This window comes from Acipenser ruthenus, chromosome 6, assembly GCF_902713425.1.
Source record: "Acipenser ruthenus chromosome 6, fAciRut3.2 maternal haplotype, whole genome shotgun sequence".
Lineage (NCBI taxonomy): Eukaryota > Metazoa > Chordata > Actinopteri > Acipenseriformes > Acipenseridae > Acipenser > Acipenser ruthenus.
In genome coordinates, this window is record NC_081194.1 from 44,250,420 (window position 1) to 44,322,508 (window position 72,089).

Consider the following 72,089-nt stretch of genomic DNA (forward strand, 5'->3'; position numbering starts at 1 on the left):
TCATCCTCCACACCGATGCGTCAGACGTCGGTTTGTGTGCAGTCTTGTCCCAAAAGGTAAACGGAGTAGAACACCCCATCCTGTACCTCAGTAAAAAGATGCTACCTCGGGAGCGCAACTACTCCATGGTCGAAAAAGAGTGTTTGGCCATTAAATGGGCTACTCACTCTTTACGATACTACCTACTGGGACACTTATTTGATTTCATCACAGACCATGCCCCACTCAAGTGGTTAAGCACAATGAAGGACAGCAATGCCCGGATAACTCGTGGTATCTGGCGTTGCAGCCATTCATGTACCATATGGTACACTGTGCAGGGAAAGACCACCAAAAAGCGGATTATTTTTCCCGGGAGGGGGGAGTAATGGGAAAAGTAGATTTAGCCAAGTGTTCCTTCGGCTCCACTCTGAGCGGTGGGATATGTGACAGAGAAAGAATGATTCTTAGTGTTCGATCTCCCTCCGGACGTGTGAGGCCGCTGTGTAAAAGGAACAGAGTACCCTGGACTGGATGGCCCGACAAGTCATTCCCAGGGTTAGGCGGAAGTCGGCCATATAGAAAGTGGAGTTATGGTACACTAAATCATCGACCCAGCAGGTAAACGATGTGGCAGCCGCGGATTGGAGGAGTGGTTGCACTCATTAACCGAGGGGTCATGGTTAACGATACATAAGGGGATGTAACAAGGTGATCTGACCCTTTTTTGTGGTTACGCTAAACCGGAAGGACCTATGATTTTGTAAACAACCGTGAGTGTTTTGTTTGTTTTCTCTATATGTCTAAAACCCTGTTATTAGTTCACTAAGACTAAATGGGACTAGAAATCATTTGTTTTGGCTGACTGTAATAATGGCTACTCTTGTCAGTTAAACATTTATACAGTAAAGAGCACAAGTGTTACAGGGAATGGACTGAGTTATGACTCAGTTATGTCCCTGATGCAAGGATCATTTTTGGTTACAGATTATACTGTGATAACTTTTATACAAGCCCACAGCTCTTACAGGACATTTATCAACATCACTTTGTTGTTTGCGGAAATCAGGAAAACAGACAAGGCTTTCCCCGGACAAAAGAGAATGCTCTGACAAGGAAATCAGACAGAGGAAGTATTAGGTGGATCCGGGAAGTCATTCTCTTATTTGTGAAGTGGATGGATGCCGCAGAGGTTTCTTTGTGCTCCACAATTAATAAAGCCTTTTCTGGGGAGACACTACAAAGAAGGGTACAATCCAGAGATGGCACTTGGCAATCCAAACATATCAGTACACCCACTGCCTTCAAGGAGCATAACAAATTCATGAGGGGTGTGTACTTGTCTGACCAGCTAATACACTACTGCCATGTGCTGCACAAACACAAAAATGGTATAAATCTTTCTTTTACTATTTCAAAGACATTGCAGTTGTACACAGCTTTTTGCTGCACAAGGAAATCTGTGAGCTAACAGGAACGCAACTGGATACCCAAAAGGTGTTCTGCCAGAAGTGGTGTTTTGAACTTTGTGGGGAGCAGTTGGCAATGCAAGGCATGTGATGTGTCACTGTACAGGAACTGTTTTATGGACTGGCATAAATAATTTGAATGTGTTTTTATTTTTTCTTATTTATTTTAAATGTTGTTGGTATTTTACAGCTGTTTTGGTACATTTTGTATATATGGTCAGAATTCCTTTTTTTATCCAATGTTCAATTCATGTTGACCTTTCACTGTACAGTGTTGAGTTGGCAATGCTAAAATATTTTTTATTGACAATTACAATCATTTAATTTGTTTTGTGGTTTTTGTTAGCTGTACTAAACAGAGTGAGTCTCAGGCAATTTAAATTTATGAAACCCCAGTGTGTGCACATTCATTTCATGTACGACATGTACCTATAACCTTTATAGTTAGAGTTATAACCACAGATCTAATAACCGTAAAAAAAACATGAGAAAATAGCTTGGACCTAAAGGGTTAAAGGCATTAGAGGTTAGCGCATTATCCTGCTGAGCCACATAGCCCTCCTAAATTATGTGAACATTTCTCAACCCACCCTTTTGGTTAGATCTTGCAACAAGATATGTTGTTCTCGTAATGACTTGCAACATAGTTTTTCTATTGTATTTGCATTGTTCCTAATTACTGGAAGTCAGAACCGGTTCTCTTTAAATTTAACCCATATTGTTGAAATGTGCCTTGAATGTGCACTTTTTATGTTTGGATCCAGTATGCAATGTTGCCCATCTATGGGTTTGGGCTGGTTAGCAACAATTTGCATTTTGATCCTTCCAAACCTTAAATCTGGACTATCCTGTTATTGTTAAGATAAAAAAAAATCCCGTCAAGGGCATGTTCTTGTCACACCCACGCTGAAAGGTTTATCATAGGCGTCATAATGTCCAATAATACTTACTGTACAAGAAGCATATACTGCATCCTAAACAGATTTTTAAATTATCCCCCATAGGGGATGAAATCTCTGATAACAAGGATATACTAGTGGAGACAATGTGGTTATTTACAGCTCCACCTGGCGAGAGCATCTGGCTATGGTTATGGCCGTCCTTCAGTCTCTAAGGGTAGTCCAGCTGACGGCTAACTTGTGAAAATATGTGTTTGCCAAAACACAGACACAATATTTGGGATTTTTAATGGGGAATGGAAGGGTGAAACCCATTGCCACCAAAATCCAGGCTCTGGTAGATGTGGCAATCCCCAAAACCAAGACTCAGGTGAGGTCTTTACTGGGGTTAGCCGGTTATTACCGAAGATTTATCCCAGAGTATGTCACAGTGGTTAATCCCTTAGTTGACCTCACCAAAAAGAGTGCACCAAATTTGATTAAGTGGTCAGTGGTCCACAACCCGGTTTCTCAGAGACGTCGGATTCAGTGGCCAAGAGTTGCGTCGCACAGTGAAGAACTTATCTGAAGCAGCAGAAAGGAGCAGCAACTGGCTGTGGTTGAGACGGAAAGATTCTGGCTGGGAATCTCAAGCACAATAGAAAGAAAGAAACGCTGATGTACAGGTAAGTAAGCTGGGCTGAATTGAGTGGGGGACGGAGCTGGGTGATGCTGGGACGCCAGAATCACCGTCGAGCCCTCTTGAGGTGTCGTGGGCTAGTCGACGAAACACCGAGGATGGAAGGTGCCCACTTGAGACCCCAGAGATGTACCCTACTTAGCTCAATCCAGACGGTTGTCATGTTGATGCACTGGGGAGACCGCACTGTGGTTGATCTCCAGAGCCAGCATCACAGCTGTTGTGTGTGCTGATGCGCTAGGGAGGCAATAAGCTGATCCCTGGAGCCAGCATTACACTTCAGCCATCAACACCAGACAGAAGGATATCTACATCATCATATGGAAGGAAGCGCAAATGGATGGAGACACAGATGGATCACATTAGATTACTGTATAGCTATGTCTTAGTAGGTGCTTATCTTGGTGAGAGCCGAATTCAAATCAGCATGAAGTTTTAACATCTACGCTCGTGTAATGGAAATCATCAGTAGAATGTCCGAGGCATTTGATATTATCAAGCAGAGACTTTGCCAGGCCCCCACTCTCATCACTCCAGACTTCACTAGGTGCTTCATCCTCCACACCGATGCGTCAGACGTCGGTTTGTGTGCAGTCTTGTCCCAAAAGGTAAACGGAGTAGAACACCCCATCCTGTACCTCAGTAAAAAGATGCTACCTCGGGAGCGCAACTACTCCATGGTCGAAAAAGAGTGTTTGGCCATTAAATGGGCTACTCACTCTTTACGATACTACCTACTGGGACACTTATTTGATTTCATCACAGACCATGCCCCACTCAAGTGGTTAAGCACAATGAAGGACAGCAATGCCCGGATAACTCGTGGTATCTGGCGTTGCAGCCATTCATGTACCATATGGTACACTGTGCAGGGAAAGACCACCAAAAAGCGGATTATTTTTCCCGGGAGGGGGGAGTAATGGGAAAAGTAGATTTAGCCAAGTGTTCCTTCGGCTCCACTCTGAGCGGTGGGATATGTGACAGAGAAAGAATGATTCTTAGTGTTCGATCTCCCTCCGGACGTGTGAGGCCGCTGTGTAAAAGGAACAGAGTACCCTGGACTGGATGGCCCGACAAGTCATTCCCAGGGTTAGGCGGAAGTCGGCCATATAGAAAGTGGAGTTATGGTACACTAAATCATCGACCCAGCAGGTAAACGATGTGGCAGCCGCGGATTGGAGGAGTGGTTGCACTCATTAACCGAGGGGTCATGGTTAACGATACATAAGGGGATGTAACAAGGTGATCTGACCCTTTTTTGTGGTTACGCTAAACCGGAAGGACCTATGATTTTGTAAACAACCGTGAGTGTTTTGTTTGTTTTCTCTATATGTCTAAAACCCTGTTATTAGTTCACTAAGACTAAATGGGACTAGAAATCATTTGTTTTGGCTGACTGTAATAATGGCTACTCTTGTCAGTTAAACATTTATACAGTAAAGAGCACAAGTGTTACAGGGAATGGACTGAGTTATGACTCAGTTATGTCCCTGATGCAAGGATCATTTTTGGTTACAGATTATACTGTGATAACTTTTATACAAGCCCACAGCTCTTACAGGACATTTATCAACATCACTTTGTTGTTTGCGGAAATCAGGAAAACAGACAAGGCTTTCCCCGGACAAAAGAGAATGCTCTGACAAGGAAATCAGACAGAGGAAGTATTAGGTGGATCCGGGAAGTCATTCTCTTATTTGTGAAGTGGATGGATGCCGCAGAGGTTTCTTTGTGCTCCACAATTAATAAAGCCTTTTCTGGGGAGACACTACAAAGAAGGGTACAATCCAGAGATGGCACTTGGCAATCCAAACATATCAGTACACCCACTGCCTTCAAGGAGCATAACAAATTCATGAGGGGTGTGTACTTGTCTGACCAGCTAATACACTACTGCCATGTGCTGCACAAACACAAAAATGGTATAAATCTTTCTTTTACTATTTCAAAGACATTGCAGTTGTACACAGCTTTTTGCTGCACAAGGAAATCTGTGAGCTAACAGGAACGCAACTGGATACCCAAAAGGTGTTCTGCCAGAAGTGGTGTTTTGAACTTTGTGGGGAGCAGTTGGCAATGCAAGGCATGTGATGTGTCACTGTACAGGAACTGTTTTATGGACTGGCATAAATAATTTGAATGTGTTTTTATTTTTTCTTATTTATTTTAAATGTTGTTGGTATTTTACAGCTGTTTTGGTACATTTTGTATATATGGTCAGAATTCCTTTTTTTATCCAATGTTCAATTCATGTTGACCTTTCACTGTACAGTGTTGAGTTGGCAATGCTAAAATATTTTTTATTGACAATTACAATCATTTAATTTGTTTTGTGGTTTTTGTTAGCTGTACTAAACAGAGTGAGTCTCAGGCAATTTAAATTTATGAAACCCCAGTGTGTGCACATTCATTTCATGTACGACATGTACCTATAACCTTTATAGTTAGAGTTATAACCACAGATCTAATAACCGTAAAAAAAACATGAGAAAATAGCTTGGACCTAAAGGGTTAAAGGCATTAGAGGTTAGCGCATTATCCTGCTGAGCCACATAGCCCTCCTAAATTATGTGAACATTTCTCAACCCACCCTTTTGGTTAGATCTTGCAACAAGATATGTTGTTCTCGTAATGACTTGCAACATAGTTTTTCTATTGTATTTGCATTGTTCCTAATTACTGGAAGTCAGAACCGGTTCTCTTTAAATTTAACCCATATTGTTGAAATGTGCCTTGAATGTGCACTTTTTATGTTTGGATCCAGTATGCAATGTTGCCCATCTATGGGTTTGGGCTGGTTAGCAACAATTTGCATTTTGATCCTTCCAAACCTTAAATCTGGACTATCCTGTTATTGTTAAGATAAAAAAAAATCCCGTCAAGGGCATGTTCTTGTCACACCCACGCTGAAAGGTTTATCATAGGCGTCATAATGTCCAATAATACTTACTGTACAAGAAGCATATACTGCATCCTAAACAGATTTTTAAATTATCCCCCATAGGGGATGAAATCTCTGATAACAAGGATATACTAGTGGAGACAGTCGCGTCACTACATTTTTCATATATCTGAAAAAACCTTTATCTAGTTGTGATGAAACTTGGTGTTAACATTATTTAGTTACTGGGAGTATCAGATTGTGTTGAATAAAGTTCTTACTGCACCTTAAAAACAAAGTCCAAACAAACAAAACCAGGTGCTTAGATCCCCAAATACATGTAGTAGCAGAAGTCGAAAAGGATCGTCACACTATGATCAGGAGAGTGGCGACAAAGAAACCACTACATAATCAAAGTAAGCAAAAAAACATTATTTTATTTGACCAAAGAACAAGCAAATAAAGAAATAAAGTGATCAGTGCAAGTGCAAACGTTTCGGTCGTTTGACCATCTTCAGTTTAAAACAGGTTAGGAACACACCTGGAGTCAGGTGTTCAATTAAAAACAAATATACAGGTGTACAGACCAATTAATACATTAGAACATATATCAGAAGAAATGTAATACATACTCTATTAAATATATGGCAATGGCAATATATGGAGGGGTCTCTCTGTACATCTGTCCATCCCTATCAGTTTTACATGCTGTAATTTCCATTTTTTATTCTAAGAAATGTCTTATATGGCTGGGGATCTGTGCTAATACTTACTTTCCTTAAATTGATCAATTGTTTCAAACTTGTTAATGCTAAAACTTTATCATATGCAAAACAATTTATAGCAGATTACTAATTTTATGCCAAGGCATTCATATTCACTGAAACGAAGAAAAAAAAAACACTCTGTAATGCACTGTGATCTCTGGAGTGAACGCTGGTTCATCCATAAAAACAAATTAATAAATAAATTAAAAAATTAAAAAATAAAACACCCAATTGCAGCATGTACAGTATTGTAATACTAAAAGAAAGCTATAAAAGTATTTCTCAGTGTCTTCCACCAGAACAGTTGACCTACCAAGAAAGTTGGTTCAGCAATAAAAACAAATATGCACCATTGGAATACCATTATAAAAATGTATTAACCTCAAAAGATTGGATCACCAGCAGACCCTCAATCAAAGCAGACCAGTATTGATATGCTGTAGTACCACGGTCCCAGCACAGCAATGAATAACCAGTGTGTATTCTTTTTGTATAACCTGTATACCAGTCAGAGCATTGTATGGCAACTACCTGCCTACTTCAATAGTGTATAAAAAGAAGCTCAAGTAAGCTGATACCCTTGGTAATTATTGTGATACCATTTTCCTAATGGCTTTTACAATTTTAGCTTCCCTTGTTTTACATTGTCCCTTAGTGCACCATCATTGCATTGCCATTGCAAGTAATTTAAAGAATGACTAAAATCACTGTGCATAATAACAACTTCTAGTAACCAACAAATAACTATAAAACTGATACTACTGAAAGCTTTATAAACAATTATTGTGGCTCTTTGCTATATTTAGTAACTAAGAACAGCTGTCAAAATACTCACATAATACTGACATATCTTTCTACTGAGAACAGAGCTAGAGTTAAGACTCCCTTTTTATTTTATTAATAGTTGTTGAAGCACTCTAATCAGTTCAGTGTTTTCATATGCAATTGAAATACTAGACCATATTCCTTAAGGGATGTTTTGTTAAGGACTGTTAAACTAATCCTTAAAGGTTTTATGAATAGGGCCCTTGTTTTCAAAATAGACTACTTTCATTTTAAAGTTAAACTGCCAAATAATGTTTTTGTTTTTTGCACATACATATATGTATTGCTCTTGACATTTCTCATAGTTTACAAAGTTTTGCTTAAAGGATTCATTAACAGAGCTTTAAAAAAATCACAATTCCTTACCTTTTTGTTTTTTCATACTTCCCTTCGACTCAGGCAGGTCAGTTTTTATATCACAATACTATAATTCACTTCCTGTGTTACAAGAAATACGGCTGAACCTCATCTTAACCCGTGTGGGGTCAGGTGGATTAGTAAACAATGGGAAACAATATCAGAAATCTGGTCATGTAAAATGTGCTTTTGATTTAGGAATCAGGCTTGCTTGATCTACTGACATGGATTACCCATTTTCCTATACCAAACATATTTCACATTTGCTTGTTGATGTGATTACCTGATACAAAAGCTATACACATTATCTTAGTGGGTGGTTTCCAGACCAGGATTATACAATAAAACTTGTTTGGATCATGAACTTTGTTGTCTGTCTTCTGTTTCGTAATCACATCACCACTACACCTGCGCACTGGAAACCACTTTGGAATTGCTCTGATGCCCATTGCACCAACAGGATCCGTGATGACGGCCCCAAAGACGCGGGCACAGAAAATGATGACGGAGGATGACCTGGAAGCGTACCTGGTCGTATTTGAGTGGTTGGCTACCACCGCATCATGGCCAAAGGAGATCTGGCCTAGCCAGCTAGGGCCCTGCTTGATCGGGGAGGCCCAGGCAGCCTACTAGGCCATGACGGACGTCAAAGCCGCCCAATACGACCTGGTAAAGCAAGCCATTCTTCGCTGCCTGAATATCACGGGGGAAACACACAGGGTACGGTACAGGGAGTACCAGAGATCCCCAGGTACACGCCCCAGGGTCATCGCACAGCGATTGTGTGACCACATGGTGCACTGGCTATGCCCCGCCCAGAAGTCAGGCATACAGATGGGCGAGGCTATCATTCCCGAACAGTTTTGCTATGTGGTCGGCACCAAAACCCAGGCATGGATACGGCACCACAATCTCGACAACCTGGAAGATGCTGTGAAACTGGCCTACTCCCTGGTCTCCGTCAAGGCCAGCCTACTCACCGCTCCAGTCCAACGGAGCAGCCAAGGACCGACTCCTCTCTGAGCTCCACTTGGGCCTGGACCGAGACCTCCTAGTTCGCCGACCCCAATGGGCAACCTTACCCTGTCCCATTGCCATACCAGCAACAGGACAGATACTTCTACGGGGTTTTCACCATTCGAGTTGCTGTATGGGCAGAGACCCTGGGGTGTACTTGATTTGGTCAAAGAGATGTGGGAGGAGCAGCAGGATAATTCGACCAATACTGTCTGGTATGTGTTGGACCTGCGCAAACGTCTTGAGTCTGTGGGGAAGTGGGCGCATGACAATTTGCAGCAGGCTTAATGAAGACAGGAGACCAAATATAACAGAGGAGCCTGGTTACACACATTTCAGCCAGGGGATAAAGCACTTCTATTGTTTCCCAGTTCGGAGTCTAAACTTCTGGCGAAGTGGCAAGGACCTTTTGAGGTTACACGCCGGACTGGGACAGTGGACTATGAGATCTGCCAGCCGGAGTGACGGAGAAGAAAAACACATTTATCATGTAAACCTCTTGAAGCCTTGGTTGCAACATGAGGCATTGGTAGTGGCGCATGCAGATGACGTCACAGACCTGGGACATGATCTTTCTGTGTTGGCGAAAACAGGGTCGGTGCAGATTGCAGACAATCTGACACCAACACAGAGAGGTCAGGCTCGGGCACTGGTGGCGGAGTTTCGTGATGTGTTTTCTCCCGTCCCGGGTCAGACTCGAGTAGCTCACCAACAAATTGAAGTTGAGCCAGGGGCACTAGTTCCGCATACCTGAATGCAAAAGGCAGATACTAAAAGTGGAAATTGATGACATGCTCAAGATGGGTGTAACAGAGGAGTCCCAAAGTGACTGGAACAGTCCAATTGTTTTAGTGGATAAGCCAGATGGGTCAGCTCGATTTTGCATTGACTTCAGGCGAGTCAATGAAAAATCGAAGTTTGATGCTTATCCCATGCCCCGGGTAGATGATGACACTGGATTTAATGAAGGGGTACTGGCAGATACCCCTAACCCCGGAATCCAGAGAGAGACCGCGTTTGACTCCCTTCGGGTTATACCAATTTAGGACCATGCCCTTTGGGTTTCACAGAGCGCCAGCCACTTTCCAGCGGATGATGGATCGCATTTTGCAACCCCATCAGCAGTACGCCGCTGCTTACATAGATGACGTGGTTATCCACAGTGAGGACTGGCCGAGTCATCTGGGTAAGGTAGCGGCAGTACTGCAATCCTTGCGGGAGGCTGGGCTCACTGCTATCGCAAGGAAATGTGCCGTTGGGAAGAGTGAGAGTGCCGAGGCGGGTCTTGGGGGGTTGCTGGGCCTTTGCCAAAACTTTGTTGTTCCCTCAGCCCCGCCCGTCTAGGAAGACAGACAGGGGGAGCCCTGTTCGAAAACAGAGAAAGCCGAAAACAAAACAAAACAAAACAAGAGATCAGCATTTACATACCCGAGGGGCACATGTTAAGAGAGAGCTGGGGAATCCTGGGCAACCCCACGAAGTATAAACAAAAAGAAAAAGAAAAAAGAAACAGGAACAACCAAGTGTAGGCTGGAGATCTGGGCCATACAAATAGTGACGGTTGGGGACGCTGCAGAGCGCAGCAAGTTTATCTTGTAGTTTTGTTCACAGTGTTTTATTTTCTCTTTTCCTTTGTACCTTCTGTTTTGGATTATTATTTCAGGCACCTGCGAGTGCTTGGACTGTAACCCTCTTGTAATTGTGAAATTTGTTTTGCATTTTCATAATAAGTACTTGCGTTTAACGAGTTATTTTGCCTGTGAGCAGTAAGCGCAGGACCATTGTCTGTGTAAGTTGAGCTGAGGGAACTGTCTGCAGAGTGACGTCATCACCTGCCGGCAGATCCGCGCAGCCTGTACTGAGATTGAGACAGAGGAGTTGATGTACTGTGTTAGAATGAGATGTGGAACCTACACTGAACGTTAGGAGAGCAATAGGATTCTACTTGTACTGTAGTTTAATTGCATTATTGAAAAACGACATCTATAGAAACATATACATTCAAGGAATAGGTGTTGACTTATGCTACATTTGATATGTACTGTATGTGAACTGCTACCTCATGATGATTTTCTAAGTTTTTCCTTTCTGTACCCTTATTATTATTATCTAATAAACCGCTACCTTGTTGCGGTTGAGGGTGTTTTGTGTGTTCATTGTAATTCCTCGATCTTATACACATCATTAAATAAAGTATAAATATTGATGAAGTCTTAATTAATGTGAATGAATATTTAGATTATTCAACAGATAACTAATAGATTGTCTGTGTTTAGTCGATGATCTAATATGGTAATGGTCATATAGTATTCATTCAAGTTAATTAACGCACGTTAATTTGAACTGTTTTAACCTCCTTGTGCTCTGTCTTTTGGGTGAGACGTAGTTGTAAGTGACTCGGCAGCTGATGCATAGTTCACACACCCTAGTCTCTGTAAGTCACCGTGGATAAAGGCGTCTGCTAAATAAACAAATAATAATAATAATAGAGGATGGGATTCATGCATTTGCCACGGAAGGGGCAGGCAATGTGACTGTTTGTATAAATTAATAAAGTGTTTTTATTATTGTTACAGATGTGGTCCGATTTAGACTAAATCTGTGCATTTAATCAATGTATTTAAGTGGTCTAGCATATTTCAATAATCGGAATTGTGTCTGCTTTGGGCCCTGTGGGTGTCTGCACTGTCTGTCTCGGCTGCCCTGTAATGATTAGTCATGTCGCCTCTGCCATTGCTGCACTCACTCGTCTGCTTGCAGGGGGTAAAGAAATGTGCCTTTTATCTAGAGTTTCATTTTATTTATATAAGCATATATTGCATTTTAAATACTCATCACCCCATTGGTTAATGATACCTCTGGTTTGACTTTGATTTGTCTGTATTGTCGTTGGGATTAATTCCTAGTTCTGCACGGGGGGTGGATTACCACTTCCCACTGGTTGGCGCCTTCTTGGAGCGGAGAGTGAGCTGAACTTGACTGATGCCGGTCAAGACTTTTGGTGCGCGTCACTTGATTCAGCCTGGTATCTCATAACCTCTCGGGATAGGAGAATGGTGTGGGGAGGTGTGTCTTCCTAACACATGGCACTGGCCAGTGGTGTATTTGTCGTTTTTGGTAGGTGATTGCAGCTTGAAATATAGCCTTTGACTATTTAAATAGTTTTTTTAGTGTTCTGCGAGTTCTTGATGCAGCTTGCCCTCTTGTGCAGCAGCTTTCCAGTTAGCTTTCCAGGGCAAGGCTTGTGGCTGCTTGGACTCACTGCAACAGCTTGGGTATACATTTCCCAACTCGTAATGGTTGACATTTCGAGATTGAAAGGTAACGTTAGGTTACTTACCATAACCCTGGTTCCCTGAAAAAGTAATATCAACCATTAAATTTGCGAGGTCTCTAGCTCGCCTTCATTGCCATACGGAATCAAATGGCAAAGGTTGCTGTGCGACGTAGCGTCTTGTTCCAGAATGCAACAGACACGTGGTCACACCGGGCCTATCGGGCAGCTTTTTAAATATGTGCTCTGGTCATGTGACACGAGGGTCATTTCCAGGCTCGTAATGGTTGACATTTCTTTTTCAGGGAACCAGGAATACGGTAAGTAACCTAACGTTCGAAAGAATAAACACAGTAGAACACACACAAAGACACACACACACAATCACAAGTCCAGAGTGAGTACTATAGCACTCATGATGAAATACAATTTATTCGTGCACAGTTGTGAAGTGTTGTCTGGGTTCAGTGCTGACCTTAAGCGACAGCTCCGGATTGTGTTAGCCATCTAATAAGAACAAGCAAGTAGATTTTAGACACAACAAACAAAACGCTCACGGTAAATTCATAGTACTACTTTCTCGGTTCAGCTTAACTATAACAAAAGGAAAAGATCACCTAGCCACGTCCCCTTTTGTACTGTCAGTCATGCTCCCTTACTTAGTTAGTGAATGCAACCGTTTCTCTTACAATCCGAAATTGCCACATCGCTTCCCTTCTGGGTTGATGACTTGGTGTACTGTAGCTCCGCCCCCTTTCTAGATGGCCGGTTTCCACCTATCCCTGGGAATGATTTGTTAGGCCATCCAGTCCGTGGCACTCTGTTCCCTTTACACAGTGCCCTGTTGGGCTAATTGCGTTTGTTTAATAATCAATTTAAACACTTAATGAACTTGTATAATTAAGATATCTTGAAATATTTAGAGATATCTGTAAATGAATATGAGATGTCTGTAAATAAACCCCTTTGAAGTTATCTTAATTTTATTTTGAGATATCTAAAAATAAAATAAAGATATTTCAAATCGATTTACAGACATCTTTAAATAATGTTTTGCTGGCATTGTACGCCAAACTGTCATTTTGAGATACAGTACGGCTAAATAACGTCCTGTTCATTTAGAGATATTTTGAAATAACTTCCTGTTCATTTAGAGATATCTCTAAATCATTTAGCGATATCTTGAAGTAACTTCCTGTTCATTTAGAGAAATCGCGAAATAACATCCTAATAATTTAGAGATACTGCATCTCTAAATCGATTAAAGATATCTCAAAATAACTTCCTGCTTATTTACAGATATCTCTAAATTATTTTGACATATCTCGAAATGAACAGGAAGTTATTTCAAGATATCTCTAAATGACTTCCTGTGAACATGCTCTATGCTTTGAATGGACTTTGCCCATTTAGAGATATCTCGAAATGAACGGGAAGTTATTTCAAGATATCTTAAAATGATTTAGAGATAGCTCTAAATGAACATGAAGTTATTCAGCAATATCTCTAAATGGTTTAGAGAGATCTGAAAATGATTTAACGTTAGCGCAAAAGCGTTTTAAGATATTTTAAAATGATTAAAGATATCTGAAAATCATTTTGTGATATCTCTAAATGTATCTGATATATCTTTAAATGATTTAGATATATCTTTAAATATTTGAAGATATCTTCAAATATTTAGAGATGTCTGGAAAGGATTTAGAGATATCTATAAGTTAATTTGAGATATCTCTAAATGATCATTTGGCTTGCCATAGACATTGCAATATGAGGTGCTAACAGATGCAAATATATATATATATAGTTTAAAAAATGGCAATTATGAATAGATACTGCTGAAAATTTCAGCAATTGCCAGTGTCCTGTACAGTGAGATTTAGGAATTAACTTTATTTACTGTTTCTTCTACTGTGAATATTTTAGACAGTTATTGTTCTATTATTTCTCTTGAACTTATTTAACTTTCAACCAGCATCTGCAGCCATATTCAGAAACAACACTTGTACCAAGTTATTGGATGCTTATATTGAGAAAGCAGCTTACTGTAAGTGAGCACTACATTCAAGTATTGTTTCTGAATATGGTCATAAATCTCATTCAACCTGCAAGCTACCAGTTCTGACCAGGATGGATGAGTGCTGTTGATGGACATTACACTGTCCTATAAAAAAAAACAACACTTAAGTTTACAATGGTAAAATTGCTTGGTCATTTTATAATTTTCTCATCTTTGCAAATATTATGTACTGTAATGCTAGGAAAATGTATACAGTACAATTATACAGCCATATGCATTTGGCTAGTTTCGACTTTTTAATGTTTTCAAATGAGACAACAGAAACAACCTTTCAGTGTCAGTGCTCACTTCAGTGCATCGAGCTCATGCTTGCTAATATGGAGACTTAAGTGAGCTCTAACACTCAAGGGTTGCTTCTGAATATGTATGTAAAAGTATTTTTTTTTAAATACATTAAGAAATACTTTGAGTCCAAAATGAGCCACATGACAAAAAGTTCCTCTTTTTCTTACGGGAATTCAATCTGACTGTGTTTGGTTTCGTTAATAGTGGTCATAAAGCTGGTTTATTAAAAACATAGCTGAAAATTCCAGCAAATGCTGGTGACTGTAGTGACCATCAAGAGTGGGGAATTTGAACAGATGGTTTCTGGTTTCTTACTGGATACCCAGAAGGAATTTTTAAACCCCAACAAAGGTTTACTACTTTGTTTAGACAGAATATTATAGTAAAGGGACTAAACCACCATAACTAGCTCTTTAACCAGCATTATATCACAAGTGGTATCTATCTGCTTCTCACTTTCATTGGGATTCCAAATGCTGTAAAGCATAGGTGTAATTTATGCAGGGGAGGCAGGGTACATGTTCCTCTCTCTTTTTCAATGATGGGGAAATGTCCCCCTCACATTGCAGTACTAAAACTTTTATTTCATGATAATTTATTGTATAGATAGTCAGTATAGAAGTCAGTGGGAAGAAAAATTAGATTGGATCTGGGATCACTGGAGCTGGACCTTGAGAATCTGGATCAGGCTCCACTGATCCGTAATGTTGATCTGATCCTGGAGCTCCACACACCTTAACTAGGGAAACTGACCAATGAGAAGTGAACATACGTGGCACGTAGTTTAAAGAACCAGGCTGACAAATTTGTATACAGCCTGAGATCACAGTAATGTTGGGAAAAAATGGCAAATGGATGGACAAAGATAGAGGAGGATGCTCTGATGTATCCAAAACACAGGAAAATGGTTTAAGTTTGTAATTCACCATAGCTTGTGTTATTTACTAATGTTATCACACTGAGGTTTCTGTCTATTTACAGTTTTACTTGTCATTTTAAATTGAAACAGTAAACATAAAACAGCAAAATGACCTTTGTGCAAATAAATATAGACATCAATAAAAACAAAATACATTACCAAGAACTTTTTATACAATAATAATACCAAATTAATCATGCTATATTACTGATTATAAATTATTTTGCCAGTTTTATATCGCACAGACCCTTGCATCTCTATTTATCAATGTTCCAAAAACTCACTCTTAATCACATTTTACTAAACATTTTTAAACTCATAAATAAACAATTACCATAACAAACATTATTGTATTCATAGTAGTTGTTTTTTTTTTTTTACTTGTAAACAGAAACACGTTTAAAGTTTGCAACTCATTGTCTGGAGCTTATGCACCAGCAGGCTGTGTTGTCCAGTGGTTAAAGAAAAGAGCTTGTAACCAGGAGGTTGCTGGTTCAAATCCCACCTCAACCACTCACTCATTGTGTGACCCTGAACAAGTCATTTAAAATGCAATTTGAGATATCTCTAAATGATCATTTGGCTTGCCATACATGTCTGTTAACTGTACAGCAGAGCGCAGTGCCACCAAACTACTCTTTTGTGGTTTGCTCTCTAACGCTCTGGGAAAACTCCCACTCGCAGTGCTTGTTCTAACTCAGCCTGAGCACGAGGATGTTTTGTGTATTTTATAGGAAGTGATCAGCCAGTTTCATCAGGCCGGACGTCATTTACTGGTCGTTTACTTACAGCTGTTCTGACTTTTGTTCGTAAAAGATATTTTCGTTGGCGGACAGAAAAATAGTTTCTGAATTCAGAGTGTGATTGAAATGCAAATTAAGGGAGCTGTGTTTTGGGCATTTGCGGTATTGGCCGTAACTCTGGGGCAAGATGTTTCCGGTGGTAAGTTAAACAAAAATACAGCTGATGTTAATCTGTGAAAATACTGTCTAGAACTAAGAGTGTAGCATGTAGGTAGTCTGAATACTGCTGTAATTTATAATTTGTAGTTTTATTAAGTTACATCAGCAAATTACCAGTTATTTTTCGTTTGATCTGTCGTTTTTTACAAGGTCAATATAATCAACTGTAATGTTACGATTATTTTAATGACATTATTTTCACAGATTAACATCAGCTTTATATGTATTTTTTGTTTTTACAATAACGACCTGTGTAATTAAATAACTGTATTACGATTATTTTAATTAAATCAATTTCACAGTTTAACATCATCTTTACTTTCAAAGACCTATACGTAAGACAATAATATTTTCTATCAGTATCATATCGTTATGGTACTGTACCTACGACCATTCTATAATTTATAAATGTATCACATGGTGAACAAATATTAAATTTTTCAAGCTTAGGGATCATGACTTTGTTTGGGCTCATCATATATAATTAGAAACAGTAGCTGAGGTTGTTTACATATTCCTGGGGTGTGCAGTTTCATCATCAAGTGTAGTCTCTAAACTGTTACCTTAATCGATTTTGCAAACCAAGAGAGATGAGGCATTGAGCAGCATATTGTGTTTTAGACATATTTTAGACATGCTCAAACCAGGTCTGGGGCAGCAGTGTGGAGTAGTGGTTAGGACTCTTGACCAGAGGGTTGTGGGTTCAATCCCAGGTGGGGGACACTGCTGCTGTACCCTTGAGCAAGGTACAAGGTACACACAGTATCAACAATGTATTTCTACATGCAGTATCCATTTTGATATCAGGCGTCTTTATTTTAAAGGTTGCAAAAGACTGAACCTGAAATAAGATGCTACACGGCACATTAACAAATAAAATACAAAAATTCTCCTGCCAGAATTGTAAAATGTGTGGTTAGAGCACTATAAGAGCATAGAAACATACAGGCTTGAAGAGACTTGCCATTCATATATTAGTTGGAAGATGGATGTTTGAACTGCCAGTTCTACAGTAGCAAGTGAAATTAATTTTGCCAGATTTGTTTGATGTACAGTATGTTTCATTCTTGTTAGACATGATTTTGGCAGGTCATTGAAAGTTATTCATGCTCAACCCATATTTTTTTGGCATATTTTAGTTTGTGACACACTGTGCCTATTTGTTTTTCAGTTTGTGCAGTCTACTTAAAAATCTGTTTCAGTTTATGCATAAGCCCTACTCACAGAGGACACGTGGCATCCGATGCAAACTAGAGAAAAATAATAGAATCTATGGATAGAAATGGAACAGTCACAGTGAGCTGATTTGTAAATGGAGTGGTTTTTCTTTTTTTCCCACTCAGTCGCTTTGTAACTCACCAATAAGAACCAGGAGTGTGTATCTTACATGTGGAAACGGCCATCACCCCACCTACTCTCTCTGTGGGACAGGTAGAATTAAAAGGTCACGTTGTCATATGATTTACACAGAAGAAGGAAGTGTTTAGTGCAGGCAAGCTCCAGACCAGCTCAAAGCCAAGTCAGAAGTAGAGAAAATATGAGTATACCTCACTATTAGAAACAGAACCAGCTACAGAAATGTTAATTAATTAATAAATAAATAAATAAATAAATAATGTTTGGTGCTACTTGCTCGTTAAAAGTATCGACTTGTTTCCAGGTCAAGATTATTATTTTTGTTATGGCAATACTGTACAAATTATGGCCTCTGTTTATAAAACAGTTTTGACTACTAAATTCACGCATGTTGCACTTTTTTTTGTTTTAAACGCATAGATTAATGAAATAAAATGAAAGTATAGCCTCTGGCACATCAAACACAATTTCTGGGACCCAAATTGGACAGGTTTTGCAATTAGAATATCATAAATTCTAGAACTAGAAAAGGCCATTCGGCCCACCTGTGCTCACTCGTTTAACACTAGAACCACCACAGCAGTCATTTTAATGGTTTTCAGCTCAACCTGGATTCTGTGGTGCACCGAGTAACACACACGCAACAGAAAACATGTTACTTTCATTTTCAATTAAAAACTACTTTTGTTTTTACAGTTTTGTATGTACATACCTGTTTACACACTAGTTTCTTCTGAAATGTTTATTTTATTATAGTTTTTTGAAGTAGTGCTTTATATGTGGCAAGTTAGAAAATAAACCCTTTTATGTTTAATTGTTCATTTAAATACGACGTTTCGGCTGTGCAGATGTTTGATATGATGTGCTTGAATAAAACCTTTGAGTTGAATCCAATAGTTTGTCTTTCATTTTAATATTGTTTAAAATACAACCATCATATGAGTATAATCGCGGTGGTTTTAGTGTTAATGAAAAGTGTGGTCTGTTAACACTCAGTAGAGGAAAAGCAACCCCCCCCCCCCCCAACCATTTAGTTAGTAGGAGAAATGAAACCTCTGGGAATCAGAGAGGGTTATACAGTATTTTTCAGGACAGCATCCAGTCTGGATCCGATAAGTTTGCTTCAACAACTCTGTCCAGCAGCCTGTTTGAATGGTTCACCACCCTTTCTGTGAAAAAGCTCCTTCTCCCCTTGGTTCTGTTCTCTGTGACCTGTGAAAAATAATTCTCTGCAGTTATTTTGTTAAACCCCTTGACAATTTTAAATACTATTAAGTCGCCCCTGGCTCTCCTATCTAGGCTATACAGATGCAGCTCTTTCAGTCTATCTTCATATGACATACCCTTCAATCCTGTAATTAATCGTGTTGCTCTCCTGTGTACTCTCTCCAATGCCTCAATGTCTTTTTTATGATATGGAGACCAGAACTGGACACAATATTCTAGGTGTGGTCGGTACCAGTGCATTGTATAATTTTAATATAACTTCTCTTGATTTGAATTCAACTGTCTTGGCTGTATAACCTAACATTCTGTTTAGCTTCTCCTCACTGACTAGTTGGCTTAAGAGATTCATCCACCACTACTCCCAAGTGCTTTTCATACATAGCCTCCTCCATTTCATTACTACATTTCATGCTGTACTTTCCTCTAATGTTTTTGCGCCCTATCTGCAAGACTTTGCATTTATTCACATTTAATTTCATCTGCCATGAGTCAGCCCAAGATTGGATCTTGTCTAAATCTCTTGGTAGTATTAATGTTGCTGATTGGGAGTTGGCTACCCTTCCCAGTTTTGTGTCGTCTGCAAATTTCCATAGTTTACTGATTATGTCTTGGCCCAAGTCATATAGATTATGAATAACAATGGTCCCAATACTGATCCCTGTGGTACCCCACTTGTTAAGTTACTCCGGGTTGATGCCTGGCCTCTAATCATAACTCTCTGCTTCCTATCTTGTAACCAGTTATAAATCCATGATGCTACTTTACCATTTATTCCTACTGATTTAATCTTTAGATATAGCCTTTCATGCGGTACTTTGTCAAATGCATTTTGAAATTCTAAGTAGATGATGTCATCTGCACTATCCTTGTCCACTCTAGTAGTCACCTCCTGAAAGAAATCTAGTAATCTATCTAGAAATCTACCTTCCTAAAGCCATGTTGCCTGTCAATGTTGGCTGTCACCTATAATTTTGTTACTATATAAATATTCCTCTGTTTTGGTCCTTATTATAAAAAAAAAAATCTGTTAGTTTCCCTGAGGACTCCTGGGCCCTGAGGATGATGTTTGTGTACATTCTGTTAACTTTGGTATGTTGTAAATACTTGTACAAAGTATTGATTTAAGTACATCTGTAATTTGGTTGTCTAGTCACTAAATTACCACTGCTGTCATGTAAACTACTGACTTCCTCTTTCAGTTTCCTTTTAGCATTAACATGTTGAAAAAACCCTTTATTAAATTAATTTTACCATCTTCCACTGCTTGTCTCTCTAATTCCCTTTTTGTTCTCCTAGTCTGCTTTTTAAGGTCTCTACAGGCTTCTCTATTCTATTTGTGAGGCTGCTTTTGTATATCTAGGTAAATTATAGCAAAGTGTAATAAGGCATAGTAATCATATAGTAAAACCACAGAGAAGTATGTAAAAGCATTGTGACTCCATAATTAAACTTTGGGGAAATATGGACATTTGCAAAATGACCCAGTAAATTTGCGTTTGAAAACTTTTATAAGGGTATCTGGTGTTTGTCTAGTCATTAGCTGTGTGCTTATTGGCACAGTGCATTGCAAAAGTACAAGTTTGCTTTAGTGAGGGATGGGTAATCTTAGTCAGTTTTGCAGATACACTTAGTTTACTATCAGTTTAACCGACTTGCTGTTTCCTGTGAACCGCTGATAGCTCTGCTGTAGTTACAGCAATCCTGCAGTACATCACTGTGTCATTGGATATGCCATAGTCATGATGAATGGCATAATGTGTACAGTTATGGCCAAATGTTTTGCATCACCCTATAGGATTAACTAATTTTGCTTCATAAAGTCGAATGAAACCTGCTGAATAATGTTATGTTAACATATTGAATTGCATACTGCTTTGTAGTTTTCCCATATACTTAATGAAAAATGGACACACATTTAAAAGTGACAAAATCTAATACTGTACTACTATTATGGCTTCCTGTAGACTTTAGCGATATCATTTTGTAGTTTCTTTGATTACATGATGTTAATAAAAAATCTAAATGATGTTCATATAGTTATTTTTTATCTCAATTCTAAAATTCTAGGTGATGCAAAATTTTGGCCACAGCTGTACAACCTCCTCCTTACACTAAGACCCTGTTCACATTACTGGGCTGGCCCAGGGCCACCTCGGGGCCAGCACATATTTAGGTCTGCAACCCCCTTCACGGTTTAAGGCACCTTTAAGGCAGCTTTGCGTGTTCACATATGTGACTGAAAAGCAGGCCTAAAATGTGGCAAATTGCTTGTTGGTAAGGATATATATAATTAAGTAATACCCTGTGACATGGATGGCTGGTGGTGACGTCAGACCCAGAAGACAGTGAACACAGACAGCAGTGCTGGGGTAATGAAAGTGCTGCTTGCGCGTTTTAATAAAGGAACAAAATAAAAGTTTGAACAAAACAAATACTTGACAAAACAAAACAGTGGGCAAAAGAAACAAATACAACAGAACACGGAACTGAAACCAAACAAGTATGGTGCTGGTGTATAACCAGCACGCGTAGCAATTGTTTATATTTAATAAGCTTTACTTTGCTTTACCTCCTGACCATTGTTCCGCCTCTGAACACACACTCCCTGATTAGCCGAAGCTGTGGGTTTATATATACATGTGACCGTCTCCAAATTAATAATAAATTAAGCAATCAATCCGAGATGGTCACATTCTGCAATGGGTTAGCATGGATGGGGAAGTTTAACTCTGTACGTGCTGCAGAAACAATAACAACAAAACATTGTAGTTTATACAAATTTAAACAATACGTTTTCAAATATTAATACAACAAATACAAAATGGTATAGTAAGCAAACTTAAATTTGGGACTTTTTTGACCTGAAAAAAGAAACAAGGACCAGGGGTCACAAATGGAGATTATATAAAGGGGCATTCAGAAAAGAAAATAGGAAGCACTTTTTTACAGAGAGAATTGTAGGAGTCTGGAACCAATTCCCCATTAATGTTGTTGACGCTGACAGCCTGGGATCCTTCAAGAAGCTGCTTGATGAGATTCTGGGATCAATAAGCTACTAACAACCATAGGCCGAATGGCCTCTTGTTTGTAAACTTTATTATGTTCTTATGTATCAACGATCTTAATTTTTGTGGATGAGAACAGTATTTTATGTGTGTGCAGCTAAAAGAAATGATCAGCATTTTAATGTAAAGACGCACACTTCTGTAGCTGTGTATATCATTGCGTGCAAAATAAACAATGGAGGCTAAATATGCCAAGTCACCGCATTATTGATCATTATTGACATCCATAATTCTGCAGTTTTTATATTTATTGCTTAGTTACTAAATAACAGGAAGAAAAGGCAATTGTGACAAATTAAGCTTAATTGTGCGCGAGTATGGGGGTGGCACTATTTACCTTTCGCGAGTATTGGAGTGTCTACTGAGCTACTTAACCAAATTGGTCACGTGATACAAAAAGGCAGCCCTAAGTCTGCTTTGCTATGTTGCTTAGTAATATTAGTAGCACAACATGTGTTTGTGTAGAAGTTGGTTTTTGCAAGAATTGCGTAACCAAATTCTGGGAGTTGTTTGCAGACCACCTGGAGTTTACTCGCGGACCACAGGTTGGGAACCACTGAGATAGATGCTTTGAGATATTGGCTTCATACTTGGTACAGAGCTATTTTCTGTGGTTGATTGTGGGTATTGTAATGAAAAAATGTACCTTTTTGTGCCAGTTATTTTATAAAGACAGTGGCCTCATATCGCACAAACCATTCAAGGTAGTAACTTCAGAATTGCAGGGTTTTACAAACCCTCCACGCTAAATGTTTTGGTGACCATGGCATGACCCAATGTTTTCCACATTGAGGCCATGTGATGTTTGAAGTTTCTTCTGTATAGTAACAGTAAACTTAGATATAATCTTAATGTTTTGTACACATTAGATTTGTTTTGTTTCACAAAAACTACCATTTATACTTTTGTTAAACTGTCATTGACTATCTTTCCATTACTAGTTAATACGTTGTCTGTATGTACAGTAGAGTGTCTCTTATTTTTATAAGAGATGTCTTGTTATAAAGGATGGTTCTGGCTGCTCAAACTGTGTGAAATGGCTTCTAATATAAGAAAAGACAGCCTACACATGACGCATTAACTACTGTATCAATCACAAAACAAATATTGTATTCAGGAGCTACTATAAAACAAAAATAAATGGTATGTTCTATGCACATGATGCCATTATAGTATAAACAGAATAAGATGTACTGGAATTTGGACAATCCTGAACAGTGATTTCTCATATGTAATTTATACTCTGGACTGATAGGACAATTTAGAACAAAAGTATTTTATTGCTTGAGATTAAGGTCCCATTATTTACCCCCATTACCATGACCAAGCCCATTTATAAAAGAGCAAAGTTTGAAAACATTTCGTCATCCATTCAACAGGGATGATATGTTTATAGATATATTCAAGATTTCTTTTTGGACTACAGTTATTCCATTGTTATGAAATTGCTTAGGTTGCTCAACCATATACTGTGTATTACAGTGCTGTAGCATTGAGTTATGTAAAGGAATATGATGGAACGAAATTATTGGCACTGTAAGACATTAAATCACAATGCATTCATTGTTCAAAACAGATGCGGAATGTGGAACGTCACTCAAATAGAACACAAACAAATGTTATGGTTGGCGGAGTGGTGCAGCAGGCCTGGGTTTAAATCTGCCTTGACTGTCCGTATCACAAAACCACCAATGGTCAGTTGTGTTTGCAGAGATGTGAGATTGAGCTTGCATGTAGCCTCACAAGCACCATGTACCTATTAGTGTGCATGTCCATTGAGAGTGAGAATAACATATATTGTGTTGGATGTAGTTTTGGTCTGCATTAGAGCTTTTTATCATGACTGGATATAAGTAAATGTAGGTGTACACTGGAAGGGTAGCCTTGAGGCCAAGGCTGGCTAGTATCAGAAATAGCAAATGCAAGCCAGGAATCAGGCACACTTTTTTATAAATGACAAAATAAATCAAAACAATTAAATAAAATACAAAGCAAGGATCACTCAAGTGTAGTTGTCTCAGTGCAGGGACAAAGAGCACAATGACCTGCTACTCTCAATTCTAACTACTTTTAACCTAGGAGCTGTTTTCCAGTATATGTGGTCATGTCAAATATGATTTGATTACAGTCACACATGTTTTTAAAGTACCCTTCCAATCAGGTTAGGCTAATTAGTCCAGCCACATTCTGACATGGCTGTCTTGTCTGCTTGTTCGAGGGGATTAAAAAAAAAAAGACCCTATTTTAAAACACAAATATATCATTTATTAATTACAAGTGCATCTGTATCTGTACATAAAGACAGAAAGCCAGACTTCTCCTTTTATCCTCAGGGTGTATGTCAATTAGATTCCAGTTATCTAGATGTACTGCATGTAAAAGTGTACCTACATACATACAACACCTGGATGCTTTCATTTTTTCAGTTAGCAATACGTGAAAAATATCTGAACATTAGTGATGAGCAATTATCACTTTTACAAGTTGATTCGATTATCGATTCAATATTTGAAAATAATCCTGATGACGATTATTGATTATTCTAATAACATCATTCGAAGTCGGTTTTTGAAAAATAACCTTATTTTAGATTATTCGCTCATCACTAACATTCTTCAGAATTTTAAAAGAAAAAGTCGTCCAAGCATATTCATTCTGTGTTTTATATTATTTTGCATTATTATTATAATGTACTGGTTTGTGTTTATTTAAAATGGTATTTGTTGTTTTACAGCATGGATGGGTTTTCAATTCCCCATCCAGCTAATCTTGTTCGAATGCTTGGTCGGCAGCTAATGAAACCCTGTGCAGAATGTGATTGAGGGATAAACTAGGTAATTGTTAGCCAGTTAATCCCGTGACCATGATATAAAAACAAGCAGCTTTTGCTGACCAGGGTTGGGGATTGTTCAGAGGTGGAACTTAACAGTAAGAACTGAAAATATAATAACAAATGCTACTCGTGCTGGATTTACACCAGCGCGATACTTGTTTGTACCACCAAGCCATCCTGCCACAGATAGTGTTGTATGTGGGATGATAACAGCACCTCCACGTACCCAGGCCAGGAGAAACACTGCAGGTTAATATTTTGGAGAATTCTTTTTGTGTGTGTGTTTTTTTTTTTTTTTTTTGGAAAGAAAAAGGTAAATGGTCCGGGCAAAAGGACAGGAGGAGCAGTGCTATTGTGAATATTGCAGGAAGGAGAACCACCACCACTGGCAGGACTGCCCAGAGGTCCAGAAATGGCCATGTATGGCAGGAGTGCCCGATGGGTTTTCCTTTAGAGCTGTAGGAGGAGGTCCCTGTTCTGGAGAAAGCGCTTCCATGGTGCCTCGCCTGTGCCTCGCCCAGGCACTACACCATGTGCTGCCTCGTTCACGTCCCCCTTCAGCCACCTGCGCCGAAGAGGAAGAAGGAGAGGAGCGGCCATTCTTGGAGGAAGGCAAAGAAGCTGGTGCGAGCTCCAGCGCCCACGAGGAGGGAGCCTGAGTGTCCAGTGCACAAAAGAGGGGAGCCCAAGTGTCCAGTGCCCACGAGGGCGGAGCCTGAGCGTCCTGTCGCTGCGGCCACTGTCCCGCACTAAGGGCAGCATTACCACAGCCAGCACCACTGCCACGTCCAGAGTGCGCTGCACCACTGTCGGCATTTCCGCTGCCAGCGTTGCCACTGCTGGCTACAGGTCCAGAGCATCCAGCATTGCCGTTGCCAGCATTGTCACTGCTGGCTACAGGTCCAGAGGAGCCGGCATTTCCACTGTCAGCATTGCCAGGGCTGGAGTGTGCCGCCCCACTAGCAGCATTTCTGCGATACTTGTTTGCTTCAGTGTTTGGTGTCTGTCTGTTTATTTGTTTTGGCCAACATTCCTTTTGTTTTGTGTAAACCTTTTATTTGTATTTTAATAAACACGTGCTCAGTGCGTCAACCTGTAGTACTGGTGTCTGTGTTTCTTCCTGGTCTTACGTCACCACCAAGCCATCCTGCCACAGTGGAATAAAAAGCTAATACTGTACTGTGAATAAAAAATAGAAGAAAAAAGCTCTTGATTCATTTTGGGTTTGTAGAAACTAGCAGTCAATGTCAATGTTCTTACATATATACAAATGTGATAATCCTTTTGGAATGGAGTAGTGTGGTTTAAGAGGGCGAGCTGACTGCCATACAGTAGGTGTCATAATAAATAAGATAAAACACAGAGCACTATTAAGCTGTGGAGTCACTAAAGTTTGTTCACTAATGTATACAGTACATGGTACATTAGGAACATACTGGCAATGTATTTTAATATAATGCAAAGTTATAGTCCAAGCTACAGTACTTCAGTTTCATTATCAGTTTACTGTAAGTAGGGGAGTGTGCCTGTCGAATGTGTGTTGGTCATGTGTCGTCTTGTTAGACTATTTCTCATAAACCTACACACAATACTGGGAAGGCGGCGGAAATCTAAAGCAGATGTGTGTTCTGTGTCTGCAAGTAATGAACTAGTGGTCTGATCTCAGACTTTAGAAGTCCCAAGAAGCAAGATGAAGCTTTCAGTACAAACAATACAGTACATTGAGTTAACACACACTTTGTAATACTGTATACAGTGTTTTTGAATGATTCCTGCTTGTTCTGAATGTGAAGCAAAGTGGAAGAGATGGCGGGGGAGGAGGGGTGGTCGTGTTGAAACAGTGGTGGTTGATGTGGCATGTTATTTGCTTATTTTTAGAATTTTGTATTTTATCATTCATATTAATTTCCTGTTTTCTTCAATAGTCATTTTGATTTTTTCTATATTATTATTATTATTATTATTATTATTATTATTATTATTATTATTATTATTATTATTATTATTTTTCTTTCTTAGCTAGTGCCCTTATCCAGGGTGACTTACAATTGTTACAAAACATCACAGTACAAAATATCACAGTATAAAATATCAGATTACAGAATGTCACATTACAGATAAGCAGTTATAAGGTACAGTAAAATCAGTAGAAAATAAGATCAAATTCAAATAAGAGCAAAATAAAGAATACAGCAAATAATTACATTTAAGAGTGAGTTTGACTAGGAGCTGTTAACTTATAGTAAAAATATTTGCTTATATGAGTAAAGTCCATTAAGAGCACATAGTAATTACAATAAGTGGATGAGAACGATTTCAGATAAGAGCAATTACAAAAAACTTGAATATAGATACCTATAAGAGTAAAAACAATACCAGATACAGGAAGTAGTTATAATTAAGAGCAGTAGTAGAATACGGCAAAGTATGGAGCAGTTCAGTGCTAGTACAAGTTGATGCAAGTACTGGAACACTTGGGTGCCATATGGTCCAGTATAGTCGAGAGTTGAGGTTTACAGATGCTGTCTGAACAGGTGTGTCTTGAGGAGGCGCCAAAAGGTGGTCAGGAACTGAGCAGTCCTGATATCCGTGGGTAGGTCATTCCACCAGTGAGGGGAAAGGGTGGAGAAGGAGCGGGCTCTGGAAGTGGGGAGTGAAGGGGGGTTACAGATAATCTGCCAGCAGCGGAGGGGGCGAGAGGGAGTGTAGGGAGAAATTATAGTCTGGAGATAGGAGGGAGCAGAAAGGTCGAGACAGCGATAGGTTTATTAATATTGCATACTTCTTTCTGTTTTAACCAAAATGAAAAGCACTTTGAGATACTGTGGTATGAAAGGTACTATATAAATAAAATACATTGACATTTAAATAAATGTATTCAGATGTAAAAATGTAGATGTCTGTTTTGTGTAACATAATTTTATATAGGGCTCTACCTGCCAGTATTCATAAAAGTTAAAGTAATTTTTCCAATTGTGTTTTAAAAAGCTTAGATTAAACAGTGCTTTGAAAATTGAAAAAAAATGTTTTAATCCTCTCAAACATTTAAGAAAAGGCTTCATGAACTGTAAACTGTATTTTTTTTATCAATATGATCTTTAAAAAATAGTGCTGAATAAAAAATTATTTTAAACAGTCCTTAAAATTTTATGAAAAGGACGCATAGTATATAAAAAGATGCCATAAAATAAAAAGGTGGCTTAATTGTCCCCCACAGACGGAGGTGTCTGTTGTCCATATGTCACACTTTAGAGATTTACATATAATGACAGAATCACGTATATAACAATATGTTCATTCTATACCCATTCTTTACCAATATTTGAAAGTGACTGGTTTCGAAAGCTTAAAGTCACACATTTGAAAGCAAGTGTGAAAAGAAATGTGCTGCTGGTTCCAAATGTGTTAAGTCAAAACCACAAATTAAAAATACATACACTGATCTTTATGCTTGAGTCAGGACTATGGTGCTAAAGAATAGTCTGTATACAGTGGTGCTCAAAAGTATTGATTTGATGCCCTTTGTTTCAGATAACCGATCACTTGGCTTCAAGAATGTTTTTCAGATGTATGTTTATAAATGTTTAGTGACAACCACTAATGAAGTTGACAGTGTTTTTTTCACCCACCTGCTGTGTCAGGCCCGCACTTAATTTTCGAACACAGAAGATTTTAAAACTAAATGCTCTTTATTTTTACAAAATATCTAATAATAATAATAATAATAATAATAATAATAATAATAATAATAATAATAATAATAATAAAAGCTTGCATATCACATGTTTTAAACTGAAGTGCAAGAAGAACGATAACAATCTGATCTAATACAAATGTATTGGATTTGGCAGTACATTGTCTAAGTCAAAAAGTTTGTCTGGAGCCCTAAAAGTTCTTTATTAGCATATAATCTGCAGTGCATCTGAAATAACCAAAAAGCACATAATCATATTGCGATATGAATCTTGATGTGAATTGTTTGCTGTTACACTCTGTGACAGGATGTGAGTGATGTGGTGTACAAATTGACTGTCCGGACAGTACTTTTCAGTGCAAACGTTCGTGTTTATTGACAAATAATAAATAATGAAGCTGCCACTTTACCGGCGATGGTATTGGGGGTTACATGGTGGGTTACAGTCCCAAACAAAATGAACACTCCACAACCACAATCCTCCATGCACAAAACGGTGTACTTCCCCACTTGGGAAAGTGGTGCGTGTGCGTGCTGTTTTGTGTGCAGTGAGGGTAGTCCTCTGGGGTTTGTGCAGGCTCCATGGTGGCAGTTCCTGTCCCCTAATCATCCTGTGCAACAACAAGATAAAACAATAACACAGTAACACAGCGCTCCTGCCAAGTATCACTTCCAGTGTAAAGACGCGACTGCCTGAATACACGAACTGGAACCGACTGGCTGTCTGAGTTATTGCCTTATCTAAAAAATGACATGCAGGCAGCCATTTTCAGTGTCATTAGCTTCCTGAGGAATTAGAAAAAAACGCTTTTACAATTTTAGTGTTTTGTTATTAGGCTCTGTTCTAACAAACAGTACAAGCTTAGACAGATCCAAAATGCTGATCAGAACCCTGTATTGTTCAACTTTACAATAATTTTGTTTTAGCCCATGTGAATAATGAAGTTCTCCTTCAGATTGGATTGAAACCATTTCCTTTCTGGTGTTTACAAGTCAGCCACAATGTCGCAATAGTGAGCGATGACATTTGTGGTTTGCATAATGTACTAAAACATTAGAATGGATGGTGTTTCCTTTGTTCCTGAGAGTATGTGCGACAAATGCTCTGAGTAAAGTAATACCTAAGCCCACCAACTTGCAGCAACATCAGATCTTGGACCTGCTTAGCAATGTGCTGTAATTTTAAACAATGCAATTCGCTCTGTTATTCTGTCCTTGGATTCGATAACTGGGAAAAAAAAAATTGCTCTGTAGTATTGAATGTGAAAAACAGAGTTTGATCTTATTTTCTACTGATTTTACTGTACTTTATAACTGCTCTTATCTGTAAGGTTGTATTATGTAATGTGATATTGTGTAATGTGATACTTTGTAACAACTGTAAGTAGCCCTGGATAAGGGCATTGGCTAAGAAATTAATAATAATAATAATAATAATAATAATAATAATAATATTATTATTTATTATTATTATTATTATTAACTAGAGTTGCGAGCATCTTTACGGCTTCCAAGCAGTTAGTGTGAAATTGAAGCGCATTGGTTGTTATCGATGAAACGTTATCATCACAAATCATTTTGGACACAGCTGACTGTGTCAATATTGGCCAAAATATTGGAATCATTGGTTAGATGATCAATGCTGAAATCTCATTGGCCCACAGCAGCCATGTTTTGTACTGTAGCAACTTCCCTTGAACAACCATAAAAGATAATCATACTTGCATCATTTATGCTCATTTTGGCTTCAATCAGAACTCTGCATGTTATATAACAACCGTCTGCAGTCAATAAGAAATTATTGGAAGTTTTACAGCCAGCTTTAAATTTGACCTTTAGCAGAACTTAACCATACTATATAAAACTATTTATGCATTACAAATTATACTATTTGCATTACCTGTAGTGCTCATATAAACACACCAGTTTTGTAAAACAACAAAAAGTCACATCTAATAAATTACAAACATATTTTTTTCTATACCTTGCTATATTTTTTCTATACCTTGCAGACTTTTCCATGTTAACAGCTGTCCCCAGTGGTGGGAATGTGTCATTTCAGGGTGAAAAATTTGCAAAACTGGCATGTCACCCATATTGATTGACTCATGGCAGTCATGTTTGTTGATGTAGGAACTTTTCCTGAGTAACTTTTTTAGAGGACAGTACAAAGATAACGTATACCCAAGATTCATGTAAATCAGCCAAAGGGCTCATGAGCAGTTGTTGTTTAAGTGTTTACGCAAAATCCAACATATCTGCCACACCACGTGACCGATCCATTTTTCCTTAAGTAGAATCAATCGTGGACATGAGTGCACTATGTACAACATTTTTCACAGCTGTACTATTTACCGTTCATGAGAAGACGACTTTTGAGTAGTGTCCAAACTTTTCATTAAATTCAAGATGGCTGCCACACCATGTGACCAAAGGCCGCCATATTGACCACGACACAACATCCCATAGTCCTCTACATCCATGTCAAATTTTGTGCATTTTGGTGCAGCCGGTAAGAAGTTATAGGCAGTTTTATAGCCAGTTGCGTATGTTGATGATGTCATGCAGTGTGGACGCCATGATTTTCACAGTAGCAACTTCCCTTGAACAAGCGTAACAGATGACCATACTGAGATGTTTTATTCCAATTTTTGTTTCAATCGGATAAGCGCTTTCAGAGAAGATGTTTGAATTTTGATGATTTCATATTTTTATGTCATTAATCGATGTGGTTGCCAAACCACAATCAGCTTCATATTAACAACAGTTAATCGTAGACTATCCCTCAACATGTATAGCAATTTTCAGAACTCTGCAGTAAGCGGTTTCCGATACATAGGTGTTTTAACAAATTCCGCAAAATCCAATATAGCTGCCAAACCATGTGACTTGCGCAAGTTTGGACACCTGACCTGTTACCTGCACATAGCCACCTACCTACACACCTATTTTCATAAGCCTGCGATGAGGTCTCGGAAGAAAGAAAAATAATAATAATAACTAGAATTGCGAGCAACTTTACGGCTTCCAAGCAGTCATCGTAAATTTTATGTGCATTGGTTATTGCACTATGTAGACATTTTTTCATGGCTGTGCTATTTACCGTTCATGATAACAGCATTTTTGCAAATTGGGCAAAATTTGCATTAAATCTAAGATGGCTGCCACACCATGTGACCAATGGCTGCCATATTGACCATGGCACAACATCCCATAGTCCTCTACATCTGTGTGAAATTTCGTGCATTTTGGTGCAGCATAGACAGTTTTATAGCCAGTTGCATATGTTGATGATGTCATGCAGTTTGATCAGTTCATGGCAGCCATGTTTGTTCAAATAGGAACTTTTCCTGAATAACTTGTTTACAGGACAGTACAAAGATAACGTATACCCAAGATTCAAGTCAATAAGCCGGAAGGCTCATGAGGAGTTGTTGTTTAAGTGTTTTACGCAAAATCCAACATAGCTGCCACACCATGTGACCGATCTATTTTTCCTTAAGTAGAATCAATCGTGGGCATGAGGCACTATGTTTAATTTTTTTCACAGCTGTACTATTTACTGTTCATGAGAACAACACTTCTGAATATTGCACAAAAAATTACATTAAATCTAAGATGGCTGCAATGGAGTTTGTGTCTGTGTGTGTGTGTGTGTGTGTGTCTCTGTGTCTGTGTGTGTGTGTGTCTGTGTGTGTGTGACTTGTAAAGCTGATGTATTAAACATGTAATTGTTTCAATTGTGTTCTGCTTTAAGATGTTTTGTTTTCAAGTACCTTCTGTGAAGTCGTGTTTTATAGATTAAAACAACACATTCTTGTATTGCCCGAGCTCAGTCTTTTTTTGTAAGTTTTACTGTGTGTGAGTGAATAAGTAAGCGATCTTTACAGTTCCAGCGGTATTTTATAGAGCAAGCGATTGTGAAGTGTTTTGTCTAAGTGTTTGTTTAGCAAAAATACATATTTAAATGTAAACGAGGGCTCCAAAGTCACGCCCCCCTTTCTCACAAGCATCTTTAAAATGGATTACAGACACAGTAGCTTGAATTATACAAAAATATCCGCTTTTTCAGGGTTTTCTCCATGAATAAGTAATTGTTTCGAGTGTGTTGTGCTTTAAGATGTTCCCCCCCCCCTCCCCCGAGTACCTTCTGTGCAGTCGTGTTTAAAAAAAAAAAAAAAATGGGTTAACACATTCTTTGTACTACACGAGCTCAGTAATTTTTTGTAATACTTAGTGTGTGTGAGAGACAGTGTGTACAGTTTTGTAACGCCAGCCTTTCCACTGTAATTACTGTGTTTTAAGGTACATCACTTAGTGAAACGGTTCTTGACAGACACCACCCAAAAACATGGCTGCCTGTAAGATTTTTTTTTTGCTCAATTGCCATGGTAAGCTGTCCCCAGTGGTGAGAATGTGTCATTTCAGGGTAAAAAGTGGGCAAATTGGCATCAGTGCCCATATTGATTTGCTCATGGCGGTCATGTTTGTTGATGTAGGAACTTTTGCTGAGTAACTTTTTTAAAGGACAGTACAAAGATAACGTGTAGTCATGATTCAAGTCAATAAGCCAAAAGGCTCATTAGGAATTGTTGTTTAAGTGTTTTACGCAAAATCCAACATAGCTGACACACCATGTGACTGATCAATGTTTCCTTTAGTAGAATCAATCGTGGACATGAACGCACTATGTACAAATTTTTTCACAGTTGTAATGTTTACCGTTGATGAGAACAAGACATTTGAAAATTGCACAAAAAATATCATTACATCTTAGATGGCTGCCACACCATGTGACCTAAGGCTGCCATATTTACCATGGCACAACATCCCATAGTCCTCTACATCTGTGTGAAATTTCGTGCATTTTGGTGCAGCATAGGCGGTTTTATAGCCAGTTGCGTGTGTTGATGATGTCATGCAGCGTGGACGCCACGATTTTCACAGTAGCAACTTCCTTTGAACAAGCGGAATAGAGGGACCATACTGAGATGTTTTATTCCAATTTTTGTTTCAATCGGATAAGCGGTTTCAGAGAAGATGATGTTTGAATTTTGAGAATTTGACATTTTTATGACATTAATCGATGTGGTTGCCAAACCACATAACCAATCAGCTTCAAATGTTAATCAAGGACTATCCCTCAACATGTATAGCAATTTTCAGAACTCTAGAGTAAGCGGTTTCCGAAGCATAGGCGTTTCAATAAATTTCGCAAAATCCCATATGGCTGCCAAACCATGTGACTTGCGCAAGATTGGACGCCTCACCTGTTATCTGCACATAGCCACCTACCTACAAACCCGATTTTTTGTTTCTGCGATGAGGTTTCGGCAGAAAGAAGAAAAATAATAATAATAATAATAATAATAATCCTAACAGAAACAAAAGGCTTCCCCAGCCTGTGGCTTGGAAGCCTAATAATCCTAACAAAAACAATAGGCTACCCCAGCCTATGGGGATAATAATAATAATAATAATAATAATAATAATAATAATAATAATAAAGTAAGTAATAAGACCATATCTGAACCTTGTCTAGAGTTTGTGGTGCATTTTGTTCTTTTGGTGATAGATTTCAGCTTTGCTGCAGAGTTGAAAAATCACATCTTACATGACTTGAATGGAAGAAGAAGTACAGAAAGCCCCAGGCTGCTAGGCAACTACAATAATTATCCAAGCAAATTCAAACATCAAACAATCAAAAAGAGATTGTGTAAAAAATCAAGTCAGATGAGTTTTTGTACACATTAGAATTATTATTATTTTATTATTATTTAATTTTTTATTTTTTTACACAATGTTCATGGTAATTGCTGTTAAGCAATCTATCTACAGTCTTCTAATATCACAAGTCAAGAGGAAGGATGCAGGTTTTAGCATCTCCTGCTCAGCCAGACACCTGACCTGGATTCCAAAAAGGCAAACCAGGAGAGCTGCTGATATGCCTCTTCCTTTTTGGTGCAGCACTAGCACTAAAATCACTATATACAATACTAAAATGTAGACTTTAATTTTGCTATTTTGTAACATCAATAACAATGGTACTATATAATTAAAAATGTTGTCATGATTTTATAGACCCTGAAAAGGAGAACTTGTTTATGTATGTGTTTACTGGTCTAATCTAAGAAAACAGTTTTGAATGTTACTTTCCAGTATTTGCTGCGGTTCTTTTCATTTAAATTTCCAGAAACATACCACAGAAACAGCTGCATTAGCAATTTCAAAAGTACTTGACATAAAATTGACTCATACTTTTATGACTATTAGGATAGTCCCAGTTGAAAAAACAAAACCATAGAAGGATGTCTACCACAATTTCTGATTTCTTCATTTGAACCGAACTCTACTATTATAGGTACACAAAGTGCAAAATATGGTATTTAACAAAGGTATTTTTCAGAATTCATTCTAATGTATTATCCAGTTAGTACAACATTTAAAGTAAGAAATTCATTTTATTAGAGGTATTCAGAAACACAGAAAGTTTTAAGCATATGTGGGTGACTAAAAGATTTTTGTGATTTGTTACATGTGTTTGTAATTTGCTTAAAGTAGGTAAGGCAAAACAAACCCCAAAAAAGTCCAGTAAATCTTATCTTGTACCAGTATGTATTTCCATCACATGATACTGTAATTGGTTTAGGAAATCCCGCTCTTAATGGATTCTTTCCTGTCTTTAACCAACCAGCTGCTTCCTCAAGTGACTGACATGTTTTCAGCCAGTAAAATGCTTTGACCCAGAAGACACTACTGAGGTGAAATGATCCAGGAAGTGCAAGTGCAAACAAACAAACAGAGAATAACCCGACCCTTCCTCACCAACTACGCCACCCAGCTCCTGTTCAAGGCCCTGGTACTCTCCCGCCTAGACTACTGCAACTCCCTCCTGGCTGGCCTCCCTGTGTCCGCCACCCGTCCGCTCCAGCTCATCCAGAACTCCGCTGCTCGCCTGGTGTTCTCTCTGCCTTGCTTCTCCCATGCAACTCCACTGCTCCACTCACTCCACTGGTTCCCGATCACCGCTCGCATCCAGTTCAAGACTCTTGTACTAGCCTACAGATGCCTTGACCAGACTGCACCCAGCTACCTCCAGACCCTCATCTGTCCCTACACCCCCACTCGACCTCTCCGCTCCGCCTGCACTAGAAGACTGGCTCTACCTCCTCTATGCTCCCCTGCCTCCAGAGCCCGCTCCTTCGCCACCCTCGCCCTGCAGTGGTAGAATGACCTTCCTAAAGATGTAAGGACTGCCCAGTCCCTGACCACCTTCCGGCGCCTCCTCAAGACTCACCTCTTCCTCTGGACACTTACCACTCTTCCTTAAATGCGCTTTACTTGCTCTTATCTGCCCCTATTTTACTGCATTTAATCCTGTACTTTAGAGTACTGTAATCTGTCAAGTGTTATTTAATCTGTAGTATTTTGTACTTAATTATATCCTGATGTAACTATCACTGACACTGTGTTATCTGCTTCGTTATTGAATCGTATTTTGTCATACTTGTACTTGCTAGAACCAAAGTCATTGTATTTATCTTGCTCTTAATTGTATTATTACTTGTACTGTTATTCTTGAAATGCATTTTTGTTTACGACTGTATGTCGCCCTGGATAAGGGTGTCTGCTAAGAAGTAGATGATAATAATAATAATAATAATAATAATAATAATAATAATAATAATGCATAGAAACTGAGAGCTTCTTTTTACATGAAGTAGTACCATATACTGTGTTTTAAAATAAAATACATATGTGCTGTAACATGTGTTTCTTTCAGAACTGCACATTTTTTATCTATTTAGCTAATGCAAGTGCAAAACCGCGAAAATTCATGGAATTATTTTGTTTGCCACAATTTGAATTTTGTTCACTGATTCTTTAATGGTATATTACTGTATGAACGTTGAAAACAGTCGTCGGAAGTTATCTGTTAACTGAGGAGTTTCTTGTGGCAGTTTGTAAACAACTCCCAGAAACACTAGCTTTCAGCAACCACTTTTCATACGAGTCATTCCTTCACGTGACCTCTAGAGGTAGAACACAGGAATGTGGCAGGAATACAGAATTGAGATGTCTTGAAGTACACTGTGTTCATAAAAAATATACTATTCAAAAAAGAAATACACATGTACTATAATGGAAAATATGAAACCAATGGGGTGAATCTGATACACATTAGGTAATATTTATTGGATAGTGTATAAAGTATAGCCCTTAACCACATGAAACAAAGACTATTTTGCTTTGGCAAAATATTTTAGTTCCTTTTAAAATAACAGCTTGGGAAAACAAGAGCAGAATTTGATTGCTTGACCTTATCTTGAGTTTTAGTTCCCCAAACAAGAAAAACCTTTTTTTTTTTTTTTAATGGAAGTTGCAAAATAAAGATGTTGGTTGTACAGTCTGCAGCTTGTCATCTGATCAGTGCTTTTGTAGTTTCCAAAAGGACATTTTGCAAGACTACAGCCAACAACAGTTATGTGCTATTATCTGTAACCTATTGTTTGTGATGTATATATTCCAGCTCTCAAATTCAATGGCTCAATTTATGTGGCAAGACTAGTAGAAAATTGTGAAAATATGCAGAAAGTTTAAAAAAAAAAATACTACATGCAGTCTTCATGCAATAAACTCCCGACCACATATGAATTTGAAGTTACTGTTTTAAGAAAGTGAAGGTCATATTTTTAAAGCCAGTCTAAAATTAACTCCTTTTGAATGGGGGAGGGGGGTAATAAAAGAATGGATTAACTTATTTAAAAATGTGACTCATTTTCAACAACTTTTTATCACCTTATTACAGTAACAGGTATGGATAAACCACTTATCTCAGTTTCTGTACCCCGTGATTATGCCTGGTTCACCTGTATTTTATAAGGTTCTTCCCTATTGTATCACCCATAAGAGTCTTCATAACCCCTGCAATGGGTATACTGTACAGTGGAGGCAGCCATACGTGCATGTCAGTTTTACATATATCTGGAGAACCACTTATCCAGTTCTGCTGAAACTTGCTTAAGGCATCCCTTTATTGATAGTGTCAGGATCTGGGGGTATATGTCTGTCTGTATATCAAGGTTATATCTATTTATGTGTGCATACTGCAGTGAATGTAGATCATGGTGATTTTAGCTCTAATTTTCTCTTTACAGCCATGGTGGGGGATGATATCTTAAGCATTGAAATCCCATTTATTATTTGATGAGTTCACATCTCTTATTACACAAATATACACTGTCTGGTTACTTTATTAGAACCTGACCAACCACATTTGACATTGCCATGGTGTGGGGCATGTTCTCCTGGTATAACCTGGGCCCTGAATACTCTGGAAGGCTGCAGTTTACTTACGCAGCATCTGTGCCAGAATTGTGAGCGAATGGTTTCAGGAGCATGACAGAGAATTCAGGTATCCTCCATGGCCACCACAAACCCCATATCTCAATCCAATGAAGCACGTTTGAGATGAACATGAGCGACACATTTATCATCATGATCCTGTGCCTATTTCTCTGCACCAGTTGTGTGAAATATTGATTACTGAATAGATTAACATCCCTCAAAACACCTTCTAGCACCTTGTGGAGTCTATGCCACATAATCATGGCAGTGATCAGAGTAAAACAGTGCCCCAAACCAATGGCCAGGCAGTGTATGTACAGTATTCTCTGCGTTAGGGGTGTAAATTGTTTAGAGTTTAAACATTAGTAAAGTGTTAAACATTTTTAATTTTGCTTAATCGTTTAAACTTTTTTCAAAAAAAGGTCAAATATTACGAAGCGGGTGTCTGCAAATAACAGCTACTCGTTTTTTTTGTGTTTGTTTTTTATTACTTCCTACCTTTGTCACATGGCATCGTTGTCATTGGATAGTCACCTCCCAATGTCCAGCATGCTTTTGGTCACGTGACTAGTCTGCTTCTACTGAAGCTTGATCTAGCATGAAGGTGGTGGGGCCCAGACACATAAGCGAAATGTTAGGAAGTGCGATAACATTCAGGCTGAAAACATAATTGATTATTGAGACGATCGCAAATGACATGCAACCAATTTCAATTGTGGAGGGTACCGGATTCAACTTTAATGTCTTTTGTTGAGCCAGATTACAGAAGGCTGTGTTGATTTTTTTTTTTTTTTTTTTTGCTATTCCGAGACTCGAGTGATGTTAATACTTTTTTTTTAAACAGAAGATTGCTTCATTTTATGTTTATTTTTTGGTCTCCTTTTTTTTTTTTACTGCTGCCAGTCAGAAGTACAAACTATTGCTATTAGTAAGTTAATGTTATAATTTTTTTAATGGAATATTGATTCTTTGAATTAACATGATACTGTACTTGGAATAAAGTCAGTTTGGTGTGAACACTAGTTCTTATCTCTTTTATATACAGTAAGTGATTTGGATTTTCGCACTGTTTGAATAGATTGCATAACATTTCTGTAATAATGCAATTAATGCTCACCCTCTAATCAAAACAGACCATTATTGTACTGTCGATGCTATTATTTTTCATATTGCTTCACTGTTTTTATACATTTATTTATATATAGGGCTTAATTTAGAAATTTATTTGATTTAACTTAGTTATTTTTTCTGTCAAACAACTTAATGGGCTTTAAATAGGCCAAGCCTTCATTTTTCATGTACAAACGAGATCGCAACATGTTAATAAGCGACTAATCTTTATTAAAGCTATAATGAAAAAGTTGTTCCAGCTCCTGAAAAAAACGGCGTCTCCTGTTCTTGTGAGTTGCTTTATCATTCTGTTAAATAATTTTTGTACAGGTATTCATTTTTTTTGTTATTTTTGTTTATTTGTTGATTAAAAAGTGCATTGGCGCATTTAACCGTGCAGCTTACTAAGTTTATTAACATACACTTGCCTATTGCTTTTCTCTTATTCTGTTCATTTCATATGCTGATGCACTTGCGTCATGACAAGTAATAAATATTTATTTATTGATTGATTCATTCATATTGTTTCTGGTGGTCGTCTTAAAGAACACTTCGGCTAATAGAACAGCTTCCTGAGGGGTGTTCTCTTAGCTGGAGACCACTATACTTCTCACAGGGATGTCCAAATATTAGATATTCAAGTTGCTTAGCCACCCTGGGGCTACATATCACCAATGGCAAAATATAGTGGAAGCACTCAAACATACACTTACATTTTTACTCCTGCAGTATCTACTGTACAGAACCATTAATCCAATTGTAATAAAAGTACTGTCGTACCAGAATCTGGCGCTATATGGAGGAACCTGTCCATTTGTCCCACTTCAGTATCTCTCTGTGCTACAGCGAATGTAGTGGATGTGAGATACTTTTTCATAAAGCAGATGGCTCTAATTTTGTATTTCAGCTGTGACGGGTATATATGTGACTGCTGTTCCCTGTGTATGTACAGTAAATTAACTTAAATGAGAGGGGAACTGTGGTCAAACAGTGTATTGCTTGTAAACAAGTCAGTTAATGGCATTTTTTCTGATTTGAGGGAAAAATGGACATCCAAGTAAATAACTATTTTTTTTTTGTTTCCGTGTAATTTTCTGTGTAATATGTCATTTGTTTGTGCATCTGTGTTCCTTGTTAGTTTATACATTCAAATCTATTTATTTAGCTTTTTGAAGTTTGTGAGTTTTTATTTTTTCATTCTTGTAGGTTCTATTCCTCAACCAACCAACCCGTCACTGTCATGTCGGAATTTTGAGACTTTTCTTTATTGGAACTACAGCGACACCTCTCTAAAACCAACATTCACTGTGGAGGTGGTACGGTATACGTAAGTGGATTCAAGCATCACTCTTTACCTTTATACCAATACAATATTCTGTAAATGTTAATCTGCTCATGTTGCTGTAACTCTTGCTATAAGATAGGATGTGATAGTTTTATCATTTGTAAAGCTAGGTTTAGTGATCTGTTTAACTACATACCTTCAAGATTTATTTTTTTCCCTTTTAGTAGAGCATACAACTGTGATAAATAAACTACATAGCATCCCATTTACAGTCTCTGAAATCTTTGAAATCCTATTTTACAGCTCAGAGTTTAATAATTCTGTTGAGAACATCTCACATCATTATTGCAATGTCTCCTCCTTCGCCAATGATATTGAAGAACATTATTATTTCACCATAAAAGCTTTTGCCGGAGTGGAACACAGCACCCTTTCTCTCCAAAGGTTTTCTTTAAAGAATATCTGTAAGTTAAAGTGCATTTTAATGTAATTTCTTACCTTCAGCTGTTTCTAAAACAGAACATTAATGCATCGTGCACAAAGAATGTTTTGGCAAGTTTCTTACAGTAACCATAAAATGGCACACTTCATATATAGAACTGTACAATGAATATAAATAATTCAAGCCTCAATATACTGTTTGCTTTGCGATACTGGCTTCTAATTTAGTACACTGTGCATTTTATGATTTCAAGTTTGCTCGTGGCTATCCTCCAGTAAAAACTGTATGTATGTACACCAGTGATACTCAGTGCTACTTTATTAAATGCTTGTTTTATACCAATAATGACCTATTTGGTATTTCAGGCATGTTAGATTTTCCCAATGTAAATCTGACAACTAAAGGAAGAACACTCAAGATACTATTTGAACATCCTTTTTATGTGTACAAAAATAAGAACCCATCCCTGAAACGAAAATTCAGCATTGACTATGAGTATACGGTTGAATACAGGAAGAAAGATGAGCCAGATCAGGTAAGCCAGTCTGGAAATGTATTTGGTTTCTTGAAGTTGTGCTGTAACTTTTTAATTAACGTCTGGGTCCTGTCTAGTAGCCGCGAGATGTGTCCTGGAGCTCTACACCCACCAGCTGGTTAAGGAATCGCAACCAACCAGTCTTCTTTTATGATCCCCTGCAGTGGCGGCTTGTCAGGATGCAGGGCTTTTTATGTATTCATTTATTTATACGTAGTATGTAATATAACAATAAATACATAGCTTTTTTTAGGCGCCGTCCGATACATATTAACCTCTCCGTGACCGCTGTATGTTCAGAGGAGGCAGACGCACTCTTGTCTCCTCTATAGTTATGATTAACACATTGTTAGCCAATCATATTCTTCCACTTCTTCAGCTGTCTTGCATGGAATGCTGAGTAAAGCCGACAAAAAAAATAGCTAAGGGAGGCTTGTCTGCCCTTCCCATTTGCCTGTTTTGGCCAATCACTGGACGGGTGCCCTCCCACATTGATGACCTCGGATGCTAATACTAACGAGAGTGAAAGCAACGAAGTGTGTTAAGGACGAAGTGAATGCCTATAAATTGATTCATTCAAACTAATATACCTTGCTCTGGAATTAAAGTTTGGCTGAATTGCTTCATGTTTTTAAAAATAGATACGTTTCATATGTACAGAACAGTATATCATTATTTTGTTGGTCATTTATTTAAGTTTAGCAAATTAAGTCGATAGGATGAGCTTGATTTTTGTCTGCCTTTCTCCTGCTTTAACCACGTTGTTTAGAAAATATTTTATGCAAAGTATGTTAGTCACATGGTCTTGAAATCTAAATGCTATATTAATGTTATATACAGTGCATTTTTAAACATACCCTGACAGTGTGTAACATTTGAGTTCATTAGAACAAACTACAATGGAATACCTTTTTCTTTTTTCTGTTGGCTAGTGGAGAAAATGTGTTTTAACAGCCAAATTGGGGTAAAACGTTAAGGAGATATGAAAAGTGTTGTCAGTCAGAATACAATAACAAGATTCTACTGCTGCTGGGGGCTGAAGGGGACCCCTAGTCCTCTGCTCTTTTTTCTGCCCTGTAAACAAAACTCTCTCTCCTGAAAACACACACATGCATCTGAGAAGCTGTCCCTGTTACACCAAAGTTATGTTTATTTCTAAGTTTGAAACATTATTGGCTTTTTATTCCACCTATAAAAGTAGACTGGAGCAAAAGCATTGTAAAGCCAACCCATTTTCTTCATACTACTTAAAAAAAAATTGTAATAGCAGACGAAAGCAGAAGACAGAGGTTGTCTTTAGTTTAGAGTATTTAACAGTAAAGAGGTACATTAAACCATCTACATTCGCAATTGATGTAGTAATCAGTTTTAGTGGCTGTGATTGACATGAAATTCATTTACCTTTTTGCAGGCATCCTCAAAACGTTTTACCTGCAAGAAGAGAGAATGTGAAAGCGATTTTGTGTTGCCAAAAGAGGAAGATTATTGCCTGTCATTTAGTGGCAGTATGTCTGGAATACAAGTAATCAGCACAGATGAAAGCTGCACAGGAAACAATCCCAAACAAAAACCTCTAGGTATGTTCTATAAATATACATTATGATGTTTGCAGACCTGCTAACCTCTACGCATTTTGCATATCCGCTACGCATTTTGAGTTGGTAATACGCGGGTACTCTGTTATCAGAGATAATACGTAATCCATATTTCGCTCATCGTGTATGATGTTGCCTGTAGTTAGAGAAAGTGTTGCATCTAACGTCAGGGCCGGCTTTAGGGCAAGGCAAGCAAGATAGATTAACCAATCCGGTTTTGAGTTTAGTTACGTGATAGAATAACCAAGCAGCTTTTTAGTTTACTTGATGTTCCAACCTCCGTTTAAAAAAAGTTATTATGGGTTGACTGACAGACATTCCCACCACCCAGTTTCTTTGTATAATCACTGGCATTCTACTGTACCAGGTAGTTGAGCTGATTCGCTTGTGTTTCAACTACCAGTTTCGGACACACTGGAGGGAGTGCGAAGTACTTTGACTTGTGAGGAAATGATTTATTTCAAACTGGCTACGGTACCTTTGTTTTTTAATTAATGCATTAGTTATGCATTCATTTTTGTCTGGGGAAAAAACCCACTTGCGTTTAAAAAAAAAATGTGCTCTGTATAGATAACTGCATCGCATGAAAAGAAAATTCAGCTGAATGAGGATTTTACGAGAATGGCGGGGGAGTAAGTACAACAAACGTTTATTATAATAATATAGTACAGTATTTAAGTTTAATATTCTGTTTTTGGCTCGTTGTCCCGTTTTTCACAAACGCCTGTTACCATACGGAGATGGTCAGTAAAATTCAAATTTATAAAAATGAGCACAGCATTAACATTGTTAATGTGGTTCAATTACATAAGGCTTCTTTTTACTTTGCAAGTAGCTGTAGATAAATGCCGTTTCATTGTGCTTTAAACAAGTCATAAACGGCTGGTTTGTGATTTTATATTGAAGTTCAGTAAGATCATTAGTCTAGCATTATGGATTTTGTTAACTGGGAATCACCGACCCGCATCAGTGTAATCCTGTTTAACTGTATAGGTAAAAATTTTGGAAAAAAACGGCCATACAAGTAAGCGTGTTAAAGTGGGACTTAATACTACTACTAATAATAACGTAATATCAGAACTACCAATATATGCTTACTGATATTAACTTTTTATGAAGCACTCACTACAAACGAATGCGTCCAGTCTTTTTTGTTTTTTTTATTCTTTTTTACTCACTGAAATCCATTTTATCCTCCTGTCTGGATCAGCAGGAATCCAGAAGGAAACTTTATATTTCTGTCCAGAACAAAAGAATCGGGCATTACTGTAATGTTACCGCGCTAGGCATTTTAGTCATCTTCCACAGTAATGCTGACTGTGAAAGAGTGTTCAGCTTGGTGACCAAAAACAAAACCCAACACAGAGCCAGCCTGAGCACACTGGTAATGCACAAAGTCATGATGTCAGCGAAGCAGCAAGTGTGTCGCACACAAACCTTTTGTGACACCTTGCTCAGTAAAGCCTAGTCAGCCACCTCTGAAGCTAAACATTCAAGATCTGAAAGTGCAGTTTGACCTGTTGGATTCCTTTCTGTTCCAAACAACTCACTTTGTGGATAGCTATTACATTTGGTGCCGATTCAGTGACTGTTTACAAGTTTTTTTTCCTTTTTTGAAAGTGCTTTGTTTCTCTCTTTTAGAAGCTTATACATTTCAATTTGTTATGTTTTGACAGTAAATAAAATACAAACATACTACAAAAATGGCTATGTACTATTGTATCTGTACTTGAAATAGTTTCAGTTGGTATAAATTAAAAAGGTTTCATCTATACTAAAGTAAACACAATCAAATTTAAACTGAAACAATCCTAGCTAATCTCATTATTTTTTTGTACTGAAAAATTCATACTCAAAACTCACCAGAGTGTAGCATTTAGCTGTTTTATACCCTCAAACAATTGAAAGAGTGCTACTCAAAAAATAAATGTCAAGGTTGGCAGGTCTGTGTTTGTAATAGTTATTATTTGTGATGATGTGGGTTGCAAATAACTGCACAAACAAATATGTATTAAACATAAGTAATACTTTTATTGCTTTATGTTAACTTGGTAACAACAGGGTGCATCTCGCATGTAAACAAGTAACGTCCTGTTCTTAGTTCGTGCAATTTATAAGGTCCTGTTCAATACGAGCTATAGCATAACACTACATTTCTTGCAAGCAAAGGGTAAACCACCTTTTTCTCCACAAAGCCTTAGGGGGATATTTTGCCTCTATGTTGAAAGGCTTTTTCCCTGTCTAACAAATTAAAGGAGTCAAATATTTTATGCACTTTCTTGTTTTAAACAAAACTTAACTAATGCAGACATTATAAACTTTAACTAAACTGTATTTACAGGTTAAGCTTCTGTGGTCAGATGCACAATCTTTCAAATCTGGTTATCAGCTCCTAGCTCGGCACAGTTGAGTTGGAGTATCCATATGCATTGCTGCAGGAGTGCATGCTGATGAATGCCCAGGTTGTACTAGTGTTGCCACTGGTACACTGTTCTGAAGATTAGCACCAGGGGTTGAACAAGTACTGGCATTTGGTGCTAAAGGACTCATTGGAAACAAGTTATGTCGATTATGGCACATCTACAATGTATGATTGAGGAGCAGAATGACTACGAACCACAGTCCCTGGTAACTTGACATCAGTCACTGTCATCAGGTGCAAGTGGTGTGGGAAACAAAGTGAATGTCCAGACAGCAATTTCTCCCAAACGCAATCCGTGTTTTATTAAATAAAACAAAAGAAGCCATCCCTCTACCAGCAATGGTATTGGTGGGTACACAGCGGGCTTGCAAACCCGAAATAATAACAATACAAATAATAACAAAAGGACTTTGTCCGTCCTTGCGTCCTCCGTGCACGAAAGTGTGCGTGTTAAATTCCCAGGGGATCGTAGTGCACGTGAGTGTTGTGCAGTGAAAGGTAGTGCTCAGGGTTGAATGCTGGCTGTGTAGCGACAGCTCCTGGGTGCTCACTCCTCTCCTATAAAACACAAAAAACACGTAACAAAAACAAACAATACAGGCTCTGGCCGTATGTTTACGTTTACAGCCCACTGGGCCGTACTCGTACAACTGCATCCCCTTGGTACCACCAAACTCCTCCCTGCAATCAGCCCGTTGCCATTGTTTATCCAGTCGCTGCCTGACCTGTATCTGATCGCAATGGAGCTGTTTAAAGTACTTGCAGTTACGCACTTTCCCCAAGATGGCTGACTTCCGGCTTCCGCCCACCGTCGAGTCGACCCGTCTATGGGGAAGTGTACTACCAACCTTACCTGCCACCCTTTCCGTTTGGGAGGGAGATTTACAGCATCGATTCTTTCTCACTTTAGCACATATCTCACCCCTCCAGAGAGATGCCGAAGGAACACTCGGCCAACTCTACATTCCCCAATCCCCCCCCCCCGAAAAAAAAATCATCTTTTTGATGTTCGTTACCCGCACGATGTTTCACTGTGTAGTGGAAGGGTTGCAATGCTAGGTACCACAAGTTATCTGGGCGTTGTTGCCCTTCATCATGTGTAACCACCTTAAAGGAGCATGATCAGTGACAAGAGAGAAAGAACGTGTAATAGCAAAGAGCGTGAGTAGCCCATTTCATGCTAAACACGCCTTCTCAATGACAGAGTAGTTAATCTCCCTAGGAGCCATTTTTTTCTCAAATAAATGATAGGGTGTTCTACCCGTCAACTTGTTGGGACAGGACCTCCCCAGACCAATCTGGAAGGCATCAGTCTGAAGGATGAACTCTTTGCTGAAATCCGGTGAAATCAGAGTGGGAGCTTGACAGAGTCGCTTCTTAATCGTATCAAATGCCTCCTGACACTGCCCTGTCCATTTAACTAATTTTGGTGCAGCCTTTCTGGCGAGATCGACCAGGGGGTTGACTATGGTGGCATACTCGGAGATAAAACCGTGATAATATCCGGCGAACCCCAGTAGTGATCTCACCTGGGACTTGGTTCTCAGGATCGCTGTTTCCACCAGCACCTGGGCTTTCGATGCGATCGGCTTTACCCAGCCATTACCCATAATATAGCCAAGATATTGGGTCTCTTGTTTACCAAGAGACCCAAATGCACTTGCCCAGTCTGGCTGTTAGCCCTGCCTCCCTTAGAGACTGTAGGATGGCTGAAAGCCTAATTAATATGCTCCTTCCAGGTGGAGCTAAAAATCACCACATAATCAATGTATGTGTGTCTTTCAACTATTCAAATATCAATTAATTGTGAGATAATAGGGCCAAAACACATTCTACAATGCTTGAGAGGAATGTTAGATTGAATCAGATCTTGTAATCTGTGTGGAGGTACCAGTTTTTCTTCCAGTAACCTGCATGAAACAGGAGCATCGCGGTCAAGCCAAGTCAAGCGATAAACCTCCCAAGATTTTCTCACGCTGTAAAGTGGAACATTTTATACGTGGACATTTTCCTCTCCATATAAATTTAGAAATCATAGTATGCAGTTTATCCCAGTATCCAGGAGGGGGAGAAAGGAGGTAGCATTGAACTAAAAAATGTATGCAGGGGAGTACATTCATTTTAATTAGAGATACAGGCCTGTATTAGGATGGGACCATCTGTCTGATTCTGCCTTCACCTGAGCGAAAATGTTGTTAAAGTTATTCGATATGGTGGATTGTAAGGATGGGAGGATATCAAAACAGGAGGCAGGGTTACGTCGCTCATCGCAGAATTGAGAGGCATGAGAGCAGACTTGGACCAATTAATTTTGTAGCCCAATATTAACCTAAAGTGATCGAAAATATTTAAAAGGCGGGGAACATTTTCAACAAGTAATAATGCATCATCCGTATATAACGAGATATGATGTTGGGTAGTATTGCTAGTGATAGGGTCCGAGCGCTCCGACTGGTGGATAATTTGGGCTAAAGGCTCTAATGATAATGCAAACAACAAGGGTGGCTGGGGACAGCCCTGGCGGGTGCCTCTGGAGACAGCGAACTGGGAAGAACATTTATTTCCTGTTAGCACAGACGCAGAGGGCTTAGCATATAAAACTTGAATCATATCCATGAATTCTGAACCCAATCCCATATGCTCCAAAACAGACCAAAGAAAATCCCATTCTAAGCGATCAAAGGCTTTCAAAGTGAGAGTACTGCACAGGGAGCAGGGATATCTGTATCAGCATGTGTTGTGTGAAATTTTAATTACTTTAAATTTAAAAGGAAGTTGATGTGGAGGTAAATAAGACAATTACTACACAGAGTAATTCTGAATAAGGTCCGCTTTATTTCACACCCTTGATACAATAATAGACAAACACACATACAAGAATATATTAATCAGAGATATAATATACTCATAGAGACGCAACTGAACTAATCCTTACCCTTCCAAGCAGATCGGGAGAGCCCCTCGACCCTGGTAAGAGAAAGCAGCTGTCTCCAAAACTACCGAGCAGGACTGCGCATATCCTCACGGCCGACTCTCCTCAACAAAGGTTATATTAATCGCAGATCAATACAACCCATGAGACGCAACTGAACTAATTCTTACCCTTCCAAGCAGATCGGGAGAGCCCCTCGACCCTGGTAAGAGAAAGCAGCTGTCTCCAAAACTACCGAGCAGGACTGCGCATATCCCCACGGCTGACTCTCACCAGAGCAGGGGGGGAACCCGTCCTTTATAGCTTACCAAGTTAGGCTTCCGCGTGCGAGAGAGTAATTGGCCAGATCACTTTCTCGAGGCTCGCCCTGTGAATCATTTCTGTAAGCTATCCCTTTTCCCATAACATTCTGAGACAAACAAGATAGATAAGCGGTACAAAAACAAGTTAGTTGAGCAGTACGAAAACAAGTTAGATAAACAGTACAGAAACAAATTATACAAGCAGTACAGGTTATTACAGGGCAAGGGCACAGATGGACTCGAACGCATTTCTATAACTTTCTAGAACATTTTTTTTTATTTCAGCATGTAAAATGGAAAGGAGACGGTGGACATTATCAGATGCCAGGCAGGTCTTAATAAAGCTTGTCTGATCCTGATGGATTAATTTAGTCACGTATGTCTCCAGACGCCATGATAAGACCATAGCATATCATTTAGCGTCCGAATTAATCAGAGAAAGGGAACGATAGATTGTGCAAAGAGAGGGATCTTTGTCTTTTTTAAGTAAGAGTGAAATAAAGCAGTATTTATGTCTCTACAAAAGGAACCTTTATCTATAGCAGTTTGCATCATATTAAGCCTCGGGTCCCATTTGGGTCCAATAGGTTAGAAAAAATTCAGGAGGAATAACGTTAATACCCGGGGATTTTCTTTTGCTCATACTCTGGAGCTTGTCTTCCAGTTCAACTAAGGATAGGGGAGCGCCTAGCGCTGCAGATTTAGAGGCGAGATTGGAGATTTTGCAGAAACCGGATGCAAGTGTCCTTATCAAAACGAATATCAGAACTATAAAGGCTGGAATAGAAGGATCGAAATGTAGAGTTTATTTGAGAAGGATCTGTTAGGTTATCACCCTGTGTGGATATGACAGCTAAAATATCTGCAAACCACTCGTTTTTACATAGTGTCAGAGCAAGTTCAAGCTCAATTGTTTTGGATGGGGAACTCTGATGAGCATATTCTTAAAAGGTCAATTTAGTCTCCAGTTCGGAGATTCTGCGAAGATGCGTTTTATTATGATTGGAAGCAAATAAAATAGTTTTGTCTCTGATTAAATCCTTTAACTGAATCCCATAAAATGCGGTGATCATCAACAGAGTCAATGTTAAACTGAAGGAATTCATCAAGTTTACATTGAAACTGTGTACAAAAAGATTTGTTGTGTAGAAAAGTAGTGTTAAAGCGCCATCTAGGGGCCTGCCTTAATGTGTTGGCTAACATAAATTTACAGTACTTCCCGTTATGATCAGACAAGGACATCGGTATTATCTTAGGATTATATACTTCCGAGATGAACAGAAATAAAATCAATCCTTGATAAAGGTTTGTGTCTTGATGAGATACGGGAACGAGCAAAACCAATGGAGTGGGAAAAGGCCTTGTGGCGCTGTGCCATGAAGTTGCTGAAGTCAGGAAAGAACCTGATATTACCGGCTACAGAGCGAGACTAGTCTTTCCTGGCAGCTTGCAATATGGCCTGACGATAAGAGTAATTTAAGAGATTGAAGATAAGCGTGCAGGGCTTATCTCTTGTTTTAGCTTGATTGGAGTTTATGCGATGCACACGCATTACTCAATAACCCTGCCAGATAGGCACGGGAACCACAGTGGCAGAGATTTTGTGAGAAACTCAATGGGATCAGGACCCTCCTCACCCTCCTTCAGTCCAACCAGGCGAAGGTTGTTCCGTCAGCTTCTGTCTTCGAGGTTCGCTATCTTAGAATCCAAACAATCAGTCCTAGCTTCACAAGATGTAATCACTCTTATTGTGGTTTACAGAGGAGCGGAGAGCTGTGAGCTAAACATGGCAACTTGCGTGGAGAGCGACAACGGGAGTGATGAAGATTTCGAAGTTGGTTCGGAGGATTTCAATACCAGCGACAGTGATGCTGACTTATCACTCAGCGACGATGATGAAAAGGATGTGGAGCCAAGAACAGCAGGGGACTGGGTGTTTATTACTGATCCCTACCATGATGCCAGTACTCCATCATTTGATTTTGCACCTGTTTACGCAGATGTGCTCCCCGTCGTGGAACTTGAGAGTTTGCGTTCTCCATTGGAGTGCTTTTTGGCTTTTGTTCCCATAAAGCTAATCACTTCGCTTTGTGACTGTACAAACAAAAGAGCATGCAGCTACTTTACAGGTAAGCCAGCTGCAAACGGGAAGGTGTTTGGTTTGAAAGGCAGTGCTGTGACAAAATACTATCAAAACACAGTACTGGGTACAAGGCAATGAACCAGGCGTCTGCGGCAGCCAGATCTATCACAATGCCTGCACAAAGTAGCCCTGTACACGCATTTGTGACTATCCCTCCAACACAAGTGAAGCAGAGACCACAAAAAAGGTGCAGGGTCTGCTATGAAAATGAAAACAAAAGAAAGGACAGAAGAAAAATGTGCGGCTTCTGTTGTATTGAACATTTCAATAAATGGCACAGAGCAAGTTGATAATGGCACATGTTTTGATGTTTGATTTTTATTTGATAATTACTGTTTACTGATTATTATTGTTATTAGCAGCGTGTTTGTTTTCATTGTTCAAACAAAAAATACAAAATACATTTAAAAAAATGTGTTTTTATCTCTATATTGAACATGGGTATGTAGTACACAGGAGCATAAGGGTTAATGAAAAACACAGTTTAGGTAATTTATTTGTATTTTATTCATCATATTTTAACATTTTATAGCAATTAAAGGTTTGAAAACAACATTATTTTCAAAATCTGGTACCTGGGAAGGGGTTTCATTTTTACATCTGGAGTTGAAGTGGTTAATATTGAAATAGATGAGGGGAGGCGAGGAGAGAAGGTCCTAAGTCGCCATTGTTCCTGCAGGTCACGTGACTTCCTCGACTTCCTCTTTTTTAAAAAATGTTTTCTTATACACCCCAAACACATCCAACAGAGTTGGGCCTGGACCCAGTAAAACTTACTTAGCTTTCGTGAGGACCCTTGTCAATTTGCAACTTGCCGATTTTAAATGTCTTCTGCTATCACAGTTATGTCTGCTTCAGTGTCAGTTTTAAAATGAACAGCTGTTTGCATACAGATATCAATCTTATGTGGGTCATCACATGCATCTCCAGCGCCAAAGAAAATACAGTCCTCTTCCTATATTTTGTGGACTGACTGCTGTGACCTGCAAACTTGCTTGAAATGACCCTTTTTACCAAATTTTTGACATGTGGCCTCATTTTCTGGACACTCATCTTGAGTGGGGAGGCATTTTTCAACATCTCTGACATGGTTTTTGCATAGAGGGTTTTGCATCATACCTATACTACTGTTGTGGTTTGCTAAACTTACTCTGTTTCAGTTTTGGTTTCAGTGATTGTTTTTTTCTTTAATTTAGAATGAACAAGATTAACATTGCTAGGTCCTTGGGTGGATTCACATCTCACTGCTTTTTCCACCATCAAATCCTTTTTAAGCTGCATTTCACTGACAACCTGACGTCTTTAATGTCAACGACTACTAATCAGGTAGAAGCTCTTCATGAAGAGGACTGGAATTCCCATTTTCGGCTAACACAAATAGTTCAGTAATGAAAGAATCCACAGACTCCTCATGTTGATGCGTTCCCTAATTAAATCATGCTTTTTTAAATCAAATGTGTTCCTACTACAGTGTATTCATCAAACTTCTCTTTGACAGGCTCGTATTTCCTGATTATTAAAAGTTAACCGTCTGCCTCATCTTCCATACATTAAATAAGAATGGAGAAGTGACCAGGTTGCTTGTCTGGCAAAATCTATCAAACCTCCATATCCATTTTGACCATTCTTGTGGCTTTGAGAAAATCGAAGGTCTAGGGAGACTGAGCACTGAATGTTGTGCTTGCTTTAGCTGGTTCTGGCTGACAGCCTGTCACATCTATTACTGCTGTGTCGCTCAATGCAGTAGCTCCTTACACTTTTTTTCTTTTTTTTCATTCCACTATGAAACCGTCTCAAATCGATGACGCAGGTTGCAAATAACTGCACAGATGACAGGTTATTAATTATAAGTAATACTTTATTGCTTTACATACACTTGGTAACAACAAAGTGTGTATCTCAGCAGATAAGCAAGCAACGTCTGCTTCCTGGATTGTGCAATATACATCAGGTTTAGTACCAGCAGTAGCATAACACTACATTATTTACCTATTTAATATCCTACTTCAGTATTTGTGTTCTCTGTCATTTTCTATTGAGGGTACACCATGAACGATCATGTACTGTTAGTTATCCCATGAATGAGGATGGCCGACTAATCAACGTGCCCTGAAAGGGTGAGGGGGTTGTTTATGGCTATCCTCATACGTGAAATAACAACAGCACTCCATTCTTTTTCTACCATGTATGGAAACAAAACTATGTTTACACATATACAGCTTAATTCTGAGAATGACTTTCCTTAGATCAAGCTCTACATTTTCTTACTAACAAAGTATAGTTTGGAACAGTGCAACTGGCCAGGTCATGGTGTTGTTGGAGCAGTTATTCAACACTTGAACTTCAAGATAAAAAAAAAAAGGTTATTAAAATGCAACACAAGGAATAGACTGAAAAAGTTAATAACTGGTAAGAAATATTAATTGTAACCGTGACATTCGGTTGATCTAAACCAGGGTAATATAATGGCAATATATTTTAACAATTTGTTTTATTATTTATTCTAACCATGTTAATCAACACAAGTGTTATTTCTCTGATTCCATGTCCTTTTTCTGATATCTGATTCTGTTCTTGTAATCCACATTAACTGTTTTTTTATTTTTTTTATTTAGATAAATACATAATTATCATCCTTACAGTTACGGTCTGTGTGATTGCTATTACTTCCATTGTCATTGGGCTTGTCTGTAGCATAATGCGGAAGAAGAACATCCCTTTGCCAAGCTCTTTGGTAAGTACAGAACACCAAACAGATCTTTATCTAGGAAGTCATGAACAGGAGACTTGAGAACTATATCAACATGTGCAATTTCATTTCTTGTTGCATACTCTGTTGTTGTTTTTTTAGGATTCACTAGGCATTTATACTGTAGCACCACAAAGGGCTGGTTTAAAAATACAGCAGCAGTGCAACCCAAAAATGTTATCCATTGTCTAGGAATGGGAAGCGACTGGGGGTGGAGCATATACTACCCAATAATCCCACTCAAACAGCTTGTTTTCTAAATATTCTTGAACATTTACTGGTCCCCTTCTCAAAAATAGGCAAAATATTTTAATAAGCAAGACTTCCCACAATTGAACCCCAGGCTGTGTGGGATATTTATTCTCTATCTAACCATATGAAAAATAGTTTTGGTAATTTGAATGTTTTACCAGTCTACCAGTAAAGTTTTGATTAGAAGTCTTTCAATGTCTTCAAATGTTGGAATGGTTTGAGATTCACTATATATACTATTTTGTTTTGTTGTTTTTTAGCATTTTTGCTTGGTGAACAATGCCATCTGGCGTGCAGATGTTGTAACTGCAGTTGGCATTGTCCAAAGTCAATTGATATTGAGTAGGTTATCTGGTACTTCAAGGGAAGATTTTTTTTTTTTTTTACTTTGATTTGGGTTATGCAGATTTGTCAAGTACCACAGTATAGACCGAAAATTGCTGTTTCCTGGTACATTGTTAATTCCTGTGCTTCAAGTCAGTAGCACTGTAATGTGCTGAAGAGCATTTGTTTCTTCCCACAGATAAGTTAGGTTCAGATTGGTAATTTGTTCTGATTGTAATCTGTTTTATATACAATTCTATAGATGTAGTTGTCATGGACTGATTGCAGATAGACTAGTGGAGTTTGCACTACAATACCTGAGGTGATTTAAAAGCAGCATAAAGTTGTATTGCATTATCTTCAAAATATTTGCATACAAAATATCTTTAACAGAAGAAAGGGGAGACCAAGAATATTGCTAGTGCTAATAATTAATACAGTTGATTTTTGTTTAAGTTTTGAGATTTTGCTCTTAAATTTTTAGTTTTTAAAATCAACCCTCAAACAGACATTTAACTATAGTGACCTTTATTTATGTTTAAAGGAAAATACATTATGGTAATGAAATTAACAAAAGTATGTTTAGTTTCACACAGAGCTTCTAACAGTATCACTCATCCAGTGACTGGTACTAACATATAGTTCATGGCATTGATATGTATGTTTTGTTTTCTTAAACAGGCCTCAATGCTAACAGGAATAAAACCCTACATGAACGTAAAAAAAGAGGACAGCACCTTTTCTGTTGCAAAACATGTCGAAACACCAGATCAGGTGGTGGAAGAGGAGAACAGGGTGACGGAACAAATAAAAAATCATGATCCTGAGCATGAAACGCCCCGCTTGAAAATAGGCTTAAATAATATTGTCAGAGATGACAGCATCATCCAACCAGAAGTCAGTGACCTTGTCTTGGTAGTCAGCCTCAGTGACCAGACTGATGTGAAGGAAAATACAGAGCTTTTAACCAACGAAATGGACAACAAATCGGACAACAGCTTCTCAACTGTTTGCATTAATGGGTATGACAGGCCTCATGTTTTAGTGGAGATGAACACCGATGATACGGTTGAGGGGTATAGGCCTACACAACTGGACTGAGACCATAAAAGTGATTGGATTAGATTTATCTGAATGTTTGTGTATGTGTTGGCCAAAGAGTAAAAGCACTAGTCGGTAGGATCACCAAAAACATTCTTTAGATGAGCCAGTTAATACATATGTAAAACTTTTAAGCAATTAAACCCATTTCTAAACCCATTGAACTTTATTAGTACACACACATACCTACCACAATGAGTAGCTCCTGGTGCATTGTTTTTTGTATTCATTTTGCATGGTAGGGTTAATGGATAAGGGTTAGGTCGGGTTCCTTTGTTAAACTGACTAAGTGCAGAATGTTTGTACATGTCATGTAGTGGGTGGCCTAACCATGACTAAATATGTTTTACTTTCCTTTCTTTAATAAATCGGGCATGGAAAGGTTTGAATAAGAACTGCTCACAGTTTAGTCCTACAACCACAAATTAGCAATAATTAAAAATCAGCCTTTAATACAGTTTTCTATCACACAATTGATTCAGTTTAGGGCTTCTGGCACTTATTTTATAGCCTTTTTTTTGTACAATTCACAAGTATAGTATAAGTAAACTATACCTGTATGTACTGTAGGTTTTAATTACATTTAATGAAATGTTTTGTAAAAATGTTACCATTGTGATTCATTTTGTAGATACAGTAGTAGGGGATCCCACAGAGCCAGAAAATTGTAATCCAATTTTCTAAAAGTTAGGAACAAAATATTATATAGCACATAACATTTTCTGCTATTGCTGCACACTGGTGTAAAACACACTCCAATGCATTCCATACACTTTTTGTCATTCATATAATGAGTTAATGTATTACATACTCCTGTGGATAACACACACTGTTTTGGAGACCCCAGTATCAGTTCTTAACACAACATTCCTCTGAATACTTCACATAACAACAAACAGTACTAACTGCCTCAGTGCAAGAAACAGTGTACAGCACAGATCAAGTTCAAAAGTATGCAACACCCTTGCAGATGTATTCAGTTAAATATATTTGAAAAATATTTAGCTTAAAATATTATCTTCTTTTTAAATGACTTTACAGACTAGATTTAAATGTAATGCAACGCTTCCCTCCCTTTGTCATCCCTCTCCCTGCACGGCTTAACATCAGTAAGACTTCTGGTTGATTTTTGATTTTTTTTTAATGTTGTATTAAGTGTTTCATGAAAAATACAAATGTGGTTAAATGGAGTTGTATAGTGTTCATTTTGTGTTATCACATTTGAAACTCAGTAAAATACCATGAATTTACTGTATTTGGAAAGGGCTAATTCATTTCTGGTACTATGTTGATATGTTGCAGAATTCATAACAAAAGCTTGTGAAAAATAAGCCATGAGTTAAAAGATCGTTTTCAAAGACCTTTTGCTGGTAAAATACTGAAATAATGCATTAAAAAATGAATCAGATCCTTGCGTTTTAAAGATCGGGGTCATCTGCTTGTAAACATCTGCAATGTGCTTTTTTATTATGTATAACATTTTATACAAATCTTACATTGTTTTGTTACATTATGCATTTTATTTACAGACAACTTACCACTATTTACTTAGTGCAACTTGTATACTGTGAAATGTTTTAGTTAATGCATTTTAATTTAGCCTATCTTGTTTTATGTAAAATAAATCCATACTTTAAACCACATCTTCCTAGTGTTACTACTATGATTCACGGGACAGAAATGGTAAATAATATGATATTATTAGCAAATCTAAACGGCACACAAAACGCGCACCTCTCTTCATCCTCAATAATATGTAAATGGAAGAATGTTACTCTGAAAACTACAGTAGTCCAATCGGTTCTGCTGCTTTCAATTTTAGTATTTAGCATTGTGAGTTAGTACTATTTATGTTGAACCATTTAGACAGAATTAGCAATAACAGAAATCCGCTAATATGAATCCATTCCTGAGTTAAAAGGATTTGAAATTTGGTGTTTTATCACATCTGCAATAATTACACCCAGCGTTTTACTTTTAAATTACTATTAGGTTATTATACAGTTATTTTAACTGTTTCAGAGTTGCAGAGTTGCTACGGAGTCAATGAATGTCCTGACAAACATGTCCTGGTTTTTCACTCTGGAAATATGGTAACCCTGTGCTAGCTTCTTGACACAGACCGTGACACGATTCAGTTTGTATTAAAAAAGGTACCCTGCAGTACAATATATATAATATTATTTTGCAATTATATTTACAGACCATTATAACACTTACTCAAGTACAATTAGAATGTGTACTAAAGGTATTTGGCCCAATCAGAATACGTAAAATAGTATGTGTTCTAGCTGGGGATCTGTAATTGGTTCCAAATTCCCTGTTTAAGCCCTGATCACCTGCACTCCCGGAGTCTAGTGTTTTTGCCGTAGCAAACGCTCAGACGCCGACATTCGTGCTTCAGCTTAAACGTCTTCACTAATATATAAACTTTGTTACCTCGCTCCTTTCACTGCAGGTCACTTCTCTGCACAGCGCTGCCAAAATATTATCAATTATTTTCCTACCTGATCTTGTGATTCTTCTCATCATTCCGCTTCTCTATTTGGCTGCAGGAGCTTCAACGTTAGTGTTTCCTGCTCCATCCAGTCTCCAGCCCAGCACCAGCGCCGTTGAAAGTGCAGCTCCATTACTAAACTTTCCCCCTGTCTTCATTATAAAGACTGGCCCTCCGTTAAAACTTGTAAAGCTCTGTCGACAAGACATTGACATTCCCTCATCAGTGATTGCCTTGCCTAGCTCTATTTAAATCTACCACGTAGCTTTGTCTGCTGAATCTCTCTTTACTCCTCGCCTGCAATCAAGCACCCCTCCCCAGCTCCCCACTCAGCACCCGTTCCCACAGAGCCAGCACAATTTACTGTTCCATCAGAAGATCCAGTCCTGGACCTCCATCAGATGCGTTCAATGTTTTAAAGACTTACCTATATACAAACTATTCAACCAGTGGTGGCTTGTGATTTTGACGGATTTCATAACATACTCCAACAACACTGCTGTACTGCAACTTTTCCTCCGGCACCTCACAGACCATGGTTTCCACCGCAGCCCTCATAGTGTCTACGGGGAGTGGGAACTTGCCATGGTGACCAGGCAGCTTCATCAGGCAATGCAAGCCTGTGCTTCAGTACTGCAATCTTCTGGCTCCTGCTGCTGCGCTACTGCAACGTGAGAGCGAGTTCAACTCACCGAATTGTGACATACAAATACTGCAGACTCGTCTTGCAGACCTACGTTAACTTATTTATATACATCACTAACTGTTCTAAAACATGTATCGAATATATATTTATTTTTCAAAACTAAAAAGAATATGCAAATGTTTTTATACATAGATAACAATTTTGATCACAATAACCTAATATATTCCAATCACAACCTCAAGATGGCAGCATAACACCACAAGTTCTACATAATTTAAGCTGGTTTGCTATCACTGCGAATTTCGCACACTGCAATCTTTCTATCCATTCCTGCAGTTCATTGTCACTCCAAGGGATTCTCAGGAGTCGTCTCCTGCCTCAGCCTTTTGCCTACCTATATTAACTGACATTCTTCAATTTCAACTCTTCCCCGCCCCTTCGAGGACCTGGTCATGAAGCCCCCTGCTTATCGGCTTTCTGAGATGCTCAGAATCCACTGTCACATTAACTTCCAGCTTCCCTGCATCAGGCATCCATTCCTGCAACCTCTTCCTGTTTCCGGATTCACACTTCCTCCCCTGGCTCCGCTCCTCCAAACCGACCAACTTCATCAAAGTACTTTATACAACTTCAAAGTCACCATTTCATTCAATGTCCTACGATTATCAACGTTTCGGTCAGTGTCCTCCTGCCCCGCGATGGGCAATGCTTTCTCATCCTCTCAGGTTCTGCAGCGGCCTCAGATTTATGCATTCTTCATCTCTGCCCAAAGACAGCCCCATCTCCGGCACCATCTAAAACCTCCTTAACTCTCGAACACCAATATCCACCACATTCAGCAGATCTCTGCTCTCTACAGCACCCACCGCACACTACCGATGGCAGTCCACCGTTCACTATTACAGATCACTGCTTCAGCTGATCTCTGCTCTTTCCTGCAGGCCACTGCACACTCCTGACAGCATTCCATTGCTTACTTCATCAGATCTCTGCCTGTTCAGCAGATCTGTTAATCGCTCCTCACTACAGCAAATCTCGGCTTCCTCTTCAGATCTGCTCACTATTGAAGCATGCAAAAGTTGCTTTAGTTTACTGTTTAAATCTGCAACTGCCCTTATCCAGAGCTTCCAACGCTCCAGCTTTCCTCCAATACTTGGATCGTGGCAGCCATTTCCATAGTCAAGGCTAACACTAATCTCCATATAATATAAATAAATAAATAAATAAACAAATACGGGGTGCTTGACTTCCTCAGCAATTTAGTCATGTCTGTTCATCCTCTCAAATACTACAAGCATTAATACATGGTGAGAGACTTGTTTCGAGACTGTAAATCTGTCTTGATTATGATTTAAGGAGCTACACTATTAGGAGAATGACTGGAGTTGTGAAACCCAAATCTCTGAATGTGAGTTCACCTTTTCCATTCCAAGCAGACATGATAGTAGCCAACCGCTGATCGATCCTGTGTTAACTAACACATAGGATGGTCAGCATCTCATCTCTCTGCCCTTGTTTCCAGAAGCAAAGGGCTCTGAGCTTCCTCAGCAGTCGATTCTTATATTCGTTCAGCTCCAGCTGCCACATCATCATCCAAGACGGATCAGTTTCAACGTGGTCGGTTCATTCGGCCATCAAGTATCGAGTCCCCTATCTCCCTTTCTTTTCAATGGCAAGGTATCTCCCCAGCATTGATTCCTCTTCTCTATCATCACTCGTCACTGGCTCTCAACCTACCTCTCCACCCTCATCTCCACAGCAGGCCTCCCTCCTCGGCTCTACACCCCCATTCATTCCGTATAGGTGCAGCCACCTCTGCCGCGAGGGCCAGAATCAATCCCAGCCTGATCAAGAATATGGGGAGCTGGTCCTCTTCTGCGGTGGATTCTTACAGTCATTCAACCTCCTTTGATATATGGTTGCAGCCCATTCTAAAACTGCTGGTATGCCCGGAGTGGGGGCTTCCTGTCCCCCGGGGCCACCAGAGGTTTTCCCCTAATCAGCCTCAAGGGTTTTTTCCTCTCCACTGAGCGGCAGGTATACACATATTCACACCTACTAATAATTCCTAACCACCTCTGTTTGTCCTTCTAGTCTTTTGTTATGTTATGTGTTGGCATGTGTTCTTTGTCATTGTCTCATGGTGCAGGTGTTTTGCGGAGAGCCGGGGGTCCATCCTTTGGGGGGCAAGTGAATCTCACTTCTCCGATCTCAGGTTCAGGCATCCGCCTACCTTCCTTCTAATGGGGGGGGGGTTCTCACCGCCGTGAGTCAGAGCGGACCCCCAGCCACACTCTATCCTATCGCAGCTCATGCGCTTATCTTATCTCACCTAGTGAGGCTCTGTTCTATCCATTCCTCTCTTCGGGACATGGCCGCTTTAGGGTTCCAGTACTCGAGTCCCATACTAACCTGCATGCTTTCTCTTTACTTCAGGTCCCAGGCAGCATGGAGTCTCAGCCAATCACAGGGTTTAACGTGCGCCCCTTTACAGAAGCCTCAGATGGTGGGTACCCTACTCTCCCGAGGGGCGACTCCCTTGTACTTCTATTCGTGTCCTGGCACCCAAGACCAATTTCCTCTCCCGAGGGTCGGCTCTTCGAGTATTAACCCTCGTATATGTTTTTCGGTAGCCTGGCTATGCCACCCTCAGTCAGCAACCACCTTTCTATCCTAATTTCCAGCCCGGGCCATTGGCCCGCTACTAAGTCTGGGCTTTGCCCGCTCCTCTGTCCTAAGTCCGTTCCTTCAGCGACACCCTGTCTTACTAACTGCTCTTTCTGCTTCCTCTGCCCTATCCTTACATACCCAGCTCACGCCCAGTGAAATATTAGTGGGGTTATGTGACTAGTGGTTCTCAAACTTTATTGTTCATGTACCACCTGATTTTTTTTTTTTTTTAATCTCGGCAGACCACGCAATAAACAGTATAGCTGACTGAAAAATAAGCACATAAAAAATCACTGTAATACTAAGAATAACCATAGACTTACCTTTCTTTATTGTAATGCGATGAGTGGGCTTGTTTCTGTGAGCAAAGTTATTTTAAAATTGTAGTTTTAAAGAACGGTTCTAGTTTACTTTTCATTAACAGGAATTTACTGGGAAAAAAAACAGACTGCTTTATTTTTAAATTGATAATTGCAGCAGAAATTGATTTATGTGAATTAATAATCTGTGAAGTTACAATACACCCATGAGGTCCCAGCACAGTCGGAGCTACGAATCTCCAGCTATAAACTTTATTTATAGAATAGAATGTTTGGATGATGCATGCTGATTGGCTGTTGAGGATTTTTTTTACCCTGCAGTTAATAGTACCATGCACGGCAGAACTTATTTTTGCTGAAGCACAGTTTCATTAATAAATTATCAATACACAACATATTAAACTCACAATAAATATACACATGGTTGTGAGAGGTCTTTGACAGTTTTTAAAAATGAGTGTCTTTCTTTTCGTCACATTTGATCTATTCAGAGGCATGACAGTGGACAAGTGGTTAGAATTATAAGAATCAAACCTTCGTTGAAAAAAAAGCAAGAGAAGATTTAAGAAGTCAACAACTTAATGAAACGATGAAAAAAAATATTTTTGGGCAGCAGGTGATTTTATTGATGTGATGAAACATAAAGAAATGGTAAATTGATTTAAAAACAGTTTGTCTTGAAAATGTAAACGGTCTGTTACGATAATTCTATGCTTCATATCAGTCTCCGCGACATGTCTCCGCTTCAACCTCACCTCTGATAGGTGCACGGGAATGCATTACATGGAAAAAAAAGTGTTCATGAAAGTAAAATCAACCAGCTCGTCAGCCCACTTCAAGTTCAAGATTTATGATGCAGAAATCATTAAAGAATGATTCTGCTCGCCCAGCTTTTTAGGTAAGCTGTGGATTTACAGTGCTATCTTTGAAATGTTATAATGTCAATATGCTAAAGAATCTGCGGCCCTCATGTAACATTTGTTTTAACTCCCCACCAAATAAAAATAGTAAAAAAGTTTCCCCGAAAAATCGGAGTAGGCTACTACCACCACTATACAAACTATTGCTCTTACAAATAATAATAATAATAATAATAACACAAATAATAATAGTCGTTGGTTTCATAAACACACACACACTACAATAAGCACTTTTAAGTACTGAAGAGCTTTTCACAGCTTTTTAAATGAGCTATTTAATTGCCAGATACAAAATGTGATACAACAGACCAAAATATACAGTTAACTGCAATAGCTGGGGGGAGCTGTACAGAATATATCATCATACCAATCAGCATTGCCAAACCGCTGACACAGGGGCATATCCCTCGCATTCCTGGTACCAGGATTGCTATTTTCCATTGTTGGACGTTCAAATTGGTAAGGAATCGGGCCCCCAGCCACTTCTTCCCCATTCCATTTGAGCCCTCACTCTCGCTGTCCAATTGTTCAATTGGTCGAAGAAATCAGAATGATCGCTTTAACACTCTGAAGCAATTGTATGCCGGTGTTGCAAAGAATTCTGTTCCCCCATGGATATCAGTTTCCCCTGCCAGTAATTTACAGAGTTTCGTCTGGAAAAGATTGTCGCATAATCGGGCGAATGTAGACTAACGCTAACCCTTAACCTAACCTTAACTTTAGAAAAAAGTGTTCACTTCGGGATTCAGCCAATACGAACCATGGCGAAAGTGCGGAAGACATATCGCCAGACCACCTGATTGCATGTAGTACAATAAGCAGGGGAAACTGATTTCCATGGAGCACTGAATTCTGCGTAACACCGGTATCTCTTCACGGCATGTTTTCCTCTAGTGACGTCACGCCAACTTCGTGCATCTTCAGTGCGTGGTCGGTGTTTTCTGGAATTATTGATCTTTTTATGCCTCTCAGAGAGTTAAAATCGACCAGTGAGGTGTAATTTCTTGCCCATTGTGAAAGTAACCTAAGTACAGGCCGAAAGCCAAAAAAAAAATATATACAGTGCCTTGCGAAAGTATTCGGCCCCCTTGAACTTTGCGACCTTTTGCCACATTTCAGGCTTCAAACATAAAGATATGAAACTGTAATTTTTTGTGAAGAATCAACAACAAGTGGGACACAATCATGAAGTGGAACGAAATTTATTGGATATTTCAAACTTTTTTAACAAATAAAAAACTGAAAAATTGGGCGTGCAAAATTATTCAGCCCCCTTAAGTTAATACTTTGTAGCGCCACCTTTTGCTGCGATTACAGCTGTAAGTCGCTTGGGGTATGTCTCTATCAGTTTTGCCCATCGAGAGACTGAAATTTTTGCCCATTCCTCCTTGCAAAACAGCTCGAGCTCAGTGAGGTTGGATGGAGAGCATTTGTGAACAGCAGTTTTCAGTTCTTTCCACAGATTCTCGATTGGATTCAGGTCTGGACTTTGACTTGGCCATTCTAACACCTGGATATGTTTATTTGTGAACCATTCCATTGTAGATTTTGCTTTATGTTTTGGATCATTGTCTTGTTGGAAGACAAATCTCCGTCCCAGTCTCAGGTCTTTTGCAGACTCCATCAGGTTTTCTTCCAGAATGGTCCTGTATTTGGCTCCATCCATCTTCCCATCAATTTTTACCATCTTCCCTGTCCCTGCTGAAGAAAAGCAGGCCCAAACCATGATGCTGCCACCACCATGTTTGACAGTGGGGATGGTGTGTTCAGGGTGATGAGCTGTGTTGCTTTTACGCCAAACATAACGTTTTGCATTGTTGCCAAAAAGTTCGATTTTGGTTTCATCTGACCAGAGCGCCTTCTTCCACATGTTTGGTGTGTCTCCCAGGTGGCTTGTGGCAAACTGTAAACGACACTTTTTATGGATATCTTTAAGAAATGGCTTTCTTCTTGCCACTCTTCCATAAAGGCCAGATTTGTGCAGTATACGACTGATTGTTGTCCTATGGACAGAGTCTCCCACCTCAGCTGTAGATCTCTGCAGTTCATCCAGAGTGATCATGGGCCTCTTGGCTGCATCTCTGATCAGTCTTCTCCTTGTATGAGCTGAAAGTTTAGAGGGACGGCCAGGTCTTGGTAGATTTGCAGTGGTCTGATACTCCTTCCATTTCAATATTATCGCTTGCACAGTGCTCCTTGGGATGTTTAAAGCTTGGGAAATCTTTTTGTATCCAAATCCAGCTTTAAACTTCTCCACAACAGTATCTCGGACCTGCCTGGTGTGTTCCTTGTTCTTCATGATGCTCTCTGCGCTTTAAACGGACCTCTGAGACTATCACAGTGCAGGTGCATTTATACGGAGACTTGATTACACACAGGTGGATTCTATTTATCATCATTAGTCATTTAGGTCAACATTGGATCATTCAGAGATCCTCACTGAACTTCTGGAGAGAGTTTGCTGCACTGAAAGTAAAGGGGCTGAATAATTTTGCACGCCCAATTTTTCAGTTTTTTATTTGTTAAAAAAGTTTTAAATATCCAATAAATTTCGTTCCACTTCATGATTGTGTCCCACTTGTTGTTGATTCTTCACAAAAAATTACAGTTTCATATCTTTATGTTTGAAGCCTGAAATGTGGCAAAAGGTCGCAAAGTTCAAGGGGGCCGAATACTTTCGCAAGGCACTGTATATAGTATATTAGTAAGGTAGAATGTTAACGGGATCTAATAAGGTTATGGCAAGTTTATTTTTCCCCCTGACAAATCTGACCTAAAGACAAAGTTGATCAACAACTTCCTGTGTCATAAATGCTGAGACTTCTGACAGTGTGACAGTCACATAAGCTATAGCTAGCTACCTATTTCCCAGCTGTGAGAAATGTGACAAGGACAAAATGTGGTCTACAATGTACACAGGGTGCAATTTGTTAAATTTCACTGTATTATTTGCAGCATTATATTCACAGCAAAATGTAAAAACCTCAGCCCAATATCGTAGAGTAGTCGGATTTTTGGACCCTGGTGGAAGCCAGGCGCGAGTGAAAGTACAAGTTAAAGTTCAACCAATGAACATAGTGAACATATAACTTTTGGGGTTGTCTACACATTCTTAGTTTTTGCGCATTGTTTTTGAGCTTCTCACAGCAATAATGGCATCTCGAAGCACTAAAAAGGTGAAATACTCATGAAGGTACCTACCAACTTGGACCGAAAGCTTTTCCTTTCTTGGCCCAAGTTCGATCAGGTGTGCAGAATTGATTTCAGTGTGGAGCACGGTGGCTAGAGCGATGTAGTCCAACATGAGAAATCCCAGAAGCACAAAAAGGCAATTGAGGCGCAGAATACAAGTGGCACCATCACAACTTTTATTGCCAATGGGAGAACGGAGGTGGAGAAGGTAACATATGTTGAGACAAAAATTGCAATGTTGCTTTCTGCGAGGAATTTAATAAATGTGTGTGAGATATCTTCCCAGACTATGCTATTGCCACAAAATTTTCCGCCAGGAAGACGGAAACCACACAGACAGTGAAAGGTAAGCAAGCGTTTACTGTTTCTATTTATATTTAAAATATGGTTTGAATACATTTACAGTAATTGGCAGTCTTGAAGTGTGTTTTAAAAAGTACCCGGTCACATAGTATTATCATAGCGTGGTTTTGTGTTTTCTGGAATTCTGGAATTTAAGAGTCTCCTTTATCTCTCAATGTTGACAGCTATGTACATCAAAAACAAGAACGTTGCATCGCCTTGTAGCTGTACTGTCTGATAGCTGCAAGAGACTGATCTCTTTTAGTATTTTTTCTTTGTTTGGAATGTTAACAACTGCTCCTGGTAATTCAGAGATGTTTTCAGTTTCTTTAGTTGCTCTTTTCTAATTATAGATCCCACCGGAAAGCGGACTGAATAATCGCTGTGCACTGTTTTAAAATGCCTTTCCAGATTGCTCCATTTTATGACTGACATGGCTTTCTGACAAATTAGACAGATGGGTTTACTTTCTAACTCAATAAAAACTCATCTTCCCAGACAGAGTTAAATTTTCTGTATTTAAGAGAATCATTTCTATTAGGCCTACTCCTCACACATGTGTGCCTTACTTGTGTCGGTTGAATGTGAGGACTTGCTGCCTGGCACGAACTGTCTTCAGAATCAGAGAGCGCTGGGGACTCGCTTGTTGTACTTTGACTGGGAGCAGTATTGGTGGCTTCAGTAGAAAGCTCTTCATTTTCATATCTTGTTATTTTTTGCGATTTAAAAAAAGCTCATTTTTTTACGTCTGCTTTCAATCCCTTTTCAAATTACAAACGTCAGTAGTTATCACCACTGTATTGATGCTGTGTAGTCACGCGGTTCTTGAGCAACAACCAATAAGAAGGGTAGGATTCATGATTTAGATTTTGTGATTGGTTGATTAACAAAAAAAAGTAGGCGGGTTAAAGCGGCAGTGGAGCTGGTGAAAAGGGAATGAAAAATACACAAGTACGTACAAAAAAAAAAAAGTACTGTAATATAATAAAGATGTACAAAACACAGCGGGATTGTACAGAGGCAGCTGGCGGGCCACACCATATAATGTTTAAACATTATGTATAGCCTACAGTTTAAACTATCAGGAATAGATAAGGACTATTTGACCAATACAATAATATTCATGTTACGTTGTTGAAGGGCACTGGTCTCTTAAAACCCATAAGTGAAAGAGTTGATATAGGCATGTATTGTACACTGAACAAAAATATAAATGCAACATGCAACAATTTCAAAGATTTTACTGAGTTACAGTTCATATAAGGAAATCAGTCAATTGAAATAAATTCATTAGGCCCTAATCTATGGATTTCACATGACTGGGAATACATATATGCATCTGTTGGTCACAGATACCTTAAAAAAAAAGGTAGGGGCGTGGACCAGAAAACCAGTCAGTATCTGGTGTGACCACCATTTGCCTCATGCAGCGCGACACATCTCCTTCGCATAGAGTTGATCAGGCTGTTGATTGTGGCCTGTGGAATGTTGTCCCACTCCTCTTCAATGGCTGTGCGAAGTTGCTGGATATTGGCGGGAACTGGAACACGCTGTCGTACACGTCGATCCAGAACATCCCAAACATGCTCAATGGGTGACATGTCTGGTGAGTATGCAGGCCATGGAAGAACTGGGACATTTTCAGCTTCCAGGAACTGTGTACAGATCCTTGCGACATGGAGCCGTGCATTATCATGCTGAAACATGAGGTGATGGCGGCGGATGAATGGAACGACAATGGGCCTCAGGATCTCATCACGGTATCTGTGTGCATTCAAATTGCTATCGATAAAATGCAATTGTGTTCATTGTCCATAGCTTATGCCTGCCCATACCATAACCCCACCGCCACCATGGGGCACTCTGTTCACAACGTTGACATCAGCAAACCGCTCGCCCACACGGCGCCATACACGCTGTCTGCCATCTGCCCGGTACAGTTGAAACCGGGATTCATCCGTGAAGAGCACACTTCTCCAGCGTGCCAGTGGCCATCGAAGGTGAGCATTTGCCCACTGAAGTCGGTTATGACGCCGAACTGCAGTCAGGTCAAGACCCTGGTGAGGACGACGAGCACGCAGATGAGTTTGTGCAGAAATTCTTCGGTTGTGCAAACCCACAGTTTCATCAGCTGTCCGAGTGGCTGGTCTCAGACGATCCCGCAGGTGAAGAAGCCGGATGTGGAGGTCCTGGGCTGGCGTGGTTACACATGGTCTGCGGTTGTGAGCACAGTTTGACGTACTGCCAAATTCTCTAAAACGACGTTGGAGGCGGCTTATGGTAGAGAAATGAACAATGGCGGACATTCCTGCAGTCAGCATGCCAATTGCACGCTCCCTCAAAACTTGAGACATCTGTGGCATTGTGTTGTGTGACAAAACTGCACATTTTTTAGTGGCCTTTTATTGTCCCCAGCACAAGGTGCACCTGTGTAATGATCATGCTGTTTAATCAGCTTCTTGATATGCCACACCTGTCAGGTGGATGGATTATCTTGGCAAAGGAGAAATGCTCACTAACAGGGATGTAAACAAATTTGTGCACAGAATTTCAGAGAAATAAGCTAAAATTTTATTAGCATTCAGAGACACTGCTTAAAGAGTGACCAGAAGACATTACAGGCACTTTTTTTATCCCTTAGCAACCATAGGTGATAATTTTTCATTGGGTCTGTACTACTCACACTCATCCACATACACAGGAGAGAAGGTTCGTGTCGTGTGGCAAAGTGGTATCAAACATGCCGCAGTGCACTTCTACATAGTTATCAATTAAATCTTTGCTCAGCAAGTCAAAAAGGTATGTGAGCAATAGTAGACTTAACAGGTAACAGTGTGGAGTAGTGGTTAGGGCTGTGGACTCTTGACCGGAGGGTCGTGGGTTCAATCCCAGGTGGAGGACACTGCTGCTGTACCCTTGAGCAAGGTACTTTACCTAGATTGCTCCAGTAAAAACCCAACTGTATAAATGAGTGTGACGGAAATAAAATGAGTTTTGGTTGTAAATCTCCCTCTCGACCTGTGAGGGTACTAAGTAGGGAAAGGCTTTGGACAGGTTGTTCTGACAGTTCATTCCCTGGGTCGGGAAGACAGTCAGCCTGGAAAAAGACGAGACTCCGGTGCAGGAATGTATTGACCTGGAAAGTAAACGAGGTAGCAGCTGCAGGCAATTGAGTCAGCTGAAATAGTTTACCAAGGGGTCATGCATAATCGCATAAAAGGAGCTGGAGAATTGTAAATCTTTTCCTTCGCTTTTGGTTTGGAAATAGACCCGGAAGGACCCGTGCACTGTGTATTAAGAGTTTCGTGAGTGTTTGTTTTGTCTTGTCTATAATTGTTACTTGTCTGTTTATAGACGGTTAACACGTTCCGGAGCTGTCGCTAAGAGCCAGCACTGAACCCGGAACAGCACTGCACTATTTGTCACTCTTTAAACTGTATCACCCACCACGAGCACTACAGCATGCACCAAGGATTGGTGACCATGGTTGTATATTGTGGGAGAGATACTGTGATTATTGTTTAGGGCTGCAATCCCTGTTACTGTTCTCCGTGTTTTACGCATCGCTGTGTATAACCAGTTTATTATTTATTAAACTGGTTTATTATAAACCAGACCTGGATTATAACACAAATAAAACGTATATTTTTCCATACCGGATTACAAATCTCTGTCTGTTTATTCCTGCACTGCATCACCTCTGCACCTGTACATAATTAGCAACCACTTTGTCACAATGGGTAATTGTAAAAAAATAATGTGATACCTTGTAACACTTGTAAGTCGCCCTGGATAAGGGCGTCTGCTAAGAAATAAAAAAATAATAATAAAAAAATAAGCCTCTTCATTTATCATGAAAGTTAAGCTTTGCTAGTTTATAAACACATTTGTTTATTAAAAAATGCTGATGCTTTGGTTAGAGGTACATAATCACGGGTTTATGTTAAAACCAAATCAGTTGTTGCAGCTATCCATTATCCATTAATACAATTCAATGTAGCTGAATTCACGAGCTATTGTTTCGTTAACATGTCGAACATTTGGGCTACTCAGATCTGCACCTTGCAAGTATGAGTCCTTTGAAAATGCTGCAGTACATGCATGAAAACAGTTAGCTGACAGATCGTTCCAATGACGGTTGCTTCTGGTGAGTGCAGCTTTTCCAGGCTGAAACTGATCAAGATTTATGACTCAAATTTGTCCATACTACTGTCAAATGAGAGCGAAGTTGCCAAAAAGGACTTTGCTGTCGCTAAAGCAAGGAAAAAATCTTATGTCCAGGGGTTCATTTGTTAACAATTTTTGTGGCATTTATTTATTTATTTATTTATTTAATTTCTACCTGGTTATTCTCGCCGCCGACCTGTCAGAAGCCATTACAGAATTTTTCAGTAGGCCTATTGGGGCATGGTCATTTTAGCAAAAAAATATGTGATATGTTTGAAGTAGACTGGAATTTTGAGTGCTTTGATGTTGTGAATTATATAAAATGATAAAGTGTAAACAAACAAACTGAAACAAGTATTCATTAACAGTTTAATATCATTAATATTATTTACCGTATCTTAACATTATTATATGTAGGTGCATATGATTACATGAGGCACCTATATACTAACTTTAAGATACGGTTGCTACTGTAACATTAATTTGATGTTCTGGACCCCGCACTTAATCATCACCGCCTAGGGTCCCGCACAGCCTAAGGCCTGCCCAGAGTACATGGAGATGTATGGATTTATGTTTTGACAGTATACTTAAAGAATTGATAGGTCACATTGTTTGCAATACTATTTATTCAAAAAGAAACATCTTATAGTATCTGGGAAACACATAGAGAGGTGTTTTGTCTTTTTTATATGAAGATAGGTGCCAATATGTTACAATATCATTAGAAAGATTGCTGGGAATGTAAATACAAAGAAAAACTAATGTTACAAAAGCTTACATATATAGCCACTTTTACTTATAGTGCTCTGTATTACAATATACAGGGTCTCTTCTATCTACTGTATACTCAAAAAGGAAGGACATTCTTTGCAAAAAAAACTTTGTTAATGCATCAGTTATTATTATTATTTGTTTATTTAGCAGATGCCTTTATCCAATGCGACTTACAGAGACTAGGGTGTGTGAACTATGCATCAGCTGCAGAGTCACTTACAACCACGTCTAACCCGAAAGACAGAGCACAAGGAGGTTAAGTGATTTGCTCAAACAAGCAGCGGAAGGGACAAGGCAACACAAGCCAGACAGCCATCATCAGGTAAGACGAACAGCATACAACTCTCTACTGATAACACAAGATACACCCATCAGCATGGTCCACAAGGTGTATGAAGCCTGCTACCATGCCAGTGTGTTGGCGGGGGGGTGGCAGGTTGGGAGCCCGCTTGTGGGGCATCATGGGGGGGATGGAGCTACAGCATTTATATCTGGGCACTAATTTCGATCGAATGGAAAGGTTTTCAGTGTATGCCCCGTTCTCAAATTATGTATCCATTTTGTTGCTATGATCGCCAGTTTTGAATTAATAGGCTTTGCCACACAAAATACATTTATTGTCTTGTTTTTACAGTTATTATTCCAGCATCCGAAAGCTTTGCACTCCACCATGTTTCACGCTACGTGTTTTCACCTCTGTATCCCATAAGCCCATGTGCGCAACTTTTGGCCTATCAGGGAAATCAACGACTTGGCATTTATTGGATATGCGGAGCACTTAGAGAGCTTTGTTATTTTTGGGTACAGGTACCCTTTAATAATTCAATTGATACCTGTTAAGTCATTCATGTACTTTCACAACTGAGAAACATGTTAATAGTAAAATTGATTTGATTTACAGTTTTTTTCTGTGAAACAACTAAATAGGCTTTTAAATCTTCCAAGCCTTAATTTTGCATTTACAAGCGGAACATAGAAAAGAGATTGCAACATGTTAATATGTCTTTATTAAAGCTATAATGAAACATAAACTATTTTATGCTGGACAGACTTTATTACAATCGCTACATCTAATACACAGACAGCTGGAACCTTGCTCGACCAATCAGACTGCTTGTTTCACGTTCCATTGCCAGACCTGAAGTATAAGATAAATTTATATAGCTTTGTGGCAATGTGGCCACGCCCTTGTGCGTAGTTTGTGTTATATGTTGTATGTTACGTGTTGCGTGTAAATGTTGGTGTATAGAGATGGTACACGGGATATAAATGGGTCTGTGTTTCACGTGTATTTAAAAATGTAGATTTGTATTTAGGCACGAGGATGGCACAAATCACTTCACGTGCTGGTTAAAATGTAATGTGTGGTCACGGGAGTGCACTTTAATTAATTCACGTGCAGTTGTACCGAGATTCCAATTGAATGATTGACTAGCAATCGAGTCTCGGT

At 39.0% G+C, this 72,089-nt stretch overlaps 1 protein-coding gene across 1 annotated transcript; it reads left to right on the forward strand.

Moving 5' to 3' along the window:
* Positions 1-16,102: 16,102 nt before the first annotated feature.
* Positions 16,103-56,745, forward strand: LOC117411436 (interferon gamma receptor 1-like). Its single transcript, XM_034018975.3, has 7 exons — positions 16,103-16,373; positions 40,233-40,353; positions 40,615-40,775; positions 41,119-41,288; positions 42,700-42,865; positions 53,298-53,416; positions 54,689-56,745. Exons 1-7 carry the CDS (start codon positions 16,301-16,303, stop codon positions 55,106-55,108), a joined length of 1,230 nt encoding a protein of 409 aa, XP_033874866.3. The 5' UTR covers positions 16,103-16,300; the 3' UTR covers positions 55,109-56,745.
* The last annotated feature ends 15,344 nt before the right edge of the window (positions 56,746-72,089 follow it).

Bases quoted from the DNA above. Each gene is read 5' to 3' on its own strand.
- LOC117411436 (XM_034018975.3), top strand. From the start codon at position 16,301: ATGCAAATTAAGGGAGCTGTGTTTTGGGCATTTGCGGTATTGGCCGTA. The intron at 16,374-40,232 runs GTAAGTTAAACA...TCATTCTTGTAG, and splicing joins GGGGCAAGATGTTTCCGGTG to GTTCTATTCCTCAACCAACC. The intron at 42,866-53,297 runs GTATGTTCTATA...TTTTTTATTTAG, and splicing joins TCCCAAACAAAAACCTCTAG to ATAAATACATAATTATCATC.